General features: G+C 40.7%; 1 protein-coding gene across 2 annotated transcripts; it reads left to right on the forward strand.

Annotated features, from left to right (window-relative positions):
* The first annotated feature begins 10349 nt into the window (after positions 1 to 10349).
* On the forward strand, positions 10350 to 51179 carry HPRT1 (hypoxanthine phosphoribosyltransferase 1). 2 transcript variants are annotated; one of them, XM_008967179.5, is made up of 9 exons: positions 10350 to 10495; positions 23943 to 24049; positions 25774 to 25957; positions 37030 to 37095; positions 40758 to 40775; positions 44042 to 44124; positions 48889 to 48935; positions 49107 to 49183; positions 50541 to 51179. In XM_008967179.5, the coding sequence occupies exons 1-9, from the start codon at positions 10373 to 10375 to the stop codon at positions 50586 to 50588; spliced, it is 753 nt and encodes a 250-aa protein (XP_008965427.1). In that variant the 5' UTR covers positions 10350 to 10372; the 3' UTR covers positions 50589 to 51179. The 2 variants fall into 2 exon arrangements, with proteins under 2 accessions (XP_008965427.1, XP_034805543.1); XM_034949652.4 differs by lacking the exon at positions 10350 to 10495 and adding an exon at positions 10685 to 10886.
* The last annotated feature ends 20910 nt before the right edge of the window (positions 51180 to 72089 follow it).

Raw genomic sequence — 72089 nt, forward strand, 5'->3', positions numbered from 1 at the left:
AAATATATATACAATTATTTGTCAAAATAAAATTGAAAAAAATGAATTTTCATGGAAAATAACAGTGAGCATAGATATAAAGATTAGGGGATAACTTCTGGCTTCAAATATTAAAAATACAAGTGCAAAAGACTTATGGGAAAATAAAAAATAAAAGTAAAAATAAAATATTTAAAATACTTTCTAGTAAACTACCTGGTACACAGTAGAGTTCTAAATGCAGAAAGGATTCTACATGTAATTGGGATTACAGGTGTGTGATCCCAAAGGATTCTAAATGTAATGATTAAGGGTGCGTTCCAAAAAAACAAAACAACAAAAACAAAAAAGGTCCATTCCATTGTTTCTCAATTTCTCCTCTCAAATGCATGACCACAGCTTCAGAATTCAACTTTCTTATAATTCACTTCTTCTTTTTTTTTTAGACAGAGTCTCACTCTGTTGCCCAGGCTGGAGTGCAGTGGTGCAGTGGCGCAAGATCAGCTCACTGCAACCTCTGCCTCCCGGGTTCAAGCGATTCTCCTGCCTCAGCCTCCCGAGTAGCTGGGATTACAGACATGTGCCACAATGCCTGGCTAATTTTTTGTATTTTTAGTAGAGACGGGGCCTTATCATGTTGGCCAGGCTGGTCTCAAACTCCTGACCTCAGATGATCTGCCTGCCTTGGCCTCCCAAAGTGCTAGGATTACAGGAATGAGCCACTGTGCCCGGCCTATAATTCACTTCCTAAATTGAAAAGTACACACACAAGAAGAATCATCAATGGATGCTAAAATTAGTGGGTCAAAGTTTGATGAGGAACAGAATATTTACACAGTCTCAAACTATCATTCCTCATATTAATTACAAAGGGAAAAATAGTATGTTTATACTGAAGAGATCTGGCAGAGGCTGCCTTGACAAAGTAATCCAGATTAACATCATCGTTAATGAAACAAATTGACATCTCGGGCCTCCTAATATGAAGCACTGTGAAGGACAGGCACACTATTACTACTGTTGTATTTCTGGCCCAAAATGGAACACATGAAATTTTGTTGTTTTATTTGTTTTGTTTTGTTTTTTAGATGGAGTATCTCTCTGTCGCCCAGGCTGGAGTGCAGTCGCACAATCTTGGCTCACTGCAGCCTCTGTCTCCTGGGTTCAAGCAATTCTCCTGCCTCAGCCTCCCGAGTAGCTGGGATTACAGACATGTGCCACCATGCCTGGCTAATTTTTTGTATTTTTAGTAGAGATGGGGCTTTACCATGTTGGCCAGGCTGGTCTCGAACTCCTGACCTCAGATTATCTTCCTGCCTCGGCCTCCCAAAGTGCTGGGATTACAGGTGTGAGCCACTGCACCCGGCCCGTTTACACTGGATGTTAACAACACTGAAGAAGGATAAACTGAAAAGTCTGAGAGCGAGTGAGCGTGAGAACTCATGAGCAGGAATAAATAGGGAAGTACAGAAGGAGGATCAGGAAGGTGGCATTCCAGAAGCCAAAGAAACAGATTCAAGATCAAAGTGGTAAATTTTATCAAATGCAATAGAAAGGACAGTTATATAAGGCCAAAAAAGTGTCCACTGGATTTGGCAAGAAAGCAGTCATGCAGTCAATGATGTCTTTTGCCAACAGTTTTTGTACAATGGTGGGTGCAGAAGACAGATCACAAAGAGTTTGAGGAGAAAATGGAAAATGAGGAATTGGATAGAGCAAGTAAGGACAACTCAAAAAGCCAGCTGTAACCAGAGGAAGATGCATTGTCAAGAGAGGGCTTTAAACATGTTCATTCATTCAATTATTTGTTTACTTACCTTATTTTTAGGATAGGAAAAACTTGAGTGTTTACAAACCTAAGGGGAAAAACTAGAAGGAAGGATAAACAAAAGCTATGGGAGAATAAAATCAGCATTTGATAGAGGCAAGTACCAAAGGTGATGGAATGCAGGGCACAGATGAATCTGCTGGCCAGAGAAGGGACACCTCACCCCTGGGCCTGGAGGAAAGCGGGGAAGAAGCAGTGTAGATGTGGATGGAAAGAAATGGATGTGGTTCACACTTGAATCCTTCAATCTCTTCATAAACTAATGGGTTGAGTCTATTTTTCTACAGTGAGGATGGTGGAGGTTGAATGGGGATGCATGTTTACATTACTTTTTAAAAAGTCTTCACACCTGTAATGCCAGCACTTTGGGAGGCTGAGGCAGGAGGATCACTTGAGCCCAGGAGTTCAAGACCAGCTTGGGCAACACAGTGAGATTCCGTCTCTATAATTTTTTTTTTTTTGAGACGGAATTTCCCTCTTGTTGCCCAGGCTGGAGTGCAATGGTGCAATCTCGGCTCACTGCAACCTCCGCCTCCCGGGTTCAAGCAATTCTCCTGCCTCAGCCTCCCGAGTAGCTGGGATTACAGGCATATGCCATCACACCCGGCTAATTTTGTATTTTTAGTAGAGACAGGGTTTCTCCATGCTTGGCCTCCCAAAGTGCTGGGATTACAGGCATGAGCCACTGCGCCTGGCCCTCTATAAAATTTTTTTAAAAAATTAGCCAGGCATGGTGGCACACGCCTATAGTTTCAGCCACTCAGGAGGCTGAGGTGGGAGGCACCTGAGCCCAGGAGGTCGAGGCTGCAGTGAGCTATGATTGTGCCACTGTACTCCAGCCTGGGTGACAGAGCAAGACCATGTCTTGAAAGAAAGAGAAAGGGGAGAGAGAGAGAGAGAGAGAAGAGGGGGAGGGAGGGAGGAAGAGGAAAAAGGGAGGGAGAGAGGGAAGAAAGGAAAGAGGGAGGGAGGGAGGAAAGAAGGAAGGAAGGAAGGCAAGAAGGGAGGGAGGGAAGGTCATGGTTTGGTCCAGGCATGGTGATTCACACCTGGTAATCCCAACACACTGGGAGGCCAAGGTGGGAGGATCCATTGAGGCCAGGAGTACAAGACCAGCCTGGGCAACATAGCAAGACCCTGTCTCTAAAAAAAAAAAATAGCCAGGCTAAGCAGGATCACTTGAGCCCAGGATGTCAAGGCTGCAGTGAAGTGAGCTATCATTATGCCCACTGCACTCCAGCCTAGGTAACAGAGCAAGACCCTGTCTCAAAACATTTTTGCCTTTTTTAACCTTTTTTTTTTTTCCTTCAGGGAGGTATGGCCTTAGACTATTCAGAACGTTACTGGTGGGAATAACAAAGGGAGCTGACCGAGGATTTATACAGGACCGTGGAGGGGTGTTTAGAGCCAAGTTGAGATCTGAGCCCATGAATCTGTACCAGTCTCCATGGTTGTGGGGTTTTCTCCAGCAGTACTCAGCAGCCTAGTATATGGACAGAGAAAATGGGGTGTGTTTTGAGCCAGGGTGTGGCTTAGCCATCTTGGCAGAGCTGAATCATAGGGTACAAAGGGCTTCCAGGAGTCAGGGAGAGTGATTCAGGTGGGATCCAAACAGAACTGGTAAGTAAAGGAAGTCAGGAACAGGGTGGGAGACCGTAGAATTGGAGATCTCCATGAATCTGAAGCACAATTAGGGTGGCTAGAGAGAACCGGAGAGGAAGCAATTCGCAGTCAGAGATTAGGATACTACAGTTTAAGGGCTGCCATGAGCAGCACTGGAAAGCGTCCCCATACCTTATACCACTGTAGGAGGCTATACATTCTAGTTTCCCTGAGACAGTCCCAGTTTACATGTTATTCTAACATTTTGTCTAATTTAGCATTTGTCCCAAACTTCATTTTCTAACAAAGTTTAAGTATTAATAGTTGCATTTAAATAAGCCAGGATGAGTCTATTGGGCCACCATATTTTTATTTTTAGAGACAGCGTCTCGCTCTATCACCCAAGCTAGAGTGCAGTGGTGCAATCACTGTAACCTAGAATTCCTGGGCTCAAGCGATCCTCCCACCTCAACCTCCCAAGCAGCTAAGACTACAGGCGTGCACCACCATGCATGGCTATTTTTTTAATTTTTTGTAGAGACAAGGTCTCGCCATGTTGCCCACTCTGGTCTGGAATTCCTGGCCTCAAACGATCCTCTCACCACAGCCTCCCAAAGTGTTGGGATTACAGGGGTGAGCCACCTTGCCCAGCCTAGGACCACAACTTTTTAATTCCAACTTCTGCCTTGGTCTCATCTACTAGTTTGTGAGATGCATATACAGAGAACCAAGTTCTCACTTTAACACAGGGTTAAACCTAAAAGACAACCAGTGATAACCCTTCTCCCTTTCTCTAATCTTTTCCAAATACAATATAACTAACACCTCCCGCTCAAGGATAGCATGTAGGGGGTTCACTGATAACAAAGCAAGTGCAATCAGGCACTAGGGGTTAGGGACAACGAACTCATTTTATTCCCAGGTGGGAGTGAGAGGAGTATTCACCATTGTGCGCCTTGCTGAATATGTGGTGTACCAGCCAGCTGTCCCCATGCCAAAGCCTGCAAGATACAGGAAGCTGCCAGGCCACCAGTTGGTAAGTCAGTGGATGCAGGAAATTATAGATTTACATGTATGTAAAATATATTCAGGAAATAAAGGCAGAGGAGTCCTGCCATAGAACATATATCGAGTAGTCTGAATACTTTTGGTATAACAGTTATTCATTATACAATGTGTATCTACAACTCATGTTTTTATTTTTTTATTTTTATTTTTTTTTTCTGAGATGGGATTTCACTCTCCACCCAGGCTGGAGTGCAGTGGTATCATCTCGACTCACTGCAACCTCTGCCTCCTGGGTTCAAGTTATTCTCCTGTCTCAGCCTCCCGAGTAGCTGAGATTACAGGTGCCCGCCACCACGCCCAGTTAATTTTCATATTTTTAGTAGAGATGGGGTTTCACCATGTTGGCCAGGCTGGTCTCAAACTCCTGACCTCAGATGATCCACCCACCTCGGCCTCCCAAAGTGCTGGGATTATAGGAGTGAGCCACCACACCTGGCCCAACTCACGTTTATAATAATTTTTTTTTCTAGAAACAGAGTATCACATTGTTGCCCAGGCTGGTCTTGAACTCCTGGCCTCAAGCGATCCTACTGCCTTGGCCTCCCAACACTGGGATTACAGGTGTGAGCCACTGTGCCTGGCCTATTTTATTGTTTGATAATGCTTTTTTAAATTTTGGAAACAACTTTTCCAGCATATAAGTTCAAAAACTAAAGTGCATAATTAATGAAAAAGTAAATACTGAATCTCTTTCTCAAGAAAGTTGATGATAAATGTATAACATGCATAAATCATTTGTCCGCATTTATCACAGGGCACAATGATGTCACTGACCACATGAAAATCAGAAGACATAAATCTGCAGAGAAAGCATCAGCATCTACCTCAAAAGTTTGTCGTTTTTTTTTGTTTGTTTTGTTTTTTTGAGACAGAGTCTCGCACTGTCGCCCAGGCTGGAGTGCAATGGCGCAATCCCGGCTCACTGCAACCTCTGCCTCCCGGGTTCAAGCAATTCTCCTGCCCCAGCTTCCCAAGTACCTGGGATTACAGGCGCCCGCCACCACGCCCAGCTAATTTTTTGTATTTTTAGTTAGAGACAGGGTTTCGCCATGTTGGCCAGGCTGGTCTCGAACTCCTGACCTCGTGATTCACCCGCCTTGGCCTCCCAAAGTGCTGGGATTTCAGGCGTGAGCCACCGCGCCAGGCCGGTTTGTAGTTATTTTAAGACTGTGGCCAAAGAGGTACAGCTGCAGAGAGGTATTTACATACTGCTCTGTGAAGGACTTTTGTTTAGATCAAATGACTTATTTAGATCAAAATTCATTGGCTCATTTTCCATTTTATGTTGCCTTGTACATGATGAAAAGTGAAGCACTACTTGTAATGCGTAGCTCTATTAGCAGAACTTCACAGTTAAATGATGCCAGTTTAATGTTGATATCTTTAGATGGTTCCAATAGAAAATCAGTTGTATTAGTCGGGGTTCTCCACAAAAACAGAAGCAACAGGATGTACCTGGATCTATCTCGATCTATCTATATGTCTATATGCGAGGTTGGGAGAGATTCATTTATTTTAAGGAATTGGCTCACGCAATTGTGGAGGCTTGTTGAGTCCAAAATCTGAAGGTGTAGGCCTGCGGTCTGAAGACTCAGGGAGGAGTTGCAGTTCCAATCCAAAGGCAATGTGCTGGAGAATGCCTTCTTGATCAGGGGAGGTCAGTGTTTGTTCTATTAAGGCCTTTAGCTGATGAGGCCCACTCACATTATGGAGGGTAATATGCTTTACTCAAAACCCACCGATTTAAATGTTAATCTCATACAAAAAACACCTTCACAGAAACATCCAGAAGAATGTTTGACCAAATATATGGGCCAAGTTGACACATAAAACTAACCATCATGGCCAGGCACGGTGGCTCATGCCTGTAATCCCAGCGCTTTGGGAGACTGAGGCAGGCAGATCACGAGGTCAGGAGTTTCAGACCGGCCTGGCCAACATGGTGAAACCCCATCTCTACTAAAAATACAAAAATTAGCCCGACGTGGTGGCACGCACCTGTAATTCCAGCTACTCAGGAGGCTAAGGCAGGAGAATTGCTTGAACCCGGGAGGTGGAGGTTGCAGTGAGCCCAGATCGCGCCATTGCACTCCAGCCTGGGTCACAGGGCAAGACTTTGTCTCAAAAAAAAAGAAAAAGAAAGAAATTAACCATCATGTTAGTTAATTCCAATTATGGCTCAATTTTACACCCCATTTATGGAATAAAAGTAAAGTTTATGGAGGCCGGGCACGGTGGCTCATGTCTGTAATCCCAGCATTTTGGGAGGCCGAGGTGGGCAGATCGCCTAAGGTCAGGAGATCGAGACCATTCTGGCTAACACGGTGAAACCCCGTCTCTACTAAAAAATACAAAAAAAATTAGCCAGGCGTGGTGGCAGGTGCCTGTAGTCCCAGCTACTCGGGAGGCTGAGGTAGGAGAATGGCGTGAACCCGGGAGGCAGAGCTTGCAGTGAGCTGAGATCGCGCCACTGCACTCCAGCCTGGGTGACAGAGCGAGACTCCGTATCAAAAAAAAAAAAAAAAAGTAAAGCTTATGGAAAGTTATTCTGATGAAAGTGAAACATCTGGCATTATTGAGAAAACCATTATCAACTCATTGAAAAAGTAAACATTTAGTATAAATATTTTTGTGATGATTGTTTTTCATAGAAATACAAATTTTGGCGGAGCACAGCACCATGGTTAAAAACAGACTTCTTAATAAAGAAATTTCTAGAGAAGAAATACAGTTGGACTTGGTTGTGGCGCACAAATAATTCATAATTGTGTTCAAACAAGTCGATTACAAAATTGTTTCTGGCCAGGTGCAGTGGTTCATGCCTGTAATCCCACCACTTTGGGAGGCCGAGGCAGGCGGATCACCTGAGGTCAGGAGTTCGAGACCAGCCTGATCAATATGGTGAAACCCTGTCTCTATTAAAGATACAAAAATTAGCCGGGTGTGGTGGCGTGCAACTGTAGTCCCAGCTATTCGGGAGGCTGAGAAAGGAGAATTGCTTGAACCCGGAAGGCAGAGGTTGCAGTGAGCTGAGATCACACCGCTGGACTCCAGCCTGGGTGACAGAGCAAGACTCCATCTCAAAAAAAAAAAAAATTGTTTCTGGAAAGGCATCGGGAAGAGGAATCTTAGGTTACACTCATGCTTTCCTTATTTCTTCCTGCATGCAGATATTCCAGTAAAGAACAGTGACATACCTAGCATATAGGATGTCCAGAGTAGATAATTTTTTTAACATTTTTCACCTCTATGACAAAATCATTTTCAGTAATAATCATATAATAATTAGGAATAATTATTTTCTTGCTTTTGTCTGTAGTGGGAAAACAATATTTTAGAAGAATACATTTCCACTTTAAATATAATGTGGAAATTCAGTAAACCATTTCATATGTGAACCAGATTTTCACTTACCAAGAAAAAGTCTTACATCTTGCAGATTGCAGTGTTTGCTGTTTTCCATTTTAAATACAAATAAAAAGTCCAAATTGTCACACAGAATGACAAGATTGAAAGAACAGTACTGTTTCTTTGTTTTTACAATCATCTGGCTATCATTATTTGTTTCAAATCCACTATTAAAATACAGGAGTATCTGGTACTGCAGGATTTGGAGAAAGGAACTGCAAGCCAGAGGCAAGCTGGAAGGATTCTGAATTGTTGGGTACCTAATTTAGAAACAAATTTGAGTAGCTGAGACCACATGTGTCAGGGGACGAATATATAACCGGAAGTTCTCTGAATTAACTTCCTGATAGAACACAATGTTTGTTAAAAGGATAAGTAATGAAAATGTTCTAATATGAATTTCAAGTTCTATGCCAAATAGAAATGCATTCATATATTCACCAAAAGATATGTACAAAATGTTCATAGTAGCATTATTTCTAATAGCCCAAACCTGGAAACTGCCCAAATGTCCATCAACAGGGGAATGGATAAGAAGTCTTAGAGGCAGGCTGGGCGTGGTGGCTCACATCTGTAATCTCACCACTTTGGGAAGCCAAAATGGGCGGATCACCTGGGGTCAGGAGTTCAAGACCAGCCTGGCCAACATGGTGAAACCCCATTTTCTACTAAAAATACAAACATTAGCCAGGTCTGGTGGCACACGCCTGTAGTCCCAGCTACTCGGGAAGCTGAGGCAGGAGAATTGCTTGAACCCGGGAGGCAGAGGTTGCAGTGAGCTGAGATCATTCAACTGCACTCCAGCAGAGCAGCAGAGCGAGACTCTGTCTCAAAAAAAAAAAAAAAAAAAAAAAGTCTTAGAGGCTAGAAGAAAGTGAACTGTTTAAGGCAAAATTATTATGGAACATGTAACATTGGTATCATCATGTACTGAGCCAAGCTCTATGCTAGGCACTTTTGCATATATTATTTTGTTTAATCTTCACCACACTCTGTGACAGAGATATTAACCTCATTTGACGTATAAGAAACCAAGCACGCAGCGACCAAGGATCTTGCCCAAAGTCAAAATGCTATAATAGTGGGGAACCCAGGATTTGAACTCAGTCCAAAGCCCATACATCCCTTTTCCATTACAGCCTGCTGCCTCTCCAGGATAAAGAGGGAAGACAGGGAAAGTAGGGAAGTATGGACTTCACAAATTCATACATGCTAAAATTATAACGGCTACTGTTTCTTGAGCACCTATTATGTGGCAAATACTATATGAGGTACTTTACATAAATGATTTTTAGAATTCTCGTAAAACTCTTCATGGCAGTAGTTATTATTCTCTCTCTCTCTCTTTTTCTTTTTTCTTGAGACAGGATATTTCTCTGTTGCCCAGGCTGGAGTGCAGTGGCACGATCTTGGCTCACTGCAGCCTCGACCTCCTGGGCTCAAGCCATCCTCCCACCTCAGCCTCCCAAGTAGCTGGGGCTACAGGCACATGGCCACCAGGCCCAGCTAATTTTTCATTTTTGTAGAGACTGAGTCTCACCATGTTACCCAGGTTTATTATTCTCATTTTTTAGATGAAGAGACTGAGGTCCAGAGAAGCTCAATGACTTGCCTAGTTTTACAAATCTCCTGCCATCACATACCCCTCAGCGTCCTTAATAAGAGGGAGGCCACCAACTATGTGCTGGGCACTGTGGTGGATGCTGGAGCTATAGGGTTGAGTATATAAGAAATGGTGTTGCTGGAGCAACTGTTGCTTGCTTACCTGACCTATCTGAGAATTAATTAGCAGGGGAACATATTTTTGTTTTCAGATTCAATATAAGAACTTGTGTAGGCAAAAATAAAGATCAGTAGTAATAACAGTAGTTCCCATTTGCTGACTGTACTGTCCTAAGTGCATATATATATACATACACACACGCATACGTATACTCCTCTAATACTCAAAATGATCCTGTTTATGTATTGTTAATATGCTCATTTTATTTTTAAATTTTTATTTATTTTTATTTTTATTTATTTTTGAGACGGAGTCTCATTCTGTCGCGGAGGCTGAAGTGCAGTGGTGCGATCTCAGCTCAGTGCGACCTCCGCCTCCCAGGTTCAAGTGATTCTCCTGCCTCAGCCTCCGGACTAGCTGGGATTACAGGCGCCCGCCTCCACGCCCAGCTAATTTTTGTATTTTTAGTAGAGATGGGGTTTCGCCATGTTGGCCAGGCTGGTCTCGTACTCCTGACCTTGGGTGATCCACCTGCCTCGGCCTCCCAAAGTGCTGGGATTACAGGCGTGAGCCACCGCGCCGGGCTAATATGCTCATTTTAGTGAGGCAAAAATAGAGGCTCAGAGTCTGATTTGTACAAAACTACAGAGCAGTTAAGTGTCCTCTCAGATGTGTACCCTGATCTGGGTGACTCTAGGACTCTAGGTCTCAACTGTTACAACCAGTTAAGGGTTTGGGGAAGCACTGGGCCAAGAGTCAGGAAAATGGAAGCCACAGGTAGTGCAAGGTCTTGGGAATGGGACGTCTGGTCCAAGGATTCACGCGATGACTGGAACCCGAAGAGCCGGGGCCCGGTTTACGGCCGCCATGAAGCAACGCGGACGCCGGTAGGTTTGGGAATCAGGGAGCCCTCTGAATAGGAGACTGAGTGGGGAGGGAAAGGGGCTTCGCTGGGGGAGCCTCGGCTTCTTCTGGGAGAAAATTCCCACGGCTACCTAGTGAGCCTGCAAACTGGTAGGCGCCGGCGTAGGCGCGCGGGCGGGGCCGGGGGCGGGGCCTGCGGGGCGTGGCGGGGCGGGCAGAGGGCGGGGCCTGCTTCTCCTCAGCTTCAGGCGGCTGCGACGAGCCCTCAGGCGAACCTCTCGGCTTTCCCGCGCGGCGCCGCCTCTTGCTGCGCCTCCGCCTCCTCCTCTGCTCCGCCACCGGCTTCCTCCTCCTGAGCAGTCAGCCCGCGCGCCGGCCGGCTCCGTTATGGCGACCCGCAGCCCTGGCGTCGTGGTGAGCAGCTCGGCCTGCCGGCCCTGGCCGGTTCAGGCCCACGCGGCAGGTGGCGGCCGGGCCCTGAGGCGCGGGGTCCGCAGTGCGGGCTCGGGCGGCCGGGCCCAGGGAACCCCGCAGGCGGGGGCGGCCAGTTTCCCGGGTTCGGCTTTACGTCACGCGAGGGCGGCAGGGAGGACGGAATGGCGGGGTTTGGGGTGGGTCCCTCCTCGGGGGAGCTCTGGGAAAAGAGGACTGCGTGTGGGAAGAGAAGGTGGAAATGGCGTTTTGGTTGACATGTGCCGCCTGCGAGCGTGCTGCGGGGAGGGGCCGAGGGCAGATTCGGGAATGATGGCGCGGGGTGGGGGCGTGGGGGCTTTCTCGGGAGAGGCCCTTCCCTGGAAGTTTGGGGTGCGATGGTGAGGTTCTCGGGGCACCTCTGGAGGGGCCTCGGCACGGAAAGCGACCACCTGGGAGGGCGTGTGGGGACCAGGTTTTGCCTTTAGTTTTGCACACACTGTAGTTCATCTTTATGGAGATGCGCATGGCCTCATTGAAGCCCCACTACAGCTCTGGTAGCGGTAACCATGCGTATTTGACACACGAAGGAACTAGGGAAAAGGCATTAGGTCATTTCAAGCCGAAATTCACATGTGCTAGAATCCGGATTCCATGCTGACCGATGCCCCAGGATATAGAAAATGAGAATCTGGTCCTTACCTTCAAGAACATTCTTAACCGTAATCAGCCTCTGGTATCTTAGCTCCACCCTCATTGGTTTTTTCTTGTTTGTTGAACCGGCCAAGCTGCTGGCCTCCCTCCTCAACCGTTCTGATCATGCTTGCTAAAATAGTCAAAACCCCGGCCAGTTAAATATGCTTTAGCCTGCTTTATTATGATTATTTTTGTTGTTTTGGCAATGACCTGGTTACCTGTTGTTTCTCCCACTAAAACTTTTTAAGGGCAGGAATCACCGCCGTAACTCTAGCACTTAGCACAGTACTTGGCTTGTAAGAGGTCCTCGATGATGGTTTGTTGAATGAATACATTAAATAATTAACCATTTGAACCCTAAGAAAGAAGCGATTCTATTTCATATTAGGCATTGTAATGACTTAAGGTAAAGAGCAGTGCTACTGACGGAGTCTAACTGGGAATCCAGCTTGTTTGGGCTATTTACTAGTTGTGTGGTTGTGGGCAACTTACTTCACCTCTCTGGGCTTAAGTCATTTTATGTATATCTGAGGTGCTGGCTACCTCTTGGAGTTATTGAGAGGATTATAAGACAGTCTATGTGAATCAGCAACCCTTGCATGGCCCCTGGCGGGGAACAGTAATAATAGCCATCATCATGTTTACTTACATAGTCCTAATTAGTCTTCAAAACAGTCCTGTAGCAATGGTATGATTATTACCATTTTACAGATGAGGAACCTTTGAAGCCTCAGAGAGGCTAACAGACATACCCTAGGTCATACAGTTATTAAGAGAAGGAGCTCTGTCTCGAACCTAGCTCTCTCTCGAGTAATACCAGTTAAAAAATAGGCTACTAATAGGTACTCAAAAAAATGGTAGTGGCTGTTGTTTTTATTCAGTTGCTGAGGAAAAAATGTTGATTTTTCATCTCTAAACATCAACTTACTTAATTCTGCCAATTTCTTTTTTTTGAGACAGGGTCTCACTCTGTCACCTAGGATGGAGTGCAGTGGCGCAATCACTGCTCACTGCAGCCTCGACTTCCCGGGCTCAGGTGATTCTCCCCAGGCTCAGGGGATTCTCCCACTTCAGCCTCCCGAGTAGCTGGGACTACAGGTGCGCACCACCATCCCTGGCTAATATTTGTATTTTATTTAATTTATTTATTTATTTATTTTTTGAGACAGAGTTTCGCTCTTGTTGCCCGGGCTGGAGTACAGTGGCATGATCTCGGCTCAGTGCAACCTCTGCCTCCCGGGTTCAAGCGATTCTCCTACCTCATCCTCCTGAGTAGCTGGGATTACAGGCGCCCGCCACCATGCCTGGCTAATTTTTTGTATTTTTAATAGAGACGAGGTTTCACCATGTTGGCCAGGCTAGTCTTGAACTCCTGATCTCAGGTGATCCACCCGCCTTGGCCTCCCAAAGTGCTGGGATTACAGGCGTGAGCCACTGCGCCCGGCCTAATATTTGTATTTTTTGTAGAGATGGTGTTTTGCCATGTTGTCCAGGCTGGTCTTGAACTCCTGAGCTCAAGCGATCTGCCCGCCTCTCCTTCCCAAAGTGCTGGGATTACAGGCATGAGCCACCGTGCCTGGCCTAGGTAGATGCTTTTAGCTTTGGGGTGTGATGCCTGCCCCAGTATATAGTGAATTTAATTATTGCTAGAGCTGGCTGTTTGTTAGTTTTCTTTGAACATAAGATACTCATTGTTTTTAGTTTGCAAATCCCTCTTCCTTTTTAAAAAATTTCCTTCCCTTAAATTGTTTGCATGTTAGCAATAACAAATGCTTAAATGGTGCTATGTGCTAGATACTCTTCTAAGCCCTGTTATGTATATTAACTAATTTTTTAAATTACACAAATCAGAGAGGTTAAGTAACTTGCCCAAGATTACCCAACAATACTAGGATTTGAACCTAAGTTTGTCTCACCCCAGATTCTGCTCTTAATCTCTAAACTTTTAAGTTAGTAGTGACAATAGTAGATATTTATTGAATACTTAACTATGTTTTAGGCGTTGAAGTAAATATTTTGCAGGCATTATCTAATGTAAACACCCTAAAGTTACATAACAGGTACCCTTTAGGTAAATAAACACTAGTATGACCTTGGAGGCACAGATAGTTGAAGTAACTTGCCCAATATCACTTACATGAAATTGGCCCTCAAATGTGTCTGATACAACCCATGCTGCTTGTAACTATCGTTTTAAACTGCCAGGGTAAACTTGGACACACTTGAGCTAAGAAAAAGCTTTTAGATTTTTGCAAATTAATGTGAAAGATATGCTTTATGTGGATATAATATCTTCTAAATTTCGGGGATGGTAGTCCTAGAAATGTAATCCTGCCCTAGCCGAGCTTACCCTGCCAATAATTTTTTACAGAATTGGTAAAACGGAGCACCTTTTTTTTGTCCTTGGCCACACTGTTATCAACAGGGTGTAGATTGACATCAGTCTGTAGGTGTAAACAAGAATTACTCTTTGTGACCACCAGGAAATAGAGCAGTTCAGTTCAGGGGTTTCTTTCTGTGAATTTAGCACTGTGACCTGCATACTACAAGTCTACTTTGTTTTCTATCCATTGTTTGTATCTGGGTATTGCAAAAGGTAGGAAAAGGACCAACCAGATCAGCAGAGAAGAGTTGCCTTGGAGTTTTCTTTTAGTTTTCTGCAGTTCATTAGATAGTAACTAGGCCATGTCATTTTACTCGCTTGTAGTGAAGATATGTTGAAGTTGTACTGGTATACTCTTCTACCTTTCTGTAATTTTATATTGTGTAGACTTGATAAAATTTATGTGTCAATCACCACCATTAATATCAATATTGAGCCTCAATTCTTATTTTCCTGCCCAGTGGCTGCCAAATTACTAACATTTACAATAATTCACTACTACTAAGATAATCTACTAGTTCGATCACATACTTCAAATTGTTATGGAACTACTGTCTTCAGCATTGTGCTTCTGATAACTGATAAGTATAATTTTTTTTTTGTCCAGAGTGAACATGTCTATTCTTCCACTGTACACACTAATAAAAGGAAAAATTGTAATATTGGGTAAATTCATGTCCTTACGCATGTAGTAGTTATGAGCCCATGTCCCTAGAATGAGTAATAATTTATCCCTCCCTTGGTTGAATAGTCAAGAATGCTGATTTTAATTCTTCTAACAGCTTTATCCCTCAGAAGGGAAGGCAAGCAAGTTATATATGTAGTTTATTTGTAAGACTGATATGAAATTGGAAGATGAATCTACTATTAGCTTTAATTATTTTTACATTTAGGAATATTGCATCAGTAACTCATAATTTTGGTTTTCTGTTATCCTGAGTTAACACAAATTATCCAAGGAGATGGCGGATCATCTGCTTTGAGGTTTTTTTTTTTTTGAGAATTTTAATGTATCTGAATATAAAAGGTAAAAATATGCCAACTAGCAATTTCTGCCCATTCCAGAAGTTTGGAAATATTACTCATTACTAGGAATTAAATAAAATATGGTTTATCTGTTGTTATACCTCTTTTAATTCACATAGCTCATTTTTATCTTTTTGTTTGTTTGTTTGTTTTGAGACGGAGTCTTGCTCTGTCACCAGGCAGGAGTGCAGTGGTGCAATCTCGGCTCACTCCAGCCACCGACTCCCTGGTTCAAGCGATTTTCCTGCCTGAGCCTTCTGAGTAGCTGGGATTACAGGCAGGCACCACCACGCCCAGCTAATTTTTGTAGAGACAGGATTTCACCGTGTTGGCCAGGATGGTCTCCATCTCCTGACCTCATGATCTGCCTGCTTCGGCCTCCCAAAGTGCTGGGATTACAGGTGGGAGCCACTACGCCTGGCCCACATAGCTCATTTTTAGACTCACTTCCATTAGGTCTTGTTTGGACCCACGAACATTGTCTTTTTTTTTTTAAGATGGAGTTTCACTTTTGTTGCCCAGACTGTAGTGCAATGGTGCAATCTCAGCTCACTGCAATCTCTGCCTCCTGGGTTCTAGCAATTCTCCTGCCTCAGCCTCCCGAGTAGCTGGAATTACAGGCGCCCGCCACCACACCCAGCTAATTTTTGTGTTTTTAGTAGAGACGGGGTTTCACCATGTTGGGCAGGCCAGGGGTGATCCGCCCACCTCAGCCTCCCAAAGTGCTGGGATTACAGGTGTGAGCCACCGCATCTGGCCAACATGTCTTTTTTTTTTTTTTCCTTTTTAACCACAAAGAGACTTAAGCAGTCCTTGTCACAGATGATGAATTGATGTTGCAAGTATTGTCTTAGCTTGGATTAATTTTCTTGCTTACTGTAATTTTAGATAATATAGCTTTGTAATTAGAGATTTTATGTGTAAACCACAAAAATGTTTACGTGAAGGCCATTATTACAGATGTGACGTGCATAATTATTAGTAATTTGTATGTTTACATGGGTCAGTCTGGCAAAAAATTATGAAGTTTTAAAAATTAAAAAAAATTATAATGCCAGTTTTACTGGAAAGTAAAATTATTTCAGTAATCGATTATAGCAAAACTATTGATTTTCATTCCAGACAAAAGTCAGAATGAAAGGTAATTTCTCAATACTCTTTCAGATTAATAAAAGTACCTGTAGCGATTTTTATCATTCACAAGTATATCACAAGTAAGTTAGAATTTGAGAACTGTGTTCTAGATCTCTGAGGAGATGCAGTCAGATTTCTGAACTGTCTCAGCAAATGGTAAGTAACTTAGAGCTAGTAATTAATAACCTGTCCTTTGATTTCTGATTCAGCCAAGAATGGCCATATTTGGGAAAGGCAGATCTGGAGAGTAACCACGTTTTCATTCATTCACCACTTCTAGGCCCCTCCAGAGCTCTCAGATATTTTGGGGTTGAGCCCTTCCCCAAAGCCATACAGGACCTTTTTTTTGTGATCTGTTCTAGCCATTTTTATGTTGGGTGCTTGTTATGGACTGAGCATTTATGTCCTCCCACACCCCCCCCGCATACCTTTTTTGAAGTCCTAACCCCCAGTGTGATGGTATTTGGAGACAGGGCCTTTGGAAGGTAATTACAGTTAGAAGAAGTCGGGAGGGTTGGGCCCAGGTCTGATTGGATTAGTGCCCTTATAAGGAAAGACACCAGGACGGGCGCAGTGGCTCACACCTGTAATCCCAGCACTTTGGGAGGCCAAGGTGGGTGGATCACGAGGTCAGGAGTTTGAGACCAGCCTGGCCAATGTAGTGAAACACCATCTCTACTAAAAATACAAAAATTAGCTGGGTGTGGTAGCGGGCTCCTGTAATCCAAGCTACTCGGGAGGGTGAGGCATGAGAATCACTTGAACCCGGGAGTTGGAGGTTGCAGTGAGCCCAGATTGTGCCACTGTACTCCAGCCTGGGTGACAGAGTGAGACTCTGTCTCAAAAAAGAAAAAAAAAAAAAAAGAGAGACACCAGAGAGCTTGTTAGAAGAGGTCATGTGAGCACACAGTTAGAAGACCTTCAAGCCAAAGAAGAGGCCTGAGATTGAAACTTACCTTGCAGGTACCTTAATTTTGGACTTCCCAGCCTCCAAAACTGTGAGAAATAAGTTTCTGTTAAGTCACTCAGTCTGTGGTATTTTGTTATGGCAGCCTGAGCAGGTAGTTGTTCTTTCAGAAGGTGTTGATAATAACCACATGCAACACCAAGTCACAAATAATAAAACAGATGTGACTTATATTCATACAGAAAGTTGGGCACTGCCATTGCCTTGTTGGTTTACACGGCTGTGCTAGTTCAGTAGCAGAAAGGTGCTGGTCTCCTTTACTCAGTTTACAATCTAGGCAGTAGAATGTAATCACTGCTTTGAACTTGATACTGCTTAGGGAGAGAATCATTGGTGCTGGGTAACTTTGGGTTCTAGGTTTACTTTTTGTGTATATATAACTTTTTGGTAAATCACAAGTTTCTGGGCTTGTCGAATTAGATTTTGTTACAGATTATAAGCTTTATTATGCTATACAGTTAGTTGTATGTATATATGCCTTTCCCACTAGATTTTAAGCTCTTTTTTTTTTTTTTTTTTTTTTTTTTTTGTGACGGAGTCTTGCTCTTGTCGCCCAGGCTGAAGTGGAGTGCAGTGGCACAATCTCGGCTCACTGCAGCCTCCACCTCCTAGGTTCAAGCAATTCTCCTGCCTCAGCCTCCCAAGTAACTGGGACTACAGGCACGTGCCACCACACCCGGCTAATTTTTGTATTTTTTGTAGAGACAGGGTTTCGCCATGTTGGCTAGGCTGGTCTTGAACTTCTGGCCTCAGGTGATCCACCCGCCTCAGCCTCCCAAAGTGCTGAGATTTACAGGCATGAGCCACCATGCCCAGCTATAAGCTCTTTAAGGGTTGTAAATTTATAATCATTCTTTCGCTCTCCTGCAAATTCTGTTGCACACTGCCTTAATCAAGGTAGATGCTGAATGCATTTTTGTATAATTGAATATGTTGCAATCCCCAACTCTCTCCAACTGTTCCTGTCAAAGCAGCCACTGGATTGTTAACTAATCCATATTAGATGGGGTTAATTAATATCAGATGGGACAAGTAAGGGCTAATAAGATTATAGGCCACCAAGTAGATTTCTGTCTAGCTCTTATAGAGATTGAGTTTATTGGACCTGTTTGATAGGAAGTTTTGGTGTTTGGGATGATTAAAACTGAAGTTCCTATTTATTGAATTATACCTATTTATATTATTTCATATCAGTGGTCCACATGCAAGTGAGGCTTCTGAGACAGTTTGAGTTCTCTCTTAAACTACCATAACACTTAACCTGTATCTTTTTTTTTTTTTTTTTTTTAGACAGAGTCTCGCTCTGTCACTCAGGCTGGAGTGTAGTGGTATGATCTTGGCTCACTGTAACCTCTGCCTCCTGGATTCAAGCAGTTATCCATGTCTCAGCCTCCCTAGTAGCTGGGATTACAGGCCTGTGCCACCATGCCTGGCTAATTTTTTTTTTGTATTTTTAGTAGAGACGGGGTTTTACCACGTTGGCCAGGCTGGTCTCGAACTCTTGACCTCGAGCGATCAACTTGCCTTGGCCTCCCAAAGTGCTGGGATTACAGGCATGAGCCACAGCGCCCAGCCGTCTTTTTTTTTTTAATAGCAATTTAACACTGTTCACAGTTACTCATGTACATGTCATGCCATCTATTACACTGTAAGTTCTGTGAGGGTAGCTGTATCAAATTTATCTAACTCTCTCTTGTATGCATGACATAGTAAGTATTCAATAAATATTTGCATATTAGTGATAAGGATACAGGTTCTGAATAGTGGGTCCTTACCATTTAAGAATTAGTATTTGATGGCCGGGCGGGGTGGCTCACGCCTGTAATCCCAGCACTTTGGGAGGGTGAGGCGGGCGGATCATGAGATCAGGAGATCGAGACCATCCTGGCTAACATGGTGAAATCCCGTCTTTACAAAAAAAATACTAAAGAATTAACCAAGTGTGGTGGTGGGTGCCTGTAGTCCCAGCTACTACTTTGTGAGGCTGAGGCAGGCAGATCACCTGAGGTGGGAAATTCAAGACCAGCCTGACCAACATGGAGAAACCCCATCTCTACTAAAAATACAAAATTAGCCGGGCGTGGTGGCGCATGTCTGTAATCCCAGCTACTCGGGAGGCTGAGGCAGGAGAATGGCGTGAACCCGGGAGACGGAGCTTGCAGTGAGCCAGGATCGCGCCACTGCACTCCAGCCTGGGCGACAGAGCGAGACTCCGTCTCAAAAAAAAAAAAAAAAAAAAAAAAGAATTAGTATTTGATATTTGATCATTAAATATGAATTAAGAGGACTTAGACTTTTTGTTAAATGTCAAGCTGGGAAAAGTTGTCATTTAAATGAATTGCCTCTTATTTAATTTCGTCTGATGATACATTTTGTTTTTATTTTGTAAAAAATTATTTTTTTTCTTTTTAGAGACAGGGTCTTGCTCTGTTGCCCAGGCTGGTCACGAACTCCTGACCTCAAGCAATCCTCCTGCCTTAGCCTCCCAAAATGCTGGGATTACAGGCGTGAGCCACCTCGCCCGGCCTTGTATTATGATACATTTTGAACATCTACAAGTAGACTTGGTATAATGAACCTGCACGTACCCATTGCCAAGTTCTGACAACTGTCTGTCTATAGCCAATTATGCATTTCTTAAATTAGAACCCCCCCAATATACCCAAATATATATATATGTGTGCATATATATATAGTAAGTTGTAACAAAGTTGTGAATTCATACCTGAAGTATCTCAAGTGATGCAAGTTTTATGAATTTTTGTTTATGCCTTTTGGGAAGAGTTGTATTGACAAATTTTTTATGCTTAAAGTAAACCATAAATAAATCAAAAAAATAAAATCTAGGATGCAATAAAACAAACAAAACAACTTCTTGACATAAGTATGGTATGTAAATCTGTTTTGATTGGAAATCAATTTGTTATATTGCCAGAATTCCTGTTTTAGAATACATCTCTGCTGATCTGTCTGTATTCTTAGACTGCATATCTGGGATGAACTCTGGGCAGAATTCACATGGGCTTCCTTTGAAATAAACAAGACTTTTCAAATTCTTAGTCGATCTGCAGAACCTGTAGCCAGGCACTGAACCATTTTGATAGATGCAGTAATCGTTGTAAGTGTATGTTTCAAGGAGTTCTGGCTGGGTCCTAGTTTATGCTTGTGGCAGAAGCAGTGAGTAACTGGGAGGAAGTTGGTGAGTAAGCTTCAAGGAAGAAGTCATTTTTAGTACTCTGGATCTTCCTGATTTTAAAGCACTACAAAATGGTGCATTTTCATTCTTGTCAAGTGATAACAGATATATTCTGATGAGCCTGAAATGAATATATATTGTATCATTTTTATAATATCTAGCAAGGTTTGTATTTTCCTAGAACTTGAACTAAATTTCAGTTCATAAAATTTATGAAATACTTAGTTGTTGTAAAATATTTTTGGAATGTTCACATAGGTGACACACAAATGTCCCATTTTCATTCTTTCTATAGTAAATATGTTCTGATATGATGTGAAGGTTTAGCAGGTGCATCAGCATTTAATCCTAGAGGATCTGGCATAATCTTTTCCCCCAAGAATAGAAATTTTTTCTGCTTATGAAAGTAGTACATGTTTCTTTAAAAACAAATCAATATTGACTTCTGCCTGCTGTATAGCACTATGCCTCCACCTGGCCATGACCAGGGGCATGTCCTGGTCCACCTACATGAAAATGTTTGCAACCAGCCTCCTGGCCATGTGCACAGGGGCTGAAGTTGTCCCACAGGTATTACGGGCCAACCTGACAATACATGAAGTTCCACCAAAGTCTGAGAACTCAGAACTGAGCTTTGGGGACTGAAAGACAACACAAACCTCAAATTTCTCAGTACTGGAAACCTCAAAATATAACTGAATTCCATAAATAAGATTTTAAGTCTTAAATATGTATTTTTAAATGTATTAAAAGTCAAGCTGCTTGTATTTAAGCACCTAATACAATGCTTAGGTTGTAAAAGGAGATGCTCAGTAGGTACTAACTGATATATTGAGATTTAATTATGGTTTGACCAATATTTATTGGAAACCACCAAAGCTTAAATCATCAGCTTCTTGAATGTGATTTGAAAGGTAATTTAGTATTGAATAGCATGTGAGCTAGAGTATTTCATTCTTTCTGGTTTATTTCTTCAAATAGACTTTGAATATAATGGTGAATGGGTATTATAACTTAACTAATAAAAATGACATTGAAAATGAAAAAAATATATATATTAAAGTGTAGAAAGTGACCAGGCGTGGTGGCTCACACCTGTAATCCAAGCACCTTGGGAGGCCGAGGCAGGAGGATCTCTTGATCCCAGGAGTTCAAGACCAGCCTGGGCAACATAGCGAGACTTCGTCTCTAAAAAAAAAAAAAAGAGAGAAAAAAAATTTTTTTATTTAAAAAAAAGTGTAGAAAGTGTCAAGACCCCACTTCTTACCATTATTTGGTATATTTCTCTATACCCACCTACCCTTCCTCCTTACTCCCTTCCTCCCTTCCCAATCTTTTTATCTTTTTGTATTCTGATTTTTTGTTTGTATATTTTGCTTTAATGTATCCTTTAAAAATTTCCCATACATTTTATATGTATATATAAAAACGCATGCTGCCAAAGATAATTTATAAGAAAGACCATTGAATTTTTTTAAAAAAGTGATATATATTCATTGAAAAAATTTAGAATATATAGCAAAGCAATAAAGAACTAAATAAAATTGCTGTAACTCCTCTTTCAAAGATAATTGCTTTTATGATTTTGTTGTATTTTTTTTCTGTATATAGGTACATATATAGTATTTATAAAGCTGTACTCATAGTACATTTTCACATCACAGGTACCATATCAGTGTTATTAAATATTTTGTATGCCAGGGGCTAGACATACCAAGACAACCAATATGTGGTTCTACTTAAATAATATTAGAGTATCTTTTATGATGACACTTCATGAGTTGACTATAATAATCTTAGACTTCTAAGAGTTTGGGTTTTCAAAAGATCACTTAGCTTTTTTGGGTGATTTTTCCCCCTTACTGTGAGATGAGAGAGGCTGTTTGGATTTGGGATTGGGGTAGCGGGAACAGCAACTTTTCTTTTCTTTTTCTTTTTTATTTTGAGGTAGGGTATTGCTGTGTCACCCAGGCTGGAGTGCAGTGGTGTGATCTCGGCTCACTGCAACCTCCACCTCCCGGGCTCAGGTGATCCTCCTGCTTCAGCCTCCCCAGTAACTGGGACTACAGGCGTGTGCCACATGCCTGGCTAATTTTGTATTTTTAGTAGAGATGGGGTTTCACCATGTTGGCCAGGCTGGTCTCTAACTCCTGACCTCAGGTGATACGCCCACCTGGGCCTCCCAAAATACTGGGATTACAGGCATGAGCCGCTGCATCAGCCAACAGTTTTTCTTGTGGTTTTTTTTGTTTGTTTTGTTTTGTTTTGTTTTGTTTTGTTTTTGAGATAGGGTCTTACTCTGTTGTCCACGCTGGAGTGCTGTGGTATGATCGTAGCTCACTGCAGCCTCAAACTCCTGGGCTCAAGTGATTCCTTCTGCCTCCGCCTCCCGAGTAGCTGGGACTACAGGTATGCACCACCATACCTGGCAAATTTTTACAAAGTTTTTTGTAGGGACGGGGTCTTGCTACATTCCCCATGTCGGTCTTGAACTCCTGGCCTCAAGCAACTCTCCTGTCTCAGCCTCCCAAAGCACTGGGATTACAAGTGTGAGCCACCACACCATGCCAGTTTTTCCTGTTCAGTGTGATATTTTATCTTGTTAGACTACAGTGTGTTAAAATTTGTTTTACTAAATTTTCAAACATACTCAAAAGTGGAGAGAATAGTATAATGAATACCCGTATGTTCATCACCCATGTTTAGAATATTATTAAATATAAAGATTTTGCTGCGTTTGTCTTAGCTCTTTAAAATTTTTCTTTTTCTCTTTGTGACCTAAAGGAAATTCCATATCTTATCCCTTTACTTCTACATTCTTGACTAAGATGACTAAGACATATAGTTACATGGTTTTTTGTTTTGTTTTTTGTTTTTTAAAGACGAAATCTCGCTCTTGTCCCCCAGGCTGGAGTGCAATGGCGCCATCTCAGCTCAGTGCAACCTCTGCCTTCTGGGTACAAGCGATTCTCCTGCCTCAGCCTCCCAAGTAGCTGGGATTACAGGCTCCTGCCACCACGCCTGGCTAATTTTTGTATTTTTAGTAGAGACGGTGGGGGGAGGTTTCACCATGTTGACAAGGCTGGTCTGGAACTCCTGACCTCAGGTGATCCACCCGCCTCGGCCTCCCAGAGTGCTGGGATTATAGGCGTGAGCCACCACGCGCAGCCTGTTTTTTTGTTTGTTTGTTTTGTTGTTTTTTTTGAGACAGAGTCTTGCGCCGTTTCCCAGGCTGGAGTGAAGTGGCGCATTCTTGGCTCACTGCAACCTTCACCTCCCAGGTTCAAGTGATTCTCCTGCCTCAGCCTCCCAAGTAGCTGGGACTACAGGCATGTGTCACCACACCCGGCTAATTTTTTTGTATTTTTAGTAGAGACGGGATTTCACCGTGTTGCCCAGGCTGGTGTCGAACTCCTGAGCTCAGGCAGTCTGCCTGCCTCAGCCTCCCAAAGTGCTGGGATTACACGTGTGAACCAACCCGCCCGGCCTGTTGTTTTCTTACATAATTCATTATCATACCTACAAAGTTAACAGTTACTAATATCATCTTACACCTAAATTTCTCTGATAGACTAAGGTTATTTTTTAACATCTTAATCCAATCAAATGTTTGTATCCTGTAATGCTCTCATTGAAACAGCTATATTTCTTTTTCAGATTAGTGATGATGAACCAGGTTATGACCTTGATTTATTTTGCATACCTAATCATTATGCTGAGGATTTGGAAAGGGTGTTTATTCCTCATGGACTAATTATGGACAGGTAAGTAAGATCTTAAAATGAGGTTTTTTACTTTTTCTTGTGTTAATTTCAAACATCAGCAGCTGTTCTGAGTACTTGCTATTTGAACATAAACTAGGCCAACTTATTAAGTAACTGATGCTTTCTAAAATCTTCTTTATTAAAAATAAAAGAGGAGGGCCTTACTAATTAATTACTTAGTATCAGTTGTGGTATAGTGGGACTCTGTAGGGACCAGAACAAAGTAAACATTGAAGGGAGATGGAAGAAGGAACTCTAGCCAGAGTCTTGCATTTCTCAGTCCTAAACAGGGTAATGGGCTGGGGCTGAATCACATGAAGGCAAGGTCAGATTTTTATTATTATGCACATCTAGCTTGAAAATTTTCCGTTAAGTCAATTACAGTGAAAAACCTTACCTGGTATTGAATGCTTGCATTGTATGTCTGGCTATTCTGTGTTTTTATTTTAAAATTATAATATCAAAATATTTGTGTTATAAAATATTCTAACTATGGAGGCCATAAACAAGAAGACTAAAGTTCTCTCCTTTCAGCCTTCTGTACACATTTCTTCTCAAGCACTGGCTATGCATGTATACTATATGCAAAAGTGCATATATACATTTATATTTTAACGTATGAGTATAGTTTTAAATGTTATTGGACACTTTTAATATTAGTGTGTCTAGAGCTATCTAATATATTTTAAAGGTTGCATAGCATTCTGTCTTATGGAGATACCATAACTGATTTAACCAGTCCACTATTGATAGACACTATTTTGTTCTTACAGACTGTGCTAGAAGAAACATTCTTTTACATGTTTGGTACTTGTTCAGCTTTATTCAAGTGGAATTTCTGGGTCAAGGGGAAAGAGTTTATTGAATATTTTGGTATTGCCAAATTTTCCTCTAAGAAGTTGAATCATTTTATACTCCTGATGTTATATGAGAGTACCTTTCTCTTCACAATTTGTCTCTTTTTTTTTTTTTTTTTTGAGACAAGGTCTCTGTTGCCCAGGCTGGGGTGCAGTGCAGCAGAATGATCACAGTTCACTGCAGTCTCAACCTCCTGGGTTCAAGCGATCCTTCCACCTCAGCCTCCTGAGTAGCTGGGACTATAGGTGTGTGCCACCACTCCCAGCTAATATTTTTATTTTGTAGAAACAGGGTTCGCCATGTTACCCAGCCTCCCAAAGTGCTGGGATTACAGGCATGAGCCACTGGCCCAGTTTCTACAGTCTCTTTTAATGTTGTATATTATCCAAGAAATTTCATTTAATCAGAACCTGCCAGTCTGATAGGTGAAAATGGTATCTTGTTTTTATTTGCATTTAAAAAAAATTATGATAGTGGTATGCTTGGTTTTTTTGAAGGTATCAAATTTTTTACCTTATGAAACATGAGGGCAAAGGATGTGTTACGTGGAAGATTTAAAAAAAATTTTTAATGCATTTTTTTTGAGACAAGGTCTTGCTCTATTGTCCAGGCTGGAGTGCAGTGGCACAATCACAGTTCACTCCAGCCTCAACATCCTGCACTAAAGTGATTTTCCCACCTCACCTCTCAAGTAGCTGGGACTACAAGTACATGCTACCATGCCTGTCTAATTTTTTTTTTTTTTTGCAGGCATGGGGTCTCACTATATTGCCCAGGTTGGTGTGGAAGTTTAATGACTAAGAGGTGTTTGTTATAAAGTTTAATGTATGAAACTTTCTATTAAATTCCTGATTTTATTTCTGTAGGACTGAACGTCTTGCTCGAGATGTGATGAAGGAGATGGGAGGCCATCACATTGTAGCCCTCTGTGTGCTCAAGGGGGGCTATAAATTCTTTGCTGACCTGCTGGATTACATCAAAGCACTGAATAGAAATAGTGATAGATCCATTCCTATGACTGTAGATTTTATCAGACTGAAGAGCTATTGTGTGAGTATATTTAATATATGATTCTTTTTGGTGGCAACAGTAGGTTTTCTTATATTTTCTTTGAATCTCTGCAAACCATACTTGCTTTCATTTCACTTGGTTACAGTGAGATTTTTCTAACATATTCACTAGTACTTTACATCAAAGCCAATACTGTTTTTTTAAAACTAGTCACCTTGGAGGATATATACTTATTTTACAGGTGTGTGTGGTTTTTTAAATAAACTCCTCTTAGGAATTGCTGTTGGGACTTGGGATACTTTTTTCACTATACATACTGGTGACAGATACCCTCCCTTGAGCTACATCGGTTTGTGGGGAGTCAAAAGTCCTTTGGAGCTAGGTTTGACAAATAAGGTGGGTTAACACTTGTTTCCTAGAAAGCACATGGAGAGCTAGAGTATTGGCGAATTGAAGAAACCCCCTTTTTTTTTAACACACTTAAGAAAGGGGACTGCAGGTATACTCAAGAGAGCAAGTCGCACCAGAAACCACTTTTGATCCACAGTCTGCCTGTGTCACACAATTGAAATGCATCACAACATTGACACTGTGGATGAAACAAAATCAGTGTGAATTTTAGTAGTGAATTTCATTCATAATTTGATCGTGCAAACGTTTGATTTTTATTACTTTAGACTATTGTTTCTGATTTTATGTTGGGTTGGTATTTCCTGTGAGTTACTGTTTTCCTTTAAAATAGGAATTTTTCATACTCTTCAAAGATTAGAACAAATGTCCAGTTTTTGCTGTTTCATGAATGAGTCCTGTCCATCTTTGTAGAAACTCGCCTTATGTTCACATTTTTATTGAGAATAAGACCACTTATCTACATTTAACTATCAACCTCATCCTCTCCATTAATCATCTATTTGAGTGACCCAAGTTTTTGACCTTTTCCATGTTTACATCAATCCTGTAGGTGATTGGGCAGCCATTTAAGTATTATTATAGACATTTTCACTATCCCATTAAAACCCTTTATGCCCATACATCATAACATTACTTCCTACCCATAAGCTCCTTTTAACTTGTTAAAGTCTTGCTTGAATTAAAGACTTGTTTAAACACAAAATTTAGACTTTTACTCAACAAAAGTGATTGATTGATTGATTGATTGATGGTTTACAGTAGGACTTCATTCTAGTCATTATAGCTGCTGGCAGTATAACTGGCCAGCCTTTAATACATTGCTGCTTAGAGTCAAAGCATGTACTTAGAGTTGGTATGATTTATCTTTTTGGTCTTCTATAGCCTCCTTCCCCATCGCCATCAGTCTTAATCAGTCTTGTTACGTTATGACTAATCTTTGGGGATTTGTGCAGAATGTTATTTTAGATAAGCAAAAACGAGCAAAATAGGGGAGTTTAACTTTAATATTTTCTTTTAAAAAGCATTTTATGTTATAAGATCAATTTTGAGTGGTAGAAATGCTTTGACATTTTATTTCCATTTTCTACTTTTAGTTTTTTTCCTATTTGTTTTAGATCTTAGAGGATTATTAAGCTGAACTCCTCAACTGATAAAAAACATGACATCTTAAACATAAGCAAAGCATATTTTTAGGTTAATTTTCACATAGAAAACAATTTATTTTATGTGAAATTCTATGTAGATATACTATTTTTTTGGTATTTATTGATATGTTTATTTTATTTTATTTTATTTTATTTTATTTATTTATTTTTTTTTTTTGAGACAGAGTCTCGCTCTGTTGCCCAGGCTGGAGTGCAGTGGCACGATCGTAGCTCACTGCAACCTCCATCTCCCGGGTTCAAGCAATTCTTCTGTCTCAGCCTCCCGAGTAGCTGGGACTACAGGTGCCTGCCACTATGCCCGGCTAATTTTTGTATTTTTAGTAGAGATGGGGTTTCACCTTTTTGGTCAGGCTGGTCTCGAACCCCTGACCTCAGGTGATCCACCCACCTCAGCCTCCCAAAGTGCTGGGATTATAGGCATGAGCCACCGTGCCCGGCCGACATGTTAATTTTTTAAAAAAGGCTTTACTGGGGTATATTTTATATAATATAATAATCACATGTTTTAACTATACAATTCCAAGCTTTTTAGTATATTTATAGGGCTATGCAAGGAAGATATACTGTTAAACAGTAGAAATTGAGAAAGCTCTTCTGATAATATCTCTTGATTTGATGATGGCTCATGCCTGTAATCTCAGTGCTTTGGAAGGCCAAGACAGCAGAATCACTTGAGGCCAGGGGTTCGAGACCAGCCTGTGCAACACAGCAATACCCTATCTTTACAAATAATAAAAATAAAAATATCTGTTGATTTGAAGTAAAGTTTTTTTTTAAAGACAAGGTCTCATTCTGTCACCCAGGCTGGAATGCAGTAGCAAGATCACAGCTCACTGTGGCCTTGACCTTCTGGGCTCAAGTGATTCTCCCACTTCGGCCTCCCGAGTAGCTGGGACTACAGGTGTGCACCACCATGGCTGGCTAATTTTTTTTATGTTTGTAGAGATTGGGTCTTACTGTGTTGCCCAGGCTGATCCCAAACTCCTGGGCTCAAGCAGTCTTCCTGCCTCAGCCTCTAAAATTGCTGGGATTACAGGCTTGAGTCACCATGCCCAGCCTGAAGTAGCATTTCTACCCTGTTTAATAATTCAGCAGCTTGTCATGTAAGATATTCATATATGCATATAAAACATTAGGCAGCTTAATTTGGTAAAACTGTAAAATGGAAATTTTAAATTGTTTGCAGCATCAATAACATTGATGTCAGTATGATTTTTACATGCTGATCTTGACCAATTTGAAACAGTGAGTTAAAATCTGGCTGATCCGTACTAATCCTAAAGAAATATTCTATGAACTATTAAATGTTTCCAGAATATATAAAGAAACATTATGATGTCAACACACCCATCTATTTTTTTTTGGAAATAAAAACTCCATTTTTCTTATTAAAGAAAACATGCTTATTAGAAAACATACGGCTGGGTGCAGTGGCACACATGTAATTCCAGTGCTTTGGGAGATCGAGGTGGGAGAATCACTTGAGGCCAGGAGTTTGAGACCAGCCTAGACAACATAATGAGACCCCATCTCTACACAAAAAGAATTAGTTGTGCATGGTGGCGTGCACCTGTAGTCCCAGCTACTTGGGAGGCAGAGGCAGGAGCATCCCTTGAGCCCAGGAGTTTGAGACTGCAGGAGTTCGAGACTGAGTGGAATGCAGTGGAACTGCATTCCAGCCTGAGTGACAGAGGGAGACCCTGTCTTAAAAAAAATAAGAAAGAAAACACAACTGCAGAAAATTATAAAGGATTTAAGTCATTCCAAATATCACTGCCACTTTTTATTTAGAATATTCTAAAGAATTCTCTCTCTGTGTACACACACACATATGCGTACTCTTAATCCAAGTAGCTTGGTAGGATTTTATTTACCTAGTGCCTAGATGGGAAATTGCCTGGGGATTCCAAATACCTATTTCATTAAATTAAAGATGTCACTGATTTTAAGACTTAACACTATTTTTCATACTGCCAAGAAAGAAAACACTACCAGTTATAAATGTAAATTGCCATCAATTGTAATACATCAATTTTAGAGCTATTATTAATAAAATGTGAATGTGCATCTTAGAGCAATGAAATATAGTACTATATATTTGATGACCTTTTCTGCCCTGTGATATTCAGAAAGTGAAAGTTAAATATGGGCTGAGCATGGTGGCTCACACCTGTAATCCCAGTACTTTGGGAAGTCAAGACGGGAGGCTGGCTTGAACCCAGGAGTTCAAGACCAGCCTAGGCAATGTAGCGAGACGCCATCTCAAAATATTAAAAATAAGTAAATAAGTAAATAAAAAGAAGGTTAAGTATGCAAATGTACTTCCTTTGTTGTGAATTTATTTCAATTTTATAGTGATTTTTTTTTTTTTTGAGACGAAGTCTCACTCTTGTCCCCCAGGCTGGAGTGCGATGGCGTGATCTCAGCTCACTGCAACCTCTGCCTCCCGGGTTCAAGCTATACTCCTGCCTTGGCCCCCTGAGTAGCTGGGATTACAGGCGCCTGCTACCATGCCTGGCTAATTTTTGTATTTTTAGTTGAGATGGGGTTTCACCATGTTGGCCAGGCTGGTCTAGAACTCTTGACCTCTGGTGATCCACCCGCCTCGGACTCCCAAAATGCTGGGATTACAGGCGTGAGCCACCGTGCCTGGCCAGTGGTTTTTTGTTGTTGTTGTTGGTTTTTTGTTTTTTTTTTTTTTTTTTTTTTGAGACAGGATCTTGCTCTGTCACCCAGGCTGGAGTGCAGTGGTGCCATCTTGGTTCACTGCAACCTCTGCGTGGGCTCAAGCAATCCTCCCACCTCACTCTCCAGAGTAGCGGGGACCACAGGTGTGTGCCACCACACCTGACTAATTTTTGCATTTTTTTTGTAGAAACAGGGTTTTGCCATGTTGCCCAGGTTGGTCTGAAACTCCTGGGCTCAAACAATCCAACTGCCTTGGCTTCCCTAAGTGAAATTACAGGCATGGGCCACTGTACCCAGTCTAGTGATTTTTTTATTTTTATTTTTATTTTATTTTATTTTATTTTTTTACCAAAAAAACAACAAAGCCTCAGGAGGAAAAGTTGATACACAAGTAAATTTTATTGGAAATGTTTTTGTGTGGACCTTAAGCAGAGGGAAAATTAGTCTGCATTATGGTGTATCCAGACTAAATGACAGATATTAAAATGAAATTATTCTTAGGATTTGCAATCTTAGAGAAAACTTTTTCATTTTTATTTTTTTGAGTTACAAATTATCTTCATTTACATTTGAGAACAGTGAGTCACAGAGGGATTAAGTAATTTACTCAACATCATACAAGTCTTTGATTTGAACCCAATCTTTTAACTCTGCAGAACTCAGAGAGTCACTCTTATTTGGAAAAACTTTTTAACTGACGTGGATCCTCTAATATGGGCTTCCTATTATTCATTCTCTATTAGTCAGAAGTTTTGCAAGCAGACAGAATTCATTTTGCCAATTACGGGATTTTCCCTCAGTTGCAGTCAAGGTTCATAAAACTATAACTCTTTATCTTTAATTAGAAATGTTTTTTTTTTTTGAGACAAGGTCTTGCTCTGTTGCCCAGACTGGAATGCAGTGGCATAGTGGCCCATTGCAGCTTTGAACTCCTGGGCCTAAGGGATCCTCTGCCTCAGCCTCCCAAGTATCTGAGACTACAAGTGCGTGCCATCACCCATGGCTATTTTTAAAAAAAAAAAATTTGTAGAGATAGGGTCTTGCTGTGTTGCCCAGGCTGGTCTCAAACTCCTGGTCTCAAGCAATCCTTCTGCCTTGGTCTCCCAAAGTGCTGAGATTACAGGTGTCAGCCGTTGCACCTGGCCAAAACGATAACTTAAAATACACACACACACACACACACACACACACAAACACAAACACATATGTGTATTTGTGTGTGTGTGTGTGTGTGTCTCAAAAGGTATCAAAAGAGAATAGCTATAACTTTAGTGTTGATCTTGATAGTGACTTGAGTAGGCTCTGTTTAACATCAAAGATGCAAATTAATACTTTCTTTGAGCATATTAAAAATGCAGAAAATATTAGGGTATTTTATTTTAAATAAATTGTATTCTGTATATTTAAGGTATACAACATGATGTTATGGGATACATATAGATGGTTAAAAGATTACTGCAGTGAAGCAAATTAACGTATCCCTCAACTCACATAGTTACCCATTTTTTTTTTGTTTTGGTGGCAAGAGGAGCTTAAAATCTCATTTAGTGTGAATCCCAAATACAGCACAATTTTATTACCTATATACTTCATGTTGTACATTATATTTCTAGACTTGTTCATCCTACATATCTGCTACTTTGTATCCTCTGAGCTACATCTCCCCATTTTCTCACTTGCCCCCCAAGTAGTTTCTTAAAGTGTCTCATGTAAGAGGGCAGTAGCTTTCAGCTTAAACTTTTTCTCTGTATGTAGTCGATTTCTTTGAGGTATACTTTTCTCTCCAGAATAGTTAGATGTAGGTATACCACTTTGATGTTGACACTAGTTTACCTAGAACTTATCTTCTGTAAATCTGTCTCTATTTCCATCTCTGTCTCCATCTTTGTCTCTATCTGTCTATCTCTATCTATCTATCTATCTATCTATCAATCTATCTATCTATCTATCTAAAGCAAATTCATGCCCTTCTCCTATTTATTGAATCGAGACCATAGACAGGGGTGAGAGAAAGAATTTGGCAGGAATGGGGATGTGTATTATCTGTGGCATAAGGAAACTTTACAGAACTAGGTTCAAAAGTATACTTTCTAGTTCTTTCCCATGGCTTTTCACTTTGATGTAGTCCTTATCAGGTAACTGAGGTTTTATATAAGTCCCCTGATTCTTAGAACATGAAGGTGTAGTAGTCAAGGTTGGTCCCTTGAAACCACAAATTTTGTGAAAAAAAATTAAGAAAATTGAATAATTTCCTCAGCAAATACATATTGATCATCTGTTATACAGCCATGAGAAGTGGTTCTGTTGCACACGTTTATTTTATCAGATCCTAATCCCAAACCAGGCATAAAATGGAAACCATGAAGATAGGATGAAATAACTTCTGAATGTTTGAATGTTTGAAAATAGTGTATTTAAAAATACCAGGTGGTTTTTGTTTGTTTCTTGTTTTTTTCTTTTTTTGAGACAGGGTCTCACTCTGTCACCCAGGCTGGAGTGTAGTGGTGCAATCTCATCTCATTGCAGTCTTGACCTCCCAGGCTCAGGTTATCTCCCACCTCAGCCTCCCAAGTAGCTGGGACTACAGGCACATGCCACCACGCCCAGCTAATTTTTTGTATTTTTTGTAGAGACGGGGTTTCACCCTGTTGCCCAGGCTGGTCTAGAACTCCTGGGCTTAAGCGATCCTCCCACCTCAGCCTCCCAAAGTGCTAGGATTACAGGCATGAGCCACCATGCCTGGCAGAAAATACCAGGTTTTTAAGTATCAGCACTTACTCTTCAATCTTTTCTATTACTATGTTGTGCTAAATGGTATTTTTTATTTAATTAGAGCAATGCTGTTCAATAGAACTTTCTTTGAGGATGGAAATCTTTTATGTTTCTGCTATGTGGTACAGAGCCACTAGTGACATGTGGCTTTTGAGCACTTGACACTTCTTGTGCAACACAGGAACTGAATTTTAAAGTAATTTATATTGCCACATGTGGCTACCATATGGGACGGTGTAGTACTGGATGATCTGTAAGGGCTGTGCTTCATCAGTGTCATTTTTTAACTGACAAAAACCTTTAGTTTTTTTTTTAGTAATGTGTTTATTTAAAAGAATTCATAAAATACAAGTAAACAAATTAACTTATTACCTGAGCATATGTCCTTTCATACTTATTTTTTCTGCATACATATTTTGGAAAATGGAATATCTGCCCTTTTTTTTTTTATCTGAGATACAGTCTACCTCTAAAAATATATGATTCTAACATTCTCACTTTTGTTGGCATTTGATCAGGGTATAGAAAAACAGTTAAAAGGACAGAGAATGGTTGAGAGATTATGATATGAAGAGAAAATGTGATTGAGTGTGGTAGACTTGGGGCCTGCTTGAATGTTGAGAGAATGACTGTTTTCCGATAAAAAAAAAAAAGTCCATTCTAGGATCCTAAAAGAAAGGTCTGAAGTTCACTGCAGAAAGCAAGCTACATAGTACGAAGCCACTAAGGGGACATGGAGCCCTTAGTAATTCCTACCTTAGTAATAGTCTCATCATGCCCTCTTGGGAACCCAGCCTTGTTGATTAGCCTCTCTGCTTTCTCTCCTTATAGTTCAACCTCCCTGTTTGTTCCAAGCAGTTCTTTTCCTGCCCATTTATTATGCATTTCTATACAGCTTTCCTCCTCTTTTTCTATACCATGCTGCAGTTCTTATTGCTACCTAGAGGTTTTCAAAATTCCTAGGGGCGGACAAGTAGGCATAAACAAAGTTCTTCCCTATTATCCTTCCTATTTTTTCACCTAGACTGAAGAGGTAGACAAAATAGAAATAAAGACATTAAGGGTATGTGTTTGTAGTCCCAAAGAGCTTCTCTGGCAATTTTATGTAGTTGACAGTGACGCTCTGAGTTCAGGACAGATTGGACTCCTTGGCTGAGAGGAGTGAGGAGATAGGACGGTAGAGGAGAGGGTAGAGCAACTCTGGAGGAAGCTTTCCCCTCACCTTTGCCAGTCCTGTTATCCTAGACTTAACCATAATTAAAGATGAGGGAGGCACTCAGTAAAGGGATCTAGTGGGAAGCTTGTTCCAGACAGCCAAGGAGGGAGGTTCGCGCAGTTCCTTTGGCCACCCAGGTGGGGTAATTGATCCATGTATGCCATTCGTGTACAATGTAGGCACTTATACCTGTATTCCAATGTAGTGAACTATACCATTACTCTTAAATTAATATTCTTTATTAGCTTCCATGGTGGCTATAGGCCAGGCAAGAGAGTTAAGAAAAAATAAATAGCCAGGTATGGTGACTCAAGCCTGTAATCTCGGCACTTTAGGAGGCCGAGGCAGTAGGATCGCTTGAGTCCAGGAGTTCAAGACCAGCCTGAGCAAAATAGTGAGATCCTGTCTCTATTTTTTAAAAAAGCCTTGGGGCAAACAGGAGTATGGAGGTTTGGATGCTAATAGAACAGCAGTGTCTTACTGCTTGGAGTTCTCGTTTCTTGTCCTATCACCGTAGCCTTTGGATCACAGCAATTTTTCCATGACTCCATACTTTTCAGTTCTTGAATATTTTTTCCTTTATTCCTCTTGTCTCTGTAAAGACATCAACTGGAGTCGGACTGTAATACCAGGTATCTCCAGAAGATGGCACTATTTAACAGACTTTATAAATAATTTGATGTGAGTCACTGTTATCTGAAGCTTGTTGCCTTTTCTTTCTTTCTTCTTTCTTTTTTTCCCCCATCAATTCTGTATGTTTGAAATGCTGGGTTTTAAGTTAGAATAAGGGATGTCTGTAATTTCCCTAAATTGAGAAGTAATACGCAAAGGTTGATATCAGAAGTCATGCTCACCTTGCAACACCAAATAATACTGGCCCATTTGTGATTTTTGAAAGTAACACTCCATAATAAATGGATGTATATATAGAAGCATAACAAAAATAGAAGCACATAAAAGTGAAAAGTCTCATAAACCCCATTGTCACTACTCATGTAATTGCTGTTACAAATTTGTTTAAATGTTGAATAAAAATGGTGTCATAGGCAACACAGTGTTCCACTACTTGGTGTTTTTAATAGCATTATTCTGTCTCAGTGTGCATTGGATTATCAGGTGCTTTTTAATAGTTGCATGGTATTACATTGTGTAGATGAACTTGATTAATTTAAATGGTTCCCTGTTAATGGACATGTTGGTTCGTTTTTGTGAACAACTGATACAGTGAACATTTATTTTTTAAATAAAAAAAAGAGAGACAGGGTCTTGCTGTGTTTCTCGGGCTGGCCTTGAACTCCTGGGGTCAAGCGATCGTCTCGCCTCTGCCTCCCTGGGATTACAGGCATGAAGCCACTGCACCCGGCCCAGTGAACACTCTTGAATGTATCTTTGTATACTTGTCAGTGTTTTTGTAGCATTGATTCCCAGAAGTGGGATTACTGGATTAAGTGACATGCATGTTTGCAATTTTAACAGGTATTGCTATGTCATTTTCAAAAGAAGCTATGCCAATTAATACTCTCACCAACAAGAGTGCTTATTTCCCCTCAGCATATTATCAGGCTTAAGTTTTGCCAGTATGGGTGGGAGAACAGTAGAATCACATTGTTTTAGTGTTTGTTTCTCAGATAGATATAATTTTACACCTTATAACCTTCTCTTCTATAAATTGTCTATTTGTGTTCATTCTCCATTTTCCTATGGGTTCTTATTGTTGGAGCCCAATATATAAAAGGGGGTATTTGTTACAGAACCTCTTCAGTTTTGGTTCATGTCATGCCTGGGTTTTTACCCTTTCTACGGATGTTAAAAAAATTCTCTATTTTCTTCCAGTCCACTTATGGCTTTATTTTTTACATTTAGATTTTAATCCGTCTGGAATTTATTTTTGTGTATGCTGTGAGGTAGGGACCATACTTTTATTTTTTCCCAAATGGGTTACTAGTTGGCCAAACATCATTTATTGAATAATTCATCTTTTCCCTACTGACTCGAAATACCATCTTTATTGTATACTAAATCCTCATATAGTTCTGGGTCTGTTTCTGGGCTCTACTTTGTTCATTTACTGTGCTGGTACTGCACCGTTGTAATTGCTGTGGCTTTGTGGTATGGTATGGCTTGCTCTCTGCTAGGGCAAGTCGAAGCTCTTTTGTTCACCTGCTCTTTCACCCAAATTTTCTGTCCTGAATCCAGCACAGCCAAATTATGGTCATTGTCACCACCAACTACAGTGGGTGTTGAGCATTTCCCATTGAATCTCCTGTAAGGGTTTTATTGGATTCTGTGATAGCAGTAAAATGGGAGCCTAAGAGGTATTCCTTAAAGGACTACTAATCAGACCTGGTTTCCCAGATGATGCTGAAGATGACGGGGCCTGGGCTAGACTTTTGAGGGACATATCCTTGGGGTTGGGTGTGATATAGACCAGCCCTTACAATTTGCTTGACTCATGGGAATCGTACAGGGCCAGAACCAGACACCTGTCATGCTAATAACTTCCCTCACAATTCAGAAATCACTGTGATTGAAGATGGGTGGCTGTTATAATACTACCCACTTAAAAATGGATGTAACCCATTTTTTAGGACTCTTAAAAACATCAAATCAGTAATGGCCGATTAGGACTTTTTAATTTTTACTAATCTCTACTTGAAAGTTTTCTAGTCATTCATTTCAGGAAACCTAATTCTTATAATTCATATCATTTAGAATATCATAATGCTATGGACATTAGATAGCTAACTTCTCAAATCTTCTAGTTCTCATTTAATTTGAAGTTTGTGTGTGTACATAAGGATATACATATACATATGTGTGTGTAGATATATATATATAGTTTTTCTTTTTTTAACTAGAATGACCAGTCAACAGGGGACATAAAAGTAATTGGTGGAGATGATCTCTCAACTTTAACTGGAAAGGTATGTATCTTGAAAGGGAAGAAAAAAAAGCACTTCATACCGAGTCAATTAGTAACAGTGTGCTTTCAATCAATCACTAAGAGATAATTTACATAGTATAACTAAATGGGTTATTTAACCCTTGGAAGCAGTCTAGGTTAATTATCGTTCCCTAGGTCATGTAGTAAAAAGACAGTAGAATCCAACATTAACCTTAAATGTCCATATTGTCAAGTACTGCTGTCTGCCTCTGTGGGACTCTAATTTGGGATCCTTCAAAAAACATTGATGGGGGAAAAGATAGCCTTTAAAAAAAAAAAAAAAAAAAACCTATGTGAGTCTATGTGAGGTAGACTCACATAGTTTCCTAAAAGAGAGCAAAGCAGTATTATGTAGTGGCTGAAAGTGTGAGTTCCGGAGCCTGACAACTGATTCAAAGCATGGCTTAGTAATTCCTAACTCTGACCTTGGGCAAGTTACTTAACCTCTCTGTGTCCCATATGTGATTAGGGTGAGGTTGATAATAGCAGCCATAGAGTTAAGAGGATTAAGTGCTATAATGCAAGTAGAGCTCTTACAACAGTTTCTGGTAAATCACTCAATAAACTCAGAATACTATTATTTTAAGAAATCTCAAAGAGTTTTCTTGTACCTTAAAATTCTCCTAGTGTGAACCATTGGTTTTGGTATATTGTGCTTCCATGTAGTTTAATATCAAGATGTTTTTAGATTTCCCTTTTAATTTATTTGTTGACCCATTGGTTGTTCAGGAGCATGCTGTTTACCTGAAAATAATGGAGATATTAAGGTATTTGAATATTTATCTTCTAGTACATTGAAAAGCTTTTTGAGAGTAACCAATAATAAATGATGGAATGCTACTGCTTTTTTTTTTTGAAGCTGCCAGTTATTGTTTACTTACACCATGCCAAATATAAAGGCATTAATCTCATAAAAGTTTCACAACAATCCTGTGAGGGAGACGATATCCCCATTTTACAAATCAGGAAATTAAGACTTAATAAGGTTAAAAGACTTGCCCGAAGTCACAGAACCAGTAAGTGGTAGAGCTTGAATTTGAATACAGACCTGACTCTAAAGCTCTTTTCTTTCTTTAGATTTTAGTGTTCATTGCTTACTTGAATGAGTATCTATAAGAAAACTTTAACATGTAAAACTTCTGTGAAATTATCTTGTCCCATATCAGGGTCATGTCAAACTAATGTCCTCCTCAGCATCTTTGGAAAACTTCAGAGGAGAAATGAGCTTTGCCCCTCCTGTTCATTTCCTATACCACTGTTAGACCTGTCCTTCCCTTTCAGCATGCTTTGTCCATATTTAGAAGCTGTTGAAGCCATTACTTGTCTGGTCAGTTTTTAGTGCTGGAATGGACCTAGCCTTTTAGGCCTTCTAAGATTTAGTTTGATCTCGTCTTTCCCACCTAATGGCTCTGTTCTACTACATAGATTTGATCTGAAACAGTTCTCTGTTTCTAAAATAACTTTCTTTTCATGATAGTCACAGTAAAGTACATTTATTATGGAAAAATCAATAAGTATAACTTGAGTGAAAGTTATTTCTTGGTGGTAAGATTATGGGATTATTTGAACTTTCTGTTTCATTTTATTTTATTTATTTATTTATTTATTTTTGTGATGGAGTCTCACTCTGCTGCCCAGGCTGGAGTGCAGTAGTACGATCTTGGCTCACTGCAACCTCCCCTTCCCAGTTCAAGTGATTCTCCTGCCTCAGACTCCCAAGTAGCTGGGATTACAGGCGCACGCCACCATGCCTGGCTAATTTTTTTATCTTTAGTAGAGACAGGGTTTCACCATGTTGACCAGGCTGATCTCCAACTCCTGATCTCAGGTATCCACCTGCCTCAGCCTCCCAAAGTACCGGGATTACGGGTGTGAGCCACCCTGCCTGGCCTCATTTTGTCTTTTGGGGGTATTTTTGTGTGCAGATATATATGTATATAAATATTTTTCCCTCTTTTCCCCAGTTAGTATTTGAGCAGATGAACTTTGGACCCGAATACCTGTATTCAAGTCTCTAATACCACTTCTTGGCTATTTTCATTTTATCAAATGGCCTCTTATCCTCGTTTTTCTCATTTATTAAGTAGAGATGTAACTACTTGATATAATTCAAAAACTCAATAATGGCATTCTTTTGTTTTTTAGACTCTAGTGTCTGTACTCCTTGTACCATGCTGGGATTCATTTGAACAATTGCATGGCTTTTTTAGTGTATTATTAAATTTGCAATTTACTTAGAATTTACTGGGACCTCATACAAATGGGAAAAAAACTTAACTGTGTTACTCATTTGCTGTGTGCCTTTGGATTGACCCTATTTTTTGTATTCATTTTCTCCCCATGTCCTGAGTTCCACTTTGAATAAAAAGTAATTTTTTTCCTGCCTGTAAAATAGGCTACCAATAGGCTGCAGTTGTCTATAGTAGCTGCTTCACTGAGGAGAGCTCAGCATGAGAGAAATAGTATGAATTGCTTGCCACAAGTTATGGGCTAGCCTTACTTCATTCTGTACTTGGACCTGTTTAGGCTTCTAAGAGATCTTACCTCCAACAATAAACTGCTTTGAGACATGAAAAGGTGGAAGCTTTACTTGGTTATAACTTTACTTTTAATACCTAGAACAGTGAGTCTTCAAACTTGTATTTGCATGCCCAATTTATAAAAAGTTTCCTGAGCATTTACCCCTAATATATGCATTTTAAATTATATATGATTTATGGTAATAATAATATATATGTTACAAAATACATACAAAAATATAGATTAAACAAGGTGAGGTAAAAAATTTAAAAGTTCTAATCTTTCTTGCAAACCAGTGGATCTTTTGTGCCTTACTCTGGTAAACACTGTCTTAGAAGAATATATAGAACATTAAAATCTTAATGCTATAGTTATATGACAGAGTATGATGAGAGCTACAGATAAACAATACATCATGAATCTTCTTGTGGCAGTGTTTATAACCATTATGTGAAATGCTGCCTCATTCTTATAACTAGCATAAGAACAGATAGGACTTTCTCGATTTTGAGGGTTAATTATTAGATGGTATTTTCTGTTAAGGACTCTTCCAGCTATAAAATTCTTAAATGTAGAAAGCGAAGTGAGGGTTTATGGTGAGAGGAAGCATTGGTATCATGTTTTAGTGTAGTCCAAGAATATGGACACATCCAGAAAATGCAGATCAAGTTTAGCCTAATGAGAAAATATATTTTGGAGTCCATATGGTAAATTAAATTATGTGATTTTTGAGTTATTGTACAAATATAATTCTTAGAATGTTAGAGTCAGGAGACTATAAGAGACCAACTGCTTCAAGTTTCATTTAACACATGGGAAACTAAGGCCAGAGAAATTTCAAGACTTGCCCAAGATTAGACCTCTTGTTAAGTAATGAAAGTGTTTTAAAAACAGGTGGGTCAAATTCTGTTTTTAAAATTTCCATTATGATGAAAATTTCAGTATTACAGGCTTCCAAATCCCAGCAGATGGGCCACTTGTTTAAAGGAGAGTTTGATATAATAAAGCATCTAAAAACAAGAGTTTGGATAATTCCTTAGGGTTGTTATGATGTGATTTGACTTATAATTGGAAATACCGTTTTATTCATTGTACTGATTTTCATTTCTCTTTTTCTTCTAGAATGTCTTGATTGTGGAAGTAAGTTCACATTTACTTTTAATATAACATTTATGACTTTTCTAACTTAGTATGCACTATCCTAAAGGTAAGCCAGGGAGAGAAATTCCTCTGCATCAGTTTTAATGGTGGGCTTGTGTTCTAAAGGAGTGAGATTGGTTTTTTGTAAAGACTACTTAGTAATTTGTTTTTACCAATAATGGAATGGTATACTTCCTACCTCTCTTTTTTTGTTTGAAGTATTTTCTTTCTAAACATAACTCTCTCTCTCTATTTATCTATATATAATATATACATATATATCTTATATTTTATGTATATATATATCTTGCTTAGATTTTGTCTTATGTAATATTTGGTACATAAAAAATAATATTTATAATTTGTAGACTATTTTCCATGTGTTATTATGTGCTAAAGTATTTTGTATCTTAGCACCGAGAGGCTAAGCAGTTTCCTAGGGTTACCAGCTAGTAAACTTTACTTCCTTTAGCTCAGTGGTTCTCAAAATGTGGTTCCCTAGACCAAAAGTGTTAATATCAGACAAGAACCTACCGAATCAAAATATCTGTGATGAGGCCCAGCAAGCTATGCTTTAACAAGTTTCCGAGTGATTCTGATGCATGCCAAGGTTTAGGATCCCTTGTTTTTACTCATAAGTCACTTTCTCATTAAGGCCTTCCCTGGCCATCCTATATAAAATCTCACGTTTTCACACCGTCAACTTCCTATTCCTCCTCAATACTTTTATTTTCCTGATCACTTATCACTGTCTAACAGCCTCTCTCTCTCTCTCTCTCTATATATATATATCACTTATCACTAACAGCCTCTCTCTATATATATAATCTATAGATTATATATATATGCAGCATTGTGCAATCATTATCACGCTCAATTTTAAAACATTTTCATTGCCCCACAAAGAAACCCAATCCCCTTAGCCATCACTCCCCATTTCCCCTTCCCCCAGCACCTAGCAAACTGATCATCTACCTACTTGCTGTCTATAAGATTTGCCTATTCTGGACATTTTGTATAAATAGAATCATACAATATGTGGCCTTTTGTATCTGGCTTCTCTCACTTAATGTTTTCAAGGTTCATTCATGTTGTGGAGTATATCTGCACTCATTTCCTTTTTATTGCCAAATTGTATGGATAGACAGGTGTTCCTCAACTGTGTCCTGATAAACCCATCTGAAGTTGAAAGTATCATAAGTTGAAAATGGATTTACTACTTTGATAAATCTATCCTAAAGTCAGAAAAATCTCATGTTGAACCATCGTAAGTTGGATACCATCTGAATTACATTTTTGTTATCCATTCATTGGTTGACAGACGTTAGGTTGTTTCCACTGTTTGCTCCTTATTTCTCGTACCTGAAATGTCCTTATTCCCTCCCTTCTTATCCCATGTTTAAGTCATTTAAGACCCAGCTCAAACGTCACCTCCACAAAACCTTCCTTGATACCCCTTTCCTCTTCAATTCACTTGGACCTTTTGCATTTAATTTTAATTTTTATTTTTTTTAAGACAGAGTCTCACTCTGTCACCAGGCTGGAGTGCAGTGGTATGATCTCAGCTCACTAACTACTCTGCCTCCCAGGTTCAAGCAATTCTCATGCCTCAGCCTCCCAAGTAGCTGGGACTACAGGTGTGCGCCACCATGCCTGGCTAATTGTGTGTGTGTGTGTGTGTATGTATGTATGTATATGTGTGTGTGTGTATATATATACACACACATATATAAATATATATACATAGATATATACACACACATATATAAATATATATATATACACACACACACACATATATATATATATATATTTTTTTTTTTTTCTTTTTTTAAGTAGAGATGGGGTTTTGCCATGTTGGCCAGGCTGGTCTGGCCTCAAGCCATCCTCCCACCTCGGCCTTGCAAAGTGCTGGTATTATAGGCATGAGCCACTGTGCCTGGCCTGCATTTCATTTTAATTATAAAATATTTTGAACTCAGAAAAAAGGGTATGCTGAATACCTACGTACCCACCACAAAGTATTAACATTTTGCCATATTTGCTTCTGATCTTATTTTTTTTTAAGAAATTAAAGATCATAATACAACTAAAGCCCCATTTCTTTCCCTTCATTCCCAGAAGTATGACAATTATCCTTAAAGTTGATACATATCGTTCCCATGCATGTTTTTTATACTTCCCTAGTACAAGTTAGCTGTATCCTTTGCTCAGGGGCTCATCAAGCTGAATCAAGGGACTCATGATCCTCTTCAAAGTTCCTTCAGGTTGTTGGCAGAATTTAGTTCCTTGTGATTGTAGGACTGAGGGCCCGTTTTCTCACTGGCTGCTGGCCAGGGGTTGCTCTCAGATATTTAAAGGCTCATGCCCTAGCCCATGACAGTCTCACAACATGGCAGCTGACTTCTTAAAAACCAGCAGGAGAATCTTGCTCTAGTCTACCACATAACCTAATCACAGGAGCGGCTATCCCGTTATTTTCACAGATCCTGGTCACATTCAAGGGGAGGGAACCCTTCTGGGTGTGTACACCAGGAGGCAGGACTTTTTTTTTTTCTTTTTCTTTTTTGTTAAAAAGTCTTAAAGTCTTTTATCCCTAAAGGAGGCAGGAATTTTGAGAGCCATCAGAATTCTGCCTACCACAGCCCAGAAATCTGCATTTTTCACAAGTCTCCAGCCATGATGTTTCTGATGGCTCACACTGCTTTATTCCATTTTTAAAGAGTATTTTTATTGAAAAGCATTAGGGTTATGGTTTAAAAAATATTTTCCCTAACAAAGATGGGTTTGTTTAGAGTCCTACTTTTGACTAAATAGCTGAGATTCACTTTTATGTAAAGTCATTTTATAGCGTTATTAATTTGGGTGCCTTTAAAAATAGTATAAAGCATGTTTCTCGAGTGTAGTCTGTTAGCCACCTATATTGGAGAGTTGGGAGGAGAGAGTCTCTATCTTGAATTTATGGGAAAAATTCTAAAATACTTTTTATAATGAAGGACAACATCATAACTCCCTAATAAAATGTGCATGTATATATTTAAATTTGCTGTCATTGATCCTGCACCTACAAAATCCAGTCCTGGGGGCTGGCATTCTTACTGCTTGCTGAGGGCCAGATGATTTATAGATTCCAGAATATCTCCATGTAGATTTTGGTGAGAATTACTGTGCTGAAAAGAATGACAGTATTGCAGTTATACATGGGGGTTTTGGTACTTTATATTGTGACTGAATTTAAAGCTATGCAATGTCTTCTTTTTTGAAAGGATATAATTGACACTGGCAAAACAATGCAGACTTTGCTTTCCTTGGTCAGGCAGTATAATCCAAAGATGGTCAAGGTCGCAAGGTATGTATGACATTTTGACACAGAATATTTTCCTCATTTGAAGGGGGATTAAGTGATTGCTTCTTTTTAAGGATAAATGTTTTCAACTGTCATTTTATCTTCAAAAAGTAATGTAATCTCGTATAAGACTTAAGATATAATCCTTTTAAATAATTTTGTCATGTGTTAATAAAGCTCATAATTACAGTCACTTCCTTGCCTAATATTAACATTTGGTTTTTCAGCATGCTAATTATATCAGTTTGTCCTGAGTAGCATGGCAGAGGATTTTGGGCCCCCTTGCAAAATTAGGAATAAAGATTCCAAAGGGGGTGAGGAAGTGATAGGAAGGGGTGGGCCCTGAAGATCTGGACCTCCTGGAATTGAGTGATGTATGCTGCATCTTCTTTGTGTCTGTAGTGAAATTTTATAATGCCTGCTTCCTTTTTTATTAAGTCAGCCTCACCTCCTCACCTTACCTATGCTGTTTTACTTTTGCTTTTATAGTTCTACCTGTGTTTATTTCTCATTTTAGTTTCATCTCTCAACAACCCTGGGGTGGCATTATTATTCCCACTTTTCAGATAAGGTTACTGAGGCATAGGGAATTGCCCAAAGGTACCGAGCTAGTCCGCTATAGAGATGAGATTTGAACCCAGGGAACCTGGCTCACAGTTTATGCTTTTGCTACCTTAAGTTTTTAATAGAGTGACATCAAACAAACATTTAAGAATATGTTTTTCTTTTCCTTTTATAATTTCATTAAAAACATTAAGTCTCTGATCAGTCTGCAGTTTTTATGTAGGGGTCAGGTAATGTTCTAACTTCTGCTTTTTCCTAAGTGATTAACAGGTTTTTATAAGCCCTTTTGAAAAAATCACGGTATCTGTCGAGCATCTTTGAATCAGAGTAAGCCTTCTAGTGAGTCATATGTCAGCAGTTTGACTGTATGGGCTTTTCTAATATCCAGTGCAAGTGTTTATCAGTGAGTTTTTCTTTTAAATAGATTTGGGACAGGTACTATGAGAATATATAAGTGTTAGGTTATAGGACACTAACTAGTATCCTATGAAATGGCAAAAACTGCAATCACTTTTGCAGCAACCAAATAGAAACTAATCAGTGCACTTGCTTATTTTTCTACATGCTCTTTAGGGTTTTAAATGTCAACCTACTGTGGCATAGACTTTAATCCTCTGGGTATTCTTTTGTTGTTCTTTCCTGGTATATGCTGTGGAATTGAGATAGACTGGTTCGTGAGCGAGAGATTTTGTGTTGCCACAGGTAGGACATGCTCAAAGAATACTTGGGTCATTTCTTGACCCAAGTCATCTATTCACCATAGTTTTGTAGCACTGATCTTGCATACATTTCATGTATCTTCTTTGAACTCCACGTCAGTGCTGCTTATATGATACTCAGAAATTAAACACTAAGGAATAAGATTTTCAGGTAGGATTGAGTTTTGGAGGGTCACAAGTCTTGTAATGTCTAATATTTCCACTCTCCCTGCTGAGAATTAGTTTTGGCTTCCTTGGAGGTGATATCGCCTCTGTTGAGAATAAGTGGCCTACTGTGATCACACCACTTTACTCCAGCCTGGGTGACAGAGTGAGACCCTGTCTCAAAAAAAAAAAAAAGAATGCATGGCCTCGATGACTTCTAAGGTTTTTCCCACCCAGTTCCAGTTTTCATGTTCGAGGCAGAGCAGTAAAGTGAGAAACACATGGACTTGGGAGTTTAGTCTCGCATTTCACTGCCACTTAATCTGAGCGACTATTCCATATTTAATCTCTCTGAATGTATTTATTCATCTTTAAAGGGGAATGATTATTAACATCTTTTTCTCAGGGAAACTATATGAGTCAAGGAGATAATATATTTGAAAATCTTTTTAACTGCAAAGCACTGTTTCACTGTTGGTTATAATGTGATTGATCTCATTGTAGTGAGCAGCTGCTTAATTGCGTTTTAGAATGTAGGGAAGATAGTAATATTTTTCACATTATATATGTAGCTGGTTCTGGAACTGTAAACATACTCCTTTTCTATGGAGATCTGAGTCACGTACCATAAAATTCACTCTTTTAAAGTTGTACAATCCAGTGGTTTTTGATATATTCAGAGTTGTGCATCTGCTACCACTATTTCATTTTGGAACCCAAAGACACCTTGTACCCATTAGCAGTCATTCTCCCTTCTCCCAGCCCCTGGCAACTACTAATCTACTTTCTACAGAAAGTCCATACAGATTTGTGTATTATGGACATTCCATATAAATGGACTCATGCAATATCCTGTCTTCTTTCACTTAGCATAGTGTTTTCAAGGTTCATCTAGGTTGGGGCATGTATCAGTACTTCATCCCTTATTTTGGCTGAATAATATTTCATTGTACAAATATATCACATTTTGCTTATCCATCTGTTGGTGAACATTTGAGTTTCTACCTGTTGGCTTTTATGAATAATGTTGATTTGAATGTTTGTGTACAAGTATGAATACCTGTTTTCAGGTCTCTTGAGTATATAATTGCTAGGTCATATAGTAACTCTGTGTTTAACATTTTGAGGAATTGCCCGACTATTTAACAAGGTATATGTACTGTTTTACACCAGTAACATATGAGGGTTCCAATATCTCCACATCCTTGACAACGCTTGTTACTGTCCTTTTTATTGTAGCCATCCTAGTGGCTATGATGTGGTATCTCATTGTGGTTTTGATTTGTGTTTCTCTGATGCTGATGATGTTGAACATGTTTTCATCTGCTTATTGGCCATTTACATATATCTTCTTAAGAGCGGTTACCCATTTACAGTATGGAAAATGCTTCAGATGCAACTCTAGTCATGCCTTAGAGATGGAGCTTTATTAAACATTCAGATCTCTAGGCATATGAAGTGCTGAGTTCTCTTGAACTCCTAATACAGATTGCACTGAGTTTAGTGATACCTTTTCTGGAGCATTCCTGAGTTCACGTAGGGAGAAGGGTTTTTGCTGTGATTGGCTTGTTATGTTCTTTCTAAATGGAAATAGAATTGAAGTGTCTCCTCTCTCCATTTATTGGAAGAGTCATGAGAGACATAATTAGATGATCCCTTGGAGTCTCCGGCTTAGGTCAGTGGTTATCTACTTAGGCTGCACATTGGAATCACCTGAGAGTTAAAAACCAGGATAACCTCCGCCTGTGTCTCATCTCCAGCAATTCTGATGTAATTGGTCAGGGCTGTGGCCCGAGTAGCTGAGTTCTGGTTTTTTAAAGCTCCCAGGTGATTCTGATGTGCAATCCAGGTTGAGATCACTTTGGGCCCTTTCCAGCTCTTTAAACATATATATTTATCTAGGAAGGTATGAAAGCATAAGTTTTCTTGAGACTTCCTTTAACATCTGTAAAGGCTTTCAAAGCAGCTTCTATAGTTTTTTTTAAATGGCTGAATATTTTTCAACAGGCAGCATTTGGGTTATAAAATTAGCTTTTGGTAGAGTTGACTTATACCACCTCCAGCTTTTGTTCCAAAAATAAATACTGGTTCTTTTGGCACACTGGTTGTTTTACCCTAAAGTTCCTCTTTGTAAGCCAGTTATTAAAAGTTGTGATGCAGCCAGGGCGAAGTGGTACACATCTGTAGTCCCAGCTACTCGGAAGGCTGAGGTGGGAGGATCGCTAGAGCCCAAGAAGTCAAGGCTGCAGTGAACTGTGATTACACCACTGCACTGCAGCCTGGGCCACAGAGCGAGACTCATCTCTTTAAAAAAAAGAATGTTGTGAGGCCGGGCGCAGTGGCTCACGCCTGTGATCCCAGCACTTCGGGAGGCCGAGGTGGACGGATCACCTGAGGTTGGGAGTTCGAGACCAGCCTGACCAACATGGAGAACCCCTATCTCTACTAAAAAAAATACAAAATTAGCCGGGCGTGGTGGCACATGCCTGTAATCCCAGCTACTCGGCAGGCTGAGGCAGGAGGTTGTGGTGAGTTGGGCGAGCCATTGCACTCCAGCCTGGGCAACAAGAGCAAAACTCCATCTCAAAAAAAAAAAAGAAAAGAAAAGAATGTTGTGGCCAGGCGCGGTGGCTTACGCCTGTAATTTCAGCACTTTGGGAGACCGAGGTGGGCGGATCACGAGGTCAGGAGATCAAGACCATCCTGGCTAACACGGTAAAACCCCATCTCTACTAAATACAAAAAAAAATTAGCCGGGAGTGCTGGCGGGTGCCTGTAGTCCCAGCTACTCAGGAGGCTGAGGCGGGAGAATGGCGTGAACCCAGGAGGCGGAGCTTGCAGTGAGCGGAGATCGCGCCACTGCACTCCAGCCTGGGCAACAGAGCGAGATTCCGTCTAAAAAAAAAAAAAAGAATGTTGTGATAAAAGGTGATGCTCACCTCTCCCACACCCTTTTATAGTTTAGAGATTGTATTTCCAAGGTTTCTAGACTGAGAGCCCTTTTCATCTTTGCTCATTGACACTCTGTACCCATTAATCCTCCTTATTAGCTCCCCTTCAATGGACACATGGGTAGTCAGGGTGCAGGTCTCAGAACTGTCCTTCAGGTTCCAGGTGATCAACCAAGTGCCTTGTCTGTAGTGTCAACTCATTGCTGCCCCTTCCTAGTAATCCCCATAATTTAGCTCTCCATTTCATAGTCTTTCCTTGGGTGTGTTAAAAGTGACCATGGTACACTCAGCACGGATGAAATGAAACAGTGTTTAGAAACGTCAGTCTTCTCTTTTGTAATGCCCTGTAGTCTCTCTGTATGTTATATGTCATATTTTGTAATTAACAGCTTGCTGGTAAAAAGGACCCCACGAAGTGTTGGATATAAGCCAGACTGTAAGTGAATTACTTTTTTTGTCAATCATTTAACCATCTTTAACCTAAAAGAGTTTTATGTGAAATGGCTTATAATTGCTTAGAGAATATTTGTAGAGAGGCACATTTGCCAGTATTAGATTTAAAAGTGATGTTTTCTTTATCTAAATGATGAATTATGATTCTTTTTAGTTGTTGGATTTGAAATTCCAGACAAGTTTGTTGTAGGATATGCCCTTGACTATAATGAATACTTCAGGGATTTGAATGTAAGTAATTGCTTCTTTTTCTCACTCATTTTTCAAAACACGCATAAAAATTTAGGAAAGAGAATTGTTTTCTCCTTCCAGCACCTCATAATTTGAACAGACTGATGGTTCCCATTAGTCACATAAAGCTGTAGTCTAGTACAGACGTCCTTAGAACTGGAACCTGGCCAGGCTAGGGTGACACTTCTTGTTGGCTGAAATAGTTGAACAGCTTTAATATACAATAATTGTTGCATTATTATTTCAGATGATAAATGTGGTCATAAGTAAGAAATAAATGATCAAGTTTAGTCTTTTAATTCACTGTCCTTTGAATACCTGCCTCTTACTCTGGAGGCAGAAGTCCCATGGATGTGTTTATGAACATGGTTGAGGAAGATTTAGGAAGACTGCAACAGTACACTACCTAAAGCAGGTTTTTTTACTCCATCTTTTTTTGCCACTTACACTGGCCTCCCACTTTGATATGCTTAAAATTCTCTCCTTGATTTGTCTTTCAAAACTACATATTGAGGCTGGTTGCAGTGGCTCACGCCTGTAATCCTAGCACTTTGGGACGCCAAGGCGGACAGATCACCTGAGGTCAGGAGTTCGAGACCAGCCTGGCAAACATGATGAAACCCCACCTTTACTAAAAATACAAAAATTAGCCAGGCGTAGTGGTGTGTGCCTGTAACCCAGCTACCTGGGAGGCTAAGGCAGGAGAATCACTGGAACCCGAGAGGCAGAGGCTGCAGTGAGCCAAGATCACGCCACTGCACTCCAGCCTGGGTGACAGAGCAAGACTCTGTCTCAAAACAAAACAAAAAACAAAAAACTACGTATTAAGACAAGAAACAGACTGGGCGCGGTGGCTCACGCCTGTAATCCCAGCACTTTGGGAGGCTGAGGCGGGCAGATCACAAGGTCAGGAGACCGAGACCATCCTGGCTAACACAGTGAAACCCCGTCTCTACTAAAAAATAGAAAAAATTAGCTGGGCGTGGTGGCGGGCGCCTATAGTCTCAGCTACTCGGGAGGCTGAGGCAGGAGAATGGCGTGAACCCGGGAGGCAGAGCTTGCAGTGAGCAGAGATCGTGCCACTGCACTCCAGTCTGGGTGACAGAGCAAGACTCCGTCTCAAAAAAAAAAAAAAAAAAAAACAAGAAACAAATTAAACTAATGTGATAGACTACTGCTTTGTTTTCAAAAGATACACTCCCCAAAAGTTACTCATCTAAAATACAGTAGTACTATCTCTGTTTGTTTAGTAAGAACCCTGACAACTAATAGTGTTCTTATATGTAAAATGCTATTCTTGCCTTTCATTTCAGAATATACTTTTTAAATGTGAATTTCTGGATTTTTTTTTTTGTAGCATGTTTGTGTCATTAGTGAAACTGGAAAAGCAAAATACAAAGCCTAAGATGAGAGTTCAAGTTGAGTTTGGAAACATCTGGAGTCCTATTGACATCGCCAGTAAAATTATCAATGTTCTAGTTCTGTGGCCATCTGCTTAGTAGAGCTTTTTGCATGTATCTTCTAAGAATTTTATCTGTTTTGTACTTTAGAAATGTCAGTTGCTGCATTCCTAAACTGTTTATTTGCACTATGAGCCTATAGACTATCAGTTCCCTTTGGGCGGATTGTTGTTTAACTTGTAAATGAAAAAATTCTCTTAAACCACAGCACTATTGAGTGAAACATTGAACTCATATCTGTAAGAAATAAAGAGAAGATATATTAGTTTTTTAATTGGTATTTTAATTTTTATATATGCAGGAAAGAATAGAAGTGATTGAATATTGTTAATTATACCACCGTGTGTTAGAAAAGTAAGAAGCAGTCAATTTTCACATCAAAGACAGCATCTAAGAAGTTTTGTTCTGTCCTGGAATTATTTTAGTAGTGTTTCAGTAATGTTGACTGTATTTTCCAACTTGTTCAAATTATTACCAGTGAATCTTTGTCAGCAGTTCCCTTTTAAATGCAAATCAATAAATTCCCAAAAATTTAACTGCTTTATGAATTCTTCAATTTAAAAATCCTTAAAATAAGGCCGTCTCTTTAAAAAAACCTATGCATAGTTATCATTTCTCTACAAATTAACCTAGTTTAGTTTTCTGTTGGTTCCATTTTCCTTGTTTGTTAAGTTTTAGTAGCTAGTTTAATTGTAATCTCAATGATTATGTGGTAGAATGGGTTGGTGGAGCTACAAAAATTCCTAGCTACTTCAGAGACATTAAATTTCAGACACATAGTACACTTTATATTACATTTTACTATGCTAAAATAACACGGCTTTCTTTTGGAATTCTGTTCAGTTTTTCAGATTGTAATCTCAGCTACATCTCAACAGATTGTTCTCAGATATGTCCTATTACCTTCTTTGTGTAGATAGTGCTTTATTGACTAAGAACAATGACAACAACACCTTTTGTTTTCTGGGAGTAGGAGAAAAGTTTTAAGCCAAAACTCTTAATTGCTTATCTGCTCCACGTGAGGTATGAACTATCAAACTTAGGAGCCATCTAGCTTACACGTGTTCCTTAAAAAGTTTGCTGTAGGCCGGGCACAGTGGCTCGTACCTGTAGTCCCAGCACTTTTGGGAGCCCAGGGTGGGGGATCACTTGAGCTCAGGAGTTCAAGACCAGCCTGGGCAACATGGCAAAACGCCATCTCTACAAAAATACAAAAAAAAAAAAAAAAGCTGGGTGTGGTGGCGCACAACTGTAGTCCCAGCTACTTGGGAGGCTGAGGTGGGAGGATTGCTTGAGCTTGGGAGGTCAAGGCTGCAGTGAGCCTTGACAGTGCCCCTACACTCCAGCCTGGATGACAGAGTGAGACCCTGTCTCAAAAAAAAGAGTTTGCTGTAATTCCCAGCAACAAAGTAGGAGACTCAAACTAAATAATTTTCTATAGTCCTAGAACTTCTTAGTTTACAAAACATTTTTACTTCTGTTATCTCATTTGATCTTCATACCCATGTAAGGTTGAGGTAGATGTTACCACATGTGAGTGCAATATCCAGAACTCCTGAATCCCCTTCTTCCCCTAAAATGTCAGCCCGCTGAGGTCCACTTGGCTACCCTCTTGAATACTGCATCCAGCTTCCCACTGCTGAACCTCTTTACTCTTTTTTTTTCAGTTGCACTTACCACCTTCTAGTAAGTTGAACCATATGAAATTACCATTTTTGCAGGTAAAAAATGGCCGGTGATAGGCAGTTTGGCGTCGTATAACCTAATAACATGTTATATAATTTACCCACAAGTGGTGGGTTGCTATGTCCTGGAGGAGTCAGCTTCAGACTCTAGCTAAATGATTGTATAACCTTGCAGCTCTCCCCTAAGTGAGGAGGCAATGTTGAAAGTCCCATGTCTTATCAGAACCAGGGAGGCAGATGAGAAACTGCCTTATGGCAGCTCCCACAACATAGGGAGGTGGGTGACAAATGGCCTTGGGACAGCTTCTTCCCAAGACTGGTTATGTTACAGTGTTCCTGGGAGGATCACATGGCATTCCTCCAAGATGGGTCAGACTGCTGTTGGCCTTGTCTATGTGGCGTATGTGAAGACATTCATGGCAGAGCTGTTCCCTTAGAAGCATCTACTAAATTGATCTTTTCCTTTCTTACTTACTGTCTGTCTCCCTTAGTAGGCTGTCAGCTCCGTGAGTGCAGGACCTTGCCAGTCCTGGTCACTGCTATATCCCCAGCACCTACAAGAGTGCCTGGAAAATTGTAGTGCTCAATAAATATTTGTTGGATAAATGATAGAATGATAGGAAGTTAAAAAGCAATTAAAATACTTGAAAATTATAATGTCTGTATTACCTAGAAAGAAGCAAAACATTTTTCATGTTAAGCAAAAAAAAAAAAAAAAACAAAACTTATTAAGGATAGCTAACATGTATTGAATTCTATATGCAATGGAATGATACTTAGCGCCTTTGAATCCTTATGATAACCCTATAAGGTAGGTTGTTTGGGTTTTTTTAATTGTCCCAACTTTACAGATGAAGAAATGCAGGTCCAGAGAGGTCACATAATTTGCCCAGGATCACACAGCTAGTAAGTAGCAGATGAGGAATTTGAACCCAGGTAGTTGTATTCCACCATCTGCCCTCTTAGTTCATTGCCACTTAACCTATAATGCCCAGCTCTTGTGTAGAAATTAATACACTGATAACATAGAGGAAAACATTAAGCTCATTGAATGTAATAAGTCCAGATGACTTGTACATTAAACACAGCTTTTTGAGGTCACAGCTGATCTCTAAGAATGTAAACTGATTTCCTCTGGCACTAAAAAGCATTTTCAAAGACTGTTAAGAGAGTTTCTCCAACATTCTCTTCAGATTGTTCTGCTGGCTTATTTTATGATCCTGCGGACAGCTTCAGACAAAATAACTTTCTGGTATGAAGGATTGTGTTTACTCTGCTTTTTTTGTTGTTGTTGTTTTTTGGGTTTTTTGTTTTGTTTTGTTTTGTTTTTGAGACAGTGCCTTGCTCTGCTGCTGCCCAGGCTGAGTGCAATGGCCTGATCTCGGCTCACTGCAACCTCTGCCTCCCTGGGCTCAGGCCAGGTGTATGCTACCACTCTCAGCTAATTTTTAATTTATTTTTTTAGAGATACGGTCCCATTATGTTTCCCAGGCTGGTCTCAGAACTCCTGGGCTCAGGCAGTCCCCCGCCATGGCCTCCCACAGTGCTGGGATTACAGGCATCAGCCACCATGCTCAGCTTGTTCTGCCATTTTCAAATGTGAATTTTATAGACACTTTAAACCACTTGAAAGAGTGATGATGTTTTAATGGTTTTCATTATTATTTGCAACTTCAAGCATTAAACACTGCCAAATTAAGTTTCAAGTTTTCTCTTTACACAATATGGATGTACTTCATAATGGACTTCCTCATCATGATTAATGAGTGAAGTGACATTCAAACTTGGTAGCTTTTCAGTAGAACTTCCTTTCCCAACATTTTTTCTGTTCCTTTCCCAACATTTTTTCTGTTCCTTTAATTATGGCAATATCTGAGAGCTCTGAACATAAGTCAAAGGTTTGATTATTTTTCATGTGGCTTCCTCTGCTTGGAACTTTCTGCCCCGCATCTTCCCGTTGCCCCCTGTGTCCTCTTGTCATGCCCCTACCCTTTTTTGAGTGTGTCTATTTTCTGGCACTACAAGACATAACAGGCTCATCTTGTGTTTTCCCTACCCTGACCCAGAATCAGCCATTACTTCAAGGAGCCCTGGTTCCATTATTGGAGAATACTATTAGAAACCAGGATCTGGTGCTAGGCATGCTCATTTCTATTGGAGTGTCATACAAACAATTTGTAAATTGTTTGTAGGTCCTCCCAGTGGATAGGATTAGGAAATAAAACATGCATACTAACCATGTATACACACACATCTACGTCTATTTCTGTATCTGTCTGTATACATATTAAAATAAACATGGGTTGATAACTAATGTTTCTGCTGTAATCCACAGCCTTCATCCTAGCCTGCCACTCTTCTTCTTTTTAGCTTTTTCAACAGTGGGAAATGTGGCTCTTGTTATGTACACTTTATTCACTTATTTGACCCTAGTATCATAAAGTAGTTCCGTATGCCTGTAACAGATCGACTAACTAGAGTCCATTATTTGCGGAAAGATCTTTTTGTCCGAAGCGTTACCGCAGGGGTGTCCAATCTTTTGGCTTCCCTGGGCCACGCTAGAAAAAGAAGAATTGTCTTGGGCCACACGTAAAATACACTAACACTAACGATAGCTGATAAGCTAAAAAAAAAAAAAAATCAAAAAAATTTCATGATGTTTTAAGAAAGTTTACTAATTTGTGTTGGGCCACGTTTAAAGCCATCCCGGGTCGCAGGTTGGACAAGCTTGCCTTACAGTATCCAGTCAAAATAATGTTTTCCAAAATTACTTCTTTTCTTTTTCATCCCTTTCAGTGTGGCCGTTATTTATAATGCAGTTTGGTTCATTAGTGTTTTTATTACAAATACACCCTCAGCCTTCATATCCTAGTTTTAATGAATTATTACGGTGAAACATAATAAGAGTCAGAGCTATACAGAAAGGTCTACTCAGAGGTGCTTTGTTCCCTCCTCCTATTCTGTTCCCACTACTCCTACTTTCCACTGACCCTGTGAGCATCATATTTATTTTTAACGGCAGTTACATTTTTACCAAGTGCTTACTATCTGTAGGCACTTGGTGTGTATTGCTTCTTTTGGTGTTCACAGCAACCTCTTGAGGTAAGCACTATTATTATCCCCCCTTTTTCTTTTTTCTTTCTTTCTTTCTTTCTTTTTTTTTTTTTTTTTTTTTTGACAGTCTTACTCTGTTGCCCAGGCAGGAGTGCAGTGGCGCAATCTCGGCTCACTGCAACCTCTGCCTCCCAGGTTCAAGTGATTCTCCTGCCTCAGCCTCCTGAGTAGCTGCCAGTACAGGCACAAGCCACCACGCCCGGCTAATTTTTGTATTTTTAGTAGGGATGAGGTTTTGCCATGTTGGCCAGGGTGGTCTCGAACTCCTGACCTCAGGTGATCTGCCCGCCTCGACCTCTCAAAGTGCTGGGATTACAGGCACGAACCACTGCACCCGGCTATTATCCCCATTTTTTAGATGAGAAAGCTGAATCCCAGAGAGCATAAGAAGCTTGTCCAGAGTGACATCTCTGATGCATAACCAGTACTCAAACCTATTTTTCTGACACCAAGGCCTGTGTGTAAACTGTAAAGGGGCTACTTGGCACCTACTTTCCTAAAGTTGTCCGATCCCTTCTCTGTCTGGGTCTTCCTGAAGCTTGGCACTTCTGAAGTCACCTCTCTGAAAACATTCTGGTAACTGTTAAATCCCTTGTTCTAGCTATTCATGTGTTCTGTGTGGTTAAACAAGGTTCACAGTGGGCCACCTGGCCTTTGGAACTTGGGTGAAGAGGCTGCCTTCAGTTGATCCTCCCCACTCCCATTTTCAAAACATGGGTTTACATGAGTTATTTGTAAATTAGGAAACATAACCATGTTTTGAGCCTTCATAGAAAACAAACGTCTGGGGTCATACAGGTTAAAAGGAGTAACCAAATTCGGCACTATCATTGTTCTATTCAGTAGACAATTCTGGGGCCTTTCTGTGTCTCAGGTTCTGTACTAGTTGTTTCAGGACTTTGGGATAAATACAAACTATCCCTGCCCTCAAGGGGCTTAAGGTCAGGTGTACAAGTGACTCTAATGTGAGGCAAGGCTGGATTCTGTGCTGCATATCTAATGCTATGGGAATTCAAAGAGGAAGTGATCAGAATGAGAAGGGAGGGATGGATCATTCCAGGAGAAGCTTCAGGGAAAAGCAACATTTAAAATGAGACTTTGGAGAGTGAGGGAAATTTGGACAGGTGGATATAGAGGATGCAAGGCTAGAGGAAAGGTTTTAGCCAGAAAGTCTGCTTGGGCAAATGCCTAGGTAAAAAAAGAAAATCCACTTTGGGAGGACAAGGCGGGCAATCGCCTGAGGTCAGGAGTTCGAGACCAGCCTGGCCAACATGGTGAAACCCCGTCTCTACTAAAAATACAAAAATTAGCTGGGCGTGGTGGTGGGTGCCTGTAATCCCAGCTACTTGGAAGGCTGAGGCAGGAGAATCACTTGAACCCAGGAGGCAGAGGTTGCAGTGAGCCGAGATTGCGCCACTGCACTCCAGCCTGGGCAACAAGAGTGAAACTCCATCTAAAAAAAAAAAAAAAGAAAATCACAGGGCAGTGTGGGGAATGGTGAGTATTCTAATTTGGTTGTGGCAGAGAGGATGTAGAAGGAAGTGATAAGAGAGAAAGCCGGATAGGAGGGCCTTTGTGCCAGTTAGGATGTTCTAGACTTCCAGTCAGGTTGCCCAGCTCAAACTGGCTTAAACAATGAGGGGGTTTATTGGCTATGTAATTGGGAAGTGCAGAGGTAGCTCAGGCCAGATCAGTTTGATCCACTGCTCCATTATGATGTCAAAGACCCATGCGATTTCCACCTCATTATTCTGCTGTCCATAGAGCCAACTTCATCCTAAGGCCAGTCCTTGTGGTCAGACAAGGGCTGCCAATAGTAATCTGGGTGCAAGTTTCTTTGAGAAAATCTTTCTGTGTCAACTCTCTTAAAAGGGGTGAAAAATCTCTCCTTAAGTCCCGCCAGAATGGGTCCATGCACCCATTTCTTAACCAGTCACTGGCAACTGGGGGTGGGATTGCCGTTTGCCCAATCAGGTCCATTTCTGGAGCTAAGATTAGACTCCATTTCCCTTGGGACACATTGAACAGAATCAGGATTCGATGAAGAAGGAAGAAGCGGAGAATTGGTTTGGTGTTGGGTAGGCAACCAAAAATAACCTCTGTTGCCTCAAGTGCCAAGAAAGTGGCGTTTTGTGCTTGTTAGGGTAAAAATGGGGATCATGGAAAATATTTTAAGTTTCATAGACCAAAAAATATTCCAGTGTTTCATCAAATCTAAGAGGCTATCAATTATAAGATATACCATTATTTTACGTACCACCAAGGAAGAAAAAATGCTGCCAGTGAAGTTAGGATGTATTGCAGGTTGGGTTCGCTGGGAAGCAGGCTCAAAAGGAGGTGAGAATGCAGGACATTTATGGGAGAACACCCTTGGAATTAATACTGGAGGAGGAGAACCAAGCAGGGTTGGTGGGGCACAGGGAGAAGTTGGGATGCCATGCAGTCACAACAAAGGCCTCAGCCAACCCCACGGGGAGCTCGAGAAGCTGAGATGGCCCTTCAGTGTTGCCCTGCCTTGTGGTGAGTGAATTGGGTCTTCATATCCCCATGTTGACTGGTCATTGGAGGTGGGCTTCCTTAGGAATGGGCATCTCTTCAGCAGAGGTAGCTTTCTTCAAAAGAGGTGATTCCAAAGAGTCACCCACTCACTGAGGGCTGTCTGCTGGCAGCATTCTCAGCCACTACTCAAAGATGACCTGTCCAGGAAGGGGAACCTAGGTGGCATGACACATTGTCTATTACAACATGCTACTGATTATAAGAGCCGGGAGGTGGGGGGCAACCCAATGTCTGAGATATTAAAATGGAAGTCTCTTAGAAGAAATGGATAATTCTATAATTATAGTTAATCAGAAAGGGGAAGAAGTGGGGAAATGGACCAAGGGCCTGAGAGAGAAAACAGACGCAACAGGCCACTAGAAAGATAGGACACTGGAGGGTGGGAAGCCCTAGCAGTTTCTTCCAGGGTGGGCTGGGCACGGTGGCTCATTCCTGTAATCCCAGCACTTTGGGAGGCCGAGGCGGGCAGATCATTTGAGGTCAGGAGTTGGAGACCAGCCTGGCCAACTCCTGTTTCACCCTGTCTCTGCCAAAAATATAAAAAATTAGCCGGGTGTGGTTGCATGCGCCTGTAATCCCAGCTACTTGGGAAGCTGAGGCAGGAGAATCGCTTGAACCCAGGAGGCAGAGGTTGCAGCGAGGCAAAATCGTGCCACTGCACTCTAGCCTGGGTGACAGAGTGAGACTGTCTCAAAAAAAAAAAAAAAAAGTTTCTTCCAGGGTGGCTTCTGTGCCAGAGTCAGGTGCCCCAGCTACCTCTAATTTATGGTCCTCCTGCACTGGGAAACAGATTTTCTACTTTTGGTTTCATGATAAATAACATTTCCCCCTGATTTTAAAAGTTATGGATTTGGCTGGGCATGGTGGCTCATGCCTGTAATCCTAGCACTTTGGGAGGTCGAGGCAGGCAGATCACTTAAGGTCAGGAGTTCCAGACCAGACTGGGCAACATGGTGAAAACCCGTGTCTACCAAAAAAAAAAAAAAAAAAAAAATTAGCCAAGTGTGGTGGTACATGCCAGTAGTCCTAGCTACTCAGGAGACTGAGGTGGGAGGATTACCTGAGCCCAGGAGATCAGGCCTGCAGTGAACTATGATTGTGCCATTTTACTCCAGCCTGGGTGACAGAGTAAGACCCTGTCTCAAAAATAATAGTAATAGGCTGGGCGCGGTGGCTCAAGCCTGTAATCCCAACACTTTGGGAGGCCAAGGCAGGTGATCAATTGAGGTCAGGAACTCAAGACCAGCCTTGCCAAAATGGTGAAACTCCGTCTCTACTAAAAATACAAAAATTAGCTGGGCATGGTGGCGCATGCCTGCATTCTCAGCTACTCAGGAGGCTGAGGCAGGAGAATCGCTTGAACTCGGGAGGCAGAGGTTGCAGTGAGCCGAGATTGCACCACTGCACTCCAGCCTGGGTGACAGAGTGAGACTCCATCTTAATAATAATAAAATAATAAAAATTTTAAAAAGTTATGGATCTGGATGGAGGGAAATGGATTGTATAAAAGAAGTAAACATACACAAGAAGATACAAATACAGAATAAAAGTAAAATGCAACCATCATCCCACTACCCCGATACCAGGGTATCCGTTTTTACATCTTTTCTTTCATTCTTTCTGTCTTTATATAATTGTATAAATGCTGCATAAACCTCCTCTTGCCTGCTGCCTCCTCAAAGACCTCCCTCCCTCCTTCACTGCCCTTCTGCTCCTGGAGAGCCACCCTCTCTCCATTTATCCTTCCTATCAGCTTCAGGTTCTTACCATGTTAACAAAAAGAAAATCTTATAAGCCTGTCACTCTCTACATACGCCACACCTCCTTTCATTCATAGCCTTTAAAACATATATATAGCAGTTATTGTGGTTATTTTTCTGATCACAAAATAAAAAAAACACTCTTTCTAGAAAACTGGAATATAGAGGCAAGATTTTTTTTTTTTCAGACGGAGTTTCGTTCTGTCGCCCAGGCTGGAGTGCAGTAACGAAATTACAGCTCACTCTAACCTCTGCCTCCTGGGTTCAAGATATTCTCTTGCCTCAGCCTCCTGAGTAGCTGGGATTATAGGTGCCTGCCACCACACCCGGCTAATTTTTGTATTTTTAGTAGAAATGGGGTTTCGCCATGTTGGTCAGGCTGGTCTCGAACTCCTAACTTTGTGATCTGCCCATCTCGGCCTTCCAAAGTGCTGGGATTACAGGTGCGAGCCACTGCACCCTGCCGAGGCAAGATTTTTTTTTTTTTTTTAAGAAAACCCAGTTATTCCATTACCCAATGAAACTCTAAACATGTTGATGTACATCCTTCCAAAATTTCTTTTTATGACAACATGCTTTTTATTTTAATTATTTTTATTTTATTTTAAGGTCCGGGGTACATGTGAAGGATGTGCAGGTTTGTTACATAGGTAAACGTATGCCTTGGTGGTTTGCTGCACCTGTCAACCCATCACCTACGTATTAAGCCCCACATGCATTAGCTATTGATCCTGATGCTCTCTCTCCCTGCCGGTTCCCCAGCAGGCCCCGGTGTGTGTTGTTCCCCTCCCTGTTTATGAGAACACTTTCTTGACATAAAGATTTCATTTATTCCCATGGAATTCTAAAGGCTTTTCATACTTGTGAAGGAATAATAGTTTAGAAATAAACTGAACTTTATAAGATACCATTTTGAAAAATAATATACAGCCATCAAAAATTATATTTATGGGAACTATGCAATAATATTAAACTCTATCATCTGTTGACTGCTTCCTATATTCCAGAAACTTTACATACACCAATTCTAATCCTTACAAGAACGCTGTGTAGGCTTTAGCATTAGATGGACCAGGTTTCACCAGCTGTATGGTCTTGGATAAGTACCCAGCCTCCTGTCCCTAAGTTTCCTCACCTGTGAAAACACGGTTTCTACCAGCTTTCAAATAAGATGATCAATATAAGGCACTTGGAACAGAACCTGACACATCATAAGCACTCTATAAATGTCTATTATCACCAAATAATTCCAGGTGCCTTGAAAATTTAAATGAAAAACAAAATCAAACCATGACAATACTAGAAGCAAATTTAGGTGAACACTTTTCTAATCCGGGGATAGGCGGGGGCTGGGGGGAGGCAGGGAGAAGACCTTTTTTTTTTTCTTTTTGAGATGGAGTCTTGCTCTGTCCCCAAGCTGGAGTGCAGAGGCGTGATCTCAGCTCACTGCAACCTCTGCCTCCTGGATTCAAGCAATTCTCCTGCCTCAGCCTCCCGAGTAGCTGGGACTACAGGTGCACACCACCACGGCCAGCTAATTTTTGTATTTTTAGTAGAGATGGGGTTTCACCCTGTTGGCCAGGATGATCTCGATTTCTTGACCTCGTGATCCCATCCGCCTTGGCCTTCCAAAGTGCTGGGATTACCGGCATGAGCCACCGTGCCCGGCTGGGAGAAGACCTTTCTAAGCATGATACCAAAGGCAGAGACAATAAAGGCAAAGAATTGACAGAATTCACTATCCGATAAAAATCACTTCTGTGGCCGGGCGCGGTGGCTCACACCTGTAATCCCAGCACTGGGAAGCCGAGGTGGGCGGATCACTTGAGGCCAGGAGTTCAAGACCAGCCTGGCCAACATGGCAAACCTCTTGTCTCTACTAAAAATACAAAAAATTAGCTAGGCATGGTGGCATGCCTGTAGTCCCAGCTACTCAGGAAGCTGAGGCATGAGAATCACTTGAACCTGGGAGGTAGAGGTTGCAGTGAGCCAAGATCATGCCACTGCACTCCAACCTGGGTGACAAAGCGAGACTCTGTCTCAAAAAAAATAATAATTAAAATAAAATCACTTCTGAATGGTGGAAAGCACCACAAAGTTAGAGGTCAAGCAATAATTTGGAGAAAAGAATTAGTAATTTGTTGGACAGACAAAAGACTTTTTTAATATAACAAAAACTTTAAAAATTAAAAAAATACACATTCGAGGACATTTTCCTGAAAACACAGGCAAAGGACATAAACAGCAAAGCAAGAAGACAGCTTGATGTGGCCATTTTATCCAGGGGGACATTTTGGTGAGCCCTATGGACACAGCTGCCATGATGCCAACAATGTGACAGCTGTCCCCTTCAAAATGCGTTAGCCCCAGCTCTTCCTCTCCCCCTAACCTCCAGTCCAAAGAACTTGCACTTTCTACTTTACTCCTTTCTGCATTAATTTTCTTTTACAAATATGTTACTTGTCATCAGAAAAAATAAAGAAATAAATAAACTGTTAGAGTGTTAGCCCCTTAAAGGGGAGCAAGAATCACCTTTCTAAAAGAAAGTTTATGTTAAATATAATATTTGCATATGTGAATCCTGAGAGAAAAGTTAACAGTTTAGTTGAGTTATTTCCTCTGTAGTCTGGAGCTAAAAACAGGGAATCTTATTCTGTCCTAAATCTTTTCCTTCCTCCACCCAGTGTCTGTCTGGATCGAATTCATTCATTCACTCAGTAGGCACTCACTCAGCCAGGCATGGTGCTAGGCCTCAGGACCTCGCTGTGAACCAGAAACTGTCCCTATCCCCATGGTGCAGGCATTCTGCTTGGGAGTTGGAGGAGGAACAGGTAAAAAATAATTAAATATTCAGGTTAACGATATATTGTCAGGTTTGAGGATTGAGGAAAGGGCACAGAGAGTGGCAAGGGCTGCTGTTTTAGATACAGTGGCCAGGAGGCCTCCGATGAGGTGACCTTTGAGGAGAGACATGCAGGAGATGAGGGGACAGTGAAGAGGATTTCTAAGAACACTCCAGGCAGACAGAACAGCGACAGCCAAGGCCCTGAAGCGGGTAGGGGCCTGGTGTGTGTGAGGAACCTCAGGATTGCCATCATGGCTGGAGCAGAGACATGAAGCAAGAAAGCCATGGAGATGAGGGCAGGGAGATCCCGGAGTGGGGAGATCAGATGGGGCTCTGTGTATCATGCAAAGGACTTTGCATTCTGTTCCAAGAGCTGGGAAGGTTGACATAATTAGGAAAAAAGCCCAGAAAAGCAGAGGTATCCATTTTTCATGGTAAAGATGATAATGTCAATTAAAACACGATTCCTGGATATATGTAATTTGTAGGCCAAATGGTGCCCAATCCCTACCTCCCTCACCCCCTCACTTCCCTATCCCTAAAACCTGTACCTCAACTCCCGTTTGTAAGTGATGGGAGTTAGGAATAGAGAAATCTCCCGGTTGGGTTTTCTGAGCAAAGAGGTAACATAGCAGCTCTGTTATTTCTTTCACGTCTCCAAGGGAACCATGACTCACCCTTAGCTATCCCCCGGGAATGTGGCCCTCAGAGTGTTCTTTTACTGATTCGTGATTTTGTTATGTACACCTGGAGTGATGGACCATACCATACCAGCTTGTCAGGGTTGCTTTGTGCAAAGATCGATGACGTGTGTGAACCCAGATCCATGCTTGGGGTCCTGAGTTTCAGGTGCCATGGCCAGTTGCTAGCAGGTTGTATGTGTGTGACCAGCCCCTATGTGAGTCTCTCAGACCCTGAAACTCCAAACAGGCTTCCCTGGGCAGAGACATTCTGTCCATGCTCTGTGGCTTGCTGCTCGAGAGGGATAGATCACATCCTGTGTGGCTTCTTCTCAAATGAAGAAGGACATTGGAAGCCTGTGCTGGGCTTCTCTGGACCCCCCGATGTATGTGTATGTATATTAAAGAGAGACTAGGGTCTCACTCTGTTGGCCAGGCTGGTCTTGAACTGCTAGCCTCAAGAAATCCTCCCGCTTTGGCCTCCCAAAGTGCTGGGATTACAGGCATGAGTCACCATGCCTGATGTATATATTTTTCCAGCTCCCTTCTTTTCTGTATCATTTGCTATTACTACCTCTTAGCTATTAGTATAAACTGATCTTGAGTTGTGTAAATCTTTCTGGTGATTCACTGTGATGGGATGATTGTGTCCTCTCAAAATTCCTATGTTGGAGTCCTGACCCATGGTACCTCAGAAAGTGACTGTATTTGAAGATAGGTCTTTAAAGAGGTCATTGTAAATTAATTAATAAGGTCATTAGGGTGGACTCTAATCCGATATGACTGGTATCCTTATAAGAAAAGGAAATTAGCACACAGACACACAATCAGAGGGAGAAGACAGCCAGTCATCTACAAGCCGAGGAGACAGACCTCAGAAGAAACCAACCCTGCCTGCACCTTGATCTTGGACTTCTAGTCGCCAGAACTGTGAGAAAACAAATCTCATGTTTAAGCCAGAACCTAGCACGTGGTACTTGTTAAGGCATCCCTAGAAAACTAATACACTCACTGAATGAGGCAGGTAGCTGTTTCTTTTATTTTTTGAGACAGAGTCTCACTTTGTCTCCAAGGCCAGAGTGCAGTGGAGCGATCACAGCTCACTGCAGCCCCTGCCTTCCAGGCTCAAGCCATCCTCCCACCTCAGCTTCTCAAGTAGCTGGGACTACAGGCATGCACCACCACGCCCAGCTAATTTTTGTATTTTTTTTTTTTTTTTGTAGAGACGGGGTTCACCGTGTTGCCTAGGCTGGTCTCATACCCCTGAGCTCAAGCAATCTGCCCTCCTTGGCCTCCCAAATTGTTGGGATTACAGGCGTGAGCCACTGTGCCTGGATATGGTAACTTTTTCATATGCTATTTGCTTGATGATTATTTTTCTGTTTCTGATATAATGCCTTTTATTACAGAGTTATCTGTTTGTTTTTATTTTTTAATGTTTGAATTTTAAAAATTAGTATAATTTTCATAATTGAAAAATTATATTTGAATAATTGAAATATATTTGTATAACCTTAAATTTAAAAACTATGATAGCGTATACAGTGAAATTTTCCTCTCATCCCTTTTTTCCATTTAACCAGTGCACTTCCCAACAGCCAACAGATAATTTTAGTTTCCTCACTCCCTGAGCTATTTTATGTATATGCAAGTAGATATGTACATACATATTTCTGCCTTGTAACACAAATAGTAGCATACTATACAACTGCTCTGCTTCTTCCTTTTTTTAGCTAAGAATATTAAAAGAGTGAAAAAGATGTACGCTAACAAAAATCAAAAGAAAACTAGAGTGACATTATAAGAACTGATGATGTAGATTTCAGAGCAATGATTACTGCTAGGAAAAAAAGGGTCATTTTACATTGATCAAAGAGGTCAACTCATCAGGAAGACATAATAATCCTAAACACTTATGTACTTAACAGAGCATCAAAATACATGAAGCATAAATGAAAGAACTGTGGGAGAAAGTAGACAAATTAATGACTGTAGTTGAAGATTTCAGTATCCCTCTATGAAAAACAGGGTAGTACAAGTACACAGAAAATTGGTAAAGATATATGACTTGAACAACATTATCAACCAAATTGACCTCATTTACATTTGTGGAATGTTCCAACTAAGAACGTCAGAAAACATATTCTTTTCAAGTGCACATGGAACATTTACCAAGATAGACAATATTTTGGGTCACTGCAAGTCTCAACACATTGAAAGGATTCAGATCATATAAAGTATGCTCCATGACCATGATGGAATTGAATTAGAAACCAATAATGTATCTCTGGAAAATACACAAATATTTGGAAATTAATATGCCTTCTAAAAAATTTATGCATCAAGAAGAAATCAAAAGGGATATTTGAAAGTACTATGAACTGATGGCCAGGCACGGTGGCTCACGCCTGTAATCCCAGCACTTTGGGAGGCCAAGAAAGATAGATGAAGTCAGGGGTTCAAGACCAGCCTGGGCAACATGGCAGAACCCCGTCTCTACTAAAAATACAAAAAATTAGCCGGGCGTGGTGGTGGGCGCCTGTAATCCCAGCTACTCAGGAGGCTGAGGCATGAGAATCGCTTGAAGCTGGGAGGCGGAGGTTGCAGTGAGCCAAGATCACGCCACTGCACTCCAGCCTGGGCAACAAGAGTGAAACTCCGACAAAGAAAGAAAGAAAAGAAAGAGAGAGAGAAGGAAGGAAGGAAGGAGGGAGGGAGGGAGGGAGGGAAGGAGGGAAGGAAGGAAGGAAAGAAGGAAGGAGGGAGGGAGGGAAGGAGGGAAGGAAGGAAGGAAAGAAGGAAGGAGGGAGGGAGGGAAACAAAAAAGAAAAAGAAAGAGAAAAAGGGAGGAAAGAAAGAAAAAGAAAGAAAGAAAAGAAAGAAACTAACTCAACATTTAGTAACCATAGTAGTAATAACTGATTTGGGCAAGAGTCATCAATGGGTGAAAGCTTGATGAGGAATAGGATACTTATATACCCCCAAACAAAGCCACAAATTATTAATAACAAAGGGGAAAGTAGTAATTTTACAATGGCAAGACACCACTATAAACGGATAATGAAAGAACATCAACAATAATGGGAAAAAAATGATGCAATTTACCTCCTGCTATGCTGCTCTGAGAACAAACATAATTTCTGTGGTAGTCCTCCAAAAATGCATAACCTGAGTCTGTTCGTGGGGAGGCATCAGATAAACCCAAATTGAGGGACATTGTACAAAACAACTGGCCTATATGCATCAAAAATGCCAATGTCACAAAGTCTGGGGAACTCTCCCCAGTTCAGGAGACAATTAAATGTAATGTGTGATCCTGGACTGTGAAAAAAGTAACTATAAAGGATGGTATTGAAACAGTTGTCAAGATTGGAGTATAGTAGTAACAAATCAAGGCTAAATTTTCTTATTGTACTGTCGTGTGTAAAAGAATGTCTTTGTTAGAAAATACACACTGAAATATCCACAGGTGAAGGAGAACAATAGCTCCAATTTACAAATGCTTCTGAAAAAATATATATATACACACACATACAGAGTGAGAAGGCAAGTGATAAAGCAAGTGGGGCAAGTTTTTTTAAACTGGTGAATCTGGGTAAAGGATATTCAGGAATTATTTGTACTATTGTTGCAACATTTCTGTTAAGTTTGAAATTTAAAGTTTAAAAAGAAAGAGAGGCCGGACGCAGTGGCTCACGCCTGTAATCCCAGCACTTTGGGAGGCCGAGGCGGGCGGATCACGAGGTCAGGAGATCGAGACCATCCTGGCTAACACGGTGAAACCCCGTCTCTACTAAAAATACAAAAAATTAGCCGGGCGTGGTGGCGGGCGCCTGTAGTCTCAGCTACTCGGGAGGCTGAAGCAGGAGAATGGCATGAACCCGGGAGGCGGAGCTTGCAGTGAGCCGAGATCGTGTCACTGCACTCCAGCCTGGGCAACAGAGTGAGACTACATCTCAAAAAAAAAAAAAAAAAAAAGAAGGAGAGAGAAGGCATAAACAATATTAAAAATAAAACAGAACATTACTATAGACGTAGTAGAGATTTTAAAGATCATGAAGAAAATACTAGAAATAAGTCTTTATGTTTTATTTTATTTTATTTATTATTATTATTTTTTGAGATGGAGTCTCATTCTGTAGCCCAGGATGGAGTGCAATGGCACGATCTCTGCTCACTACAACCTCTGCCTCCCAGGCTCAAGCTATTCTCCTGCCTCAGCCTCCCAAGTAGCTGAGATTACAGAAAAGCGCCACCACGCCCAACTAATTTTTGTATTTTTAGTAGAGATGGGGTTTCACCATGTTGGCCAGGCTTATCTTGAACTCCTGACTTCAGGTGATCCACCTGCCTTGGCCTCCCAAAGTGCTGGGATTACAGGCGTAAGACACCGCGCCCAGCCCTTTATCTTTTAGATATATATACTGAGATACTTATCATAAAATGGTGGGATATCTGGGATTTCCTTGAAGATAATCCAGGGCGCCAGGCATGGTGGCTCACACCTGTAATCCCAGCACTTTGGGAGGCCAAGGCCGGAGGATCACTTCAGCTCAGGAGTTCAAGATCAGCCTGGGCAACATGGGGAAACCCTGTCTCTATTAAAAATACAAAAAGTAGCTAGGTGCGGTGGTAGCACATGCCTGTAGTTCCAGCTACTTGGGAGGCTGAGTTGGGAGGATCACTTAAGCCTAGGAGGTAGAGATCAGCTTCAGCAACATGGCAAAACCCCATCTCTACAAAATATACAAAAATTAGCTGGACTTGGTGGTGCACACCTATAGTCCTAGCTACTTGGGAGGCTGAGGTGGGAGGATTACTTGAGCCCAGGAGGTAGAGGTTTCAGTGAACCGAGATCGTGTGACTGCACTCCATCCTGGATGACAGAGTGAGACCCTGTCTCAAAAAAAAAAAAACAAAACTGCACTCTTTTATGTATTTTTGTACTTTTGAAATGTTCTATAATATTTTTGAAATGTTCTATAATAAGAGAATATTGTGAAGACTTTATAGAAATACATTTGAGAACCTAAATAGAGTAAATTACTAGAATCAAACTAAGGAAAAAATGGAAAATCTGAAAAAAATGCAATAATCATTAAAGAGATTGAATTGTCATTTGAAAGTCTGTCCTCAGAAAAGACCTCCTTCCTCTACTGTGGTCAGTATCTTTGGCATACATGAGATAAAATGTATGGTCCAGTCCAGCCTCTAAGCCTGTGCAATTCATTCAGTCATTCAGCAAATATCTATTGAATACTACGTATGGGCCAGGCACTCTTCTGGCTACCGGGGATACATAAGTGAACAACAACAACAACAACAACAAAGGAAAAATGTCTCTAATTTTGTGGCACTTAATATACAACAAATAATAATGAATAAGTGATATATAGTATGTTAGGAGGAGAACATTACTATGGAAAAATAGAGGAGGATAAAGGAGACTGAGAGGCAGAAGAATGGGCCAGTTTGTAATTTGAAAGGCAAGGTTGTAGGCAAGGTTCAGATTGGAACAGTGAAACACGATTTCCCACAGAAATGAACAGGTCTCCTTGGAGAGATGGCTAATTCAAGGTCTGGGTCAAGAAGTGTACAGGAAGAGCCTGGAACATTTTGTTGCACCAAAAAGATAAAACAGAACAAAACAAAACTCGGTTAATTAGCTACTGTTGGAAGATGCTAGCAAGCCAGTTCTTTAGTGATTTTTAAAAGACAGATAATTATAAGGAAACTTTTTAATAAACAAGCATTTATACTGTTTTCGACACAAACTACCACTGACTACTCAAATAATACATGAGGGGATATTTCTTTTTATGGAAGTATTCTGGCTAATAAGAAGAATAGAATTAATCACCAGTGGCTGCCAGCACCACAAAAAGAGATACAACTAGATCTTATGTGTTTTACAATTTTTTTATATTTGGGGGGCTGGTCTCTTATATGTCTCTTTTGGAGAAACAGCCCACCACCTGGATTCATCTCCTAGGGCTTCCATAACAAAGTACCATAAAATGAGTGTCTTAAAACAACACATGGCCGGGCACAGTGGCTCATGCCTATAATCCCAGCACTTTGGGAGGCCGAGGCGGGCAGATCACTTGAGGTTAGGAGTTTGAGACCAGCCTGGCCAACAAGGTGAAACCCCGTCTCTACTAAAAATACAAAAATTAGCCGGACGTGGTGGCAGGCACCTGTAATCCCAGCTACTCAGGAGGCTGAGGCAGGAGAATCGCTTGAACCTGGGAGGCTGAGGTTGCAGTGAGGTGAGATCTCGCCATTGCACTCCAGCCTTGGCAACAGAGCGAGACTCCATCTCAAAAACAAACAAACAACAACAACAACAAAACACTCACGTTTATTCTCTCAAAGTTCTGGAGGCTAAAACTCTGAAATCAAGGTGTCAATAGAGCTGTGCTCCCTCCGAAGGCTTTAGGGGAGGATCCTTCCTTGCTTCCTCCTAGATTCTGGTGGTTTCTGGCAAGCTTTGATATTATTTGGCTTATGACTGCATAATTACAACCTCTACCTCCATATTCATGTGGCCATCTTCCCTCTATGGGTGTCTGTGTCCAAATTTCCCTCTTATGGACACCAGTCATATTGGATTAGGCTTCCCCTAATCCAGTATGACCTCATCTTAACTTGATTACATCTACAAAGGCCCTATTTCCAAATAAGGTCACATTCACAGATTCCAGGTAGACATGAAATTTGGGTAACACTATTTAACCCAGTATACCACCTATGAAGTATTCTTTTTATTTTTCTCCTCAGCTTTTATTTTAAGTTCTGGGGTACATGTGCAAGATGTGCAGTTTTGTTACATAGGTAAAGTGTGCCATGGTGGTTTGCTGCACAGATCAACCCATAACCTAGGTATTAAGCCCAGCATCCTTTAGCTATTTTTTTCTGATGCTCTCCCACCACCCGCCCCGCCCCCGACAGGCCCCAGTGTGTGTTGTTCCCCTCCCTGTGTCCATGTGTTCTCATTGTTCAGCTCCCACCTATAAGTGAGAACATGCAGTGTTTGGTTTTCTGTTCCTGCATTCGTTTGCTGAGGATAACAGCTTCCAGCTCCATCTATGTCCCTGCAAAGGACATGATCTTCTTCTTCTTTTTTATGGCTGCATAGTATTCTGAAGTATTCTTGACAAAAAGAAAAAATCAACCTGAATCTATTCAAGCCTCTAGAGTCAACTAAAAATTTACAGGAAATACAGGAGACTGAGTAACGTGTTAAATGACATCACAGGGATGCAATTAGCCAACTCCAGACTATGGGAAACTCTACAGGACAAACTACCTGGTATCTTCAACAAATAAATTGCAGGGAATAAAGACATGATGGAGGAACCTAGACTAAAAGAGACTTAAAGATGAACCAGTAGCTATATTTGGACCTCATTTGGATCCCAATTCAAACAAACTTTAAAATACACACCCATTTATGACACTTATGAGACAATTGGAGATTTGAACACTGACTTGAATATCCATTGATACTAAGGAATTATTATTTTTGAAAATGTGGAATAATATTAAGGCTATGGTTTTTTTTAGAGAGTCCTTATCTTTTAGAAACATATACTAAATTTGCAGATAAAAATGACTTGATATTGGGGATTTGTTTCAAAATAATATGGGAGTTGGGGGATGTGGGTGCAGATATGGCTGTGACAAGATGGTTCATGGGCTGATAATTGTTGAAGCTGGGTGATGGGTACATGTGGGAGTTCATGATACTATATTTTTATGTGTTTCAATCTTTCCATAATAAAATTTTTTTTTAGAAAAAAGAAAGGAAAGAAAGGAAAGAAGGAAAGAAAGAAAGAAAGAAAAAGAAAGAAAAGAAAGAAAGAAAGAAAGAAAGAAAGAAAGAAAGAAAGAAAGAAAGAAAGAAAATACGGTATCAGGATAAGCCTAAATAAGAAGGTGACATTTGCTGTGGATCGTTCAGCATGTACAGGGCCCCTGTCACCATCTGGCTTTAAAAATACTAAAAAATAAATCTTGTGTAGGGGCTGTGAGAGATTAAAGACGGCCACAAATTCTTTTTTTAACCCAATTCTCCCATGCCATTTATTTTAAAATTTATGCATTTTTATTAATTAATTTATTTATGTATTTAGTTTTAGAGACACGGTCTCGCTATGTTGCCCAGACTGGCCTTGAACTACTGGGCTCAAGTGATCCTGCCTCAGCCTTCTGAGTAGCTGTGACTACAGGTGCCCACCACTGTGACTAGCCTCTGCCACAAATGCTTTTCTAATTCTCCCCTTAAGACCTGAAGCTAATTCCCCTCCCTTTGAATTTGGCCTGGCCTTAGAGACTGGCTTGACCAATAGATGGCAGCAGAAGTGAAGTTCCAGGGCTTCTGAGGCTAAGTCATAAGAAGCCTTCTAGCTTCTGTTTGGCTCTCTTGAAATATCTCTGGATGTCCTGGGCTACCATATGAGAAGTCGGCTTACCCCAAGTCAATCATTCTGGAGGCCATTCTCCAGTAAACAGTCCCAGCTGACTCAGTCTTCAACTCAACCCCACCAAGCCTCCAGACTTGGGATGAGAGGACTTCACTAGCACTTCCCAGACTGGCCCATCCGCTGTGTGAAAAGAACAGTCACCCAGCTGAAACCTGCCTGAATTCCTAACCCATAACATCAGGAGATACAATTCAATGGTGGATGCTCTAAGCTACTAGGTTTTGAGGTAGATTTTTTGTTTTGTTTTGTTTTGTTTTGTTTTGTTTTTCAGAGTCTCGATCTTGTCACCCATGCTGGAGTGCAGTGGCGTGATCTGG

The sequence above is a fragment of the Pan paniscus genome, chromosome X, assembly GCF_029289425.2.
Source record: "Pan paniscus chromosome X, NHGRI_mPanPan1-v2.0_pri, whole genome shotgun sequence".
NCBI lineage: Eukaryota > Metazoa > Chordata > Mammalia > Primates > Hominidae > Pan > Pan paniscus.

Excerpts from the sequence above, each read along its gene's own strand:
- HPRT1 (XM_008967179.5), top strand. The coding sequence starts at position 10,373 with ATGGAAGCCACAGGTAGTGCAAGGTCTTGGGAATGGGACGTCTGGTCC. Across the intron at positions 24,050-25,773 it reads CATGGACTAATTATGGACAG|GACTGAACGTCTTGCTCGAG; the intron begins GTAAGTAAGATC and ends TTATTTCTGTAG. Across the intron at positions 48,936-49,106 it reads TGTTGGATATAAGCCAGACT|TTGTTGGATTTGAAATTCCA; the intron begins GTAAGTGAATTA and ends GATTCTTTTTAG.